This window comes from Amblyomma maculatum, chromosome 7, assembly GCF_055883805.1.
Source record: "Amblyomma maculatum isolate TAMU_Amacu chromosome 7, ASM5588380v1, whole genome shotgun sequence".
NCBI classification, from domain to species: domain Eukaryota; kingdom Metazoa; phylum Arthropoda; class Arachnida; order Ixodida; family Ixodidae; genus Amblyomma; species Amblyomma maculatum.
Window position 1 is genome coordinate 40,324,263 of NC_139350.1, and position 72,089 is coordinate 40,396,351.

Sequence of the window (72,089 nt, forward strand, 5' to 3'; positions counted from 1 at the left end):
CCCCAATCGGCCCCTTGTAGGTTACTTGAGGGCAGGTGAAATATGAATAAGAGCTCAATTTGGGCAAGCCCTCGTGAAGCCCAAATGAGGCAGCCTTAGCTAAAGCGCTTTAGGTCCCACATAGGCTGTAATTGGTCTGGAAGGCGTTCGTGCCCGCATGGCACCAAAATTGGTTCCTTGCGGGACATTGGAAGGCACGTGCAAGAGCAAGTGGGCTTTAGGTAAAAAACAACACCCAGCCCAATTGGGGCTGCCCACACAAAACCGCTGTAGGTCCCACATCGGCCGCAATGTGGCTAGAAGGCGTGCGTGCAATTGTGTAATGATTCTTTCCAACCTTTATTTGTATTAGATGCTGCCCTAATATTATTATAGATGATTTGTATACCAGTCGTTGCCATGTTTAGTCGGTTAGAAATATTACGTGGCTTTAGTTCTCGCGCTCATGCAAATTGCGCTAAAAATACTAAAACATACTGATTGCTAGCTGTTGCTCCTAATGTGGTTGCTGTGGATAGCCTGCAACACTCAGGACAAAATTACTGTTCAGAACACACATCTCCATAGCCTGAACAAGATGTACACGAAGTCATTTAGGCTAGAATAATGTTAATAATTATTGTAAAATTTAATATTGTGGCTGTTTATAGAGGGCAGACATGCATAAAATAATTAATTATGTGTATAAATAATGATTGGAAAAACTTGGACAAGGGCTTCCCATCAATTTCCTGCGTCGGACCCATATGAGAATAATGTGGGCAAGCCCAAGTGCGGCTTGTGCTATAGAGCCCTCATTGGTCCTATGTCATTATCTGAGGGGCTAACCGAAATAAATAAAAAAATAAATATTATTTCAGAGCGACCGCCCGAATCTGTCCAAAGTAGGACCATGGGGGGGAGTTGGCGGGATGTGTTCTTTTGGCAATGCGGGAAAAATGTGGGCAGCCCCGCAAGGGCTGCCTGCATCGGTCCCTAGTGGGGCCCATCGGGACTTTGTCGACAGCCCCCTTCAGCCCTACGTCAGCCCCTCTTGCAACACATATCTCACTTTGTGCTACCTGGGTAAAGGCGAAGCTTAACCGTCCTCCAAATTTTATTTCTCAAATTTTAGGAGATATGTTTGCGGTTCGTCACAACCTAATATTGAAATAAATGTTTGGATAAAAAGGTAATAAATTGTGTCTTGTGTCTTGCTTTCACTTATCTCATAAAAAACAGTATGCATTCATTGAAAACACAAACTGTTCAAGTGCACCTTTATTATTCGGAGTATCGAAAAGTTCTGGCTGTAGTTCCCATTTTTTCGAATTTTTCTCAAGGAATTGTCTGTGGAATAGTGTGTACTATGCAGGTTCTTCACTAGTGACTGCATCGTGTATCAAAACATCAGTTTCAGTTTAGTCGTTCAGTCGTGTACGACTCTTCGTGACCCTATGGACCATGTCACGCCACGCTTTCCGGTCTCTCACTATCTTCCTAACATCACATAACTTCATCTGCAGTGCCTCGAGGATGCCATCTAACCAACGCGTTCGCTGCCTACCCCTTCTCCGGCGACCCTCAACCTTTCCCAACATCAAATCTTTCTCTAGCTACTCCTCTCTTCTCATCAGATGACCAAAGTAGCTGAGCTTTAACTTTAAAATTTGACCCTCCAATGAGCAGTCAGGGTTTATGGTCGACAATATCGACTGATTTGATCTTCTGGCAGTCCAAGGAACTCTCAAGAGTCTTCGCAAGCACCACAATTCAAACGCGTCAATTCTTCGGCGGTCAGCCTTTTTCACAGTCCAACTCTCGCATCCATACATCACAACTGGAAAGACCATAGCACGAGTTATATGGATCTTGGTTGCCAGACTAATGTCTCTGCTTTTTACTAGGCGGTCAAGGCTAACCATTGCTCTCTTTCCCAGAAGCAGGCGTCTCCTAATTTCATGGCTGCAGTCTCCTTCCGAGGTAATCTTGGAGCCCAAGAACAGAAAACCTGTCACAGCTTCCACTTCTTGTCCATTGATGCTCCAGGACTTGATAGGGCAAGACGCCATGATCTTTGTCTTTTTAATGTTCAGTTTAAGCCCAAACTTCTCACTCTCTTCTTGTACGCGGATCAGAAGTCTCTTGAGTTCCACTTCACTTTCTGCCATTAAAGTGGTATCATCCGCATATCTAAGGTTGTTGATACGTTTTCCAGCAATCTTCACTCCAGCTGAAGACTCGTCCAGACCGGCCTTCCTCATGATGCACTCTGCATATAGGTTAAATAGGCAGGGCGACAGTATGCAGCCTTGCCTCACTCCTTTCTCGATCGGAAACCAATCAGTAAGACCACGCCCAGTTCTGAATGTGGCCTCTTGCCCTTGATACAGGTTCCTGAGGAGACAGATGAGGTGAATTGGAACTCCCATCTCTTGGAGAGCTTGCCACAATCTGCTGTAACCTACGCAGTCAAACGCTTTCGCATAATCAATAAAGCAGAAGTAGATGGGTTTCTGGAACTTTCTTGGTTTTTCCATGATCCAGCGAAGGTTAGCAATTTGGTCTCTAGATCATCTGCCCTTGCGAAACCCAGCTTGCACGTCCGGAAGCTCCCGATCCACATACTGCTGCAGCCTACCTTGCAGGATTTTCAACATCACCTTGCTAGCATGCGAAATAAGCGCGATCGTGTGGTAGTTGGAACAATCTTTGGCACTGCCTTTCTTTGGAATGGGGATACAAACTGACCTCCTCCAATCCTGTGGCCACTGCAGGGTTGTCCGAATCTTCTGACATAATGTATGCAGAATGTTAACAGCGTCATGGTTGAGGTTTTGAAGCAACTCAGCTGGAATGCCATCAATTCCGCTAGCTTTGTTCTTAGCAAGGCTGGCTAAGGCCCATTCAACTTCACTCTTCAGGATGCCCGACTCGAGATCAGTAATCACAACCGTCTTATGTTGGGTTTGCACATTCGGGTCCTTCTTGTACAGTTCTTCTGTGTATTCCTGCCACCTCTTCTTTATCTCTGAGACTTCAGTGAGGTCCTTGCCTTGTTTGTCCTTTATCACGCCCAGCTTAGCACAGACGCTTCCTTTGATATGTTTGATTGTCTTATACAGAGCTCCAGTGTTCCTTAATTGGCTGTTGTCCTCAACTGCTTGGCACTGTATGTTCAGGAAGGCATTCTTATCTTTCCTTGCTATTTTCTGAAAATCCGCATTGAGAACCTTGTATCTTTCTCTTTCCCCCATAACTTTTGCCATCCTCATTTCCTCAGCTATTTGCAAAGCCTCTTCAGATAACCAGTTTGCTTTCTTGCATTTCTTTTGCTTTGGAACTACTTTAGTAGCAACTTCTCGTATTATATCAAGAACATCTGTCCACATCTATTCGGGCTCTCTGTCTTCCAGACATAATTCTTGAAATCGATTCCTCACTTCCACAGCATATTCTAATGGAATTTGATCCAGATCATACCTGAATGTCCTTCTAGTTTTCTGCGTTTTCCTCAATCGAAGCTTAATTTTGGCAACAAGAAGCTGATGATCGGTGCCACAATCGGCCACAGGCCTTGTTTTTACTCCTTGTATAGCGCTTCTCCATCTCTGCCGGCAAAGAATATAATCGATCTGATTCCTGTACAGACCGTCCGGTGAAGTCGATGTGTACAGGCGCCTCTTGGGCTGTTGAAAATGAGTATTCGCTACGGTCAGGTTGTTTTCTTGACAAAACTCTACTAGCCTCTGCCCAGCTTCATTTGGCTCGCCAAGACCGAACTTGCCTATAATTCCGGATATTTCTTCACTCCCGACCTTAGCATTCCAGTCTCCTATGAGAAAAACGACGTCTGATGATGGGGTGCGGTCTAAAAGGCATTGTAGGTCCACATAAAATCTCTCAACGTCAGCTTCTTCAGCAGCAGTGGTCGGTGCATAGACTTGGATAACTGTTATGTTGAAAGGCTGACCTTGGATCCGAAGTGAATCATTCGGTCGTTTTTGGGGTTGTACCCTAGCACTGCTTTGCCCATTCTTCTGTTTACTATGAGAGCGACCCCATTCCTTCTCTTGGATTCGTGCCCACAATAAAAGGCATAATGGTCGCCGAAGTTAAATTCTCCCATTCCGGTCCACTTGAGCTCGCTGATACCCAAGATATCAATGTTCAATCTGTCCATTTCTCGCTTTACGACATCCAGTTTACCTTGCGTCATAGATCTTACATTCCATGTTGCTATGTGATATATCTCCTTGCAACATCGGACTTTCCGGTCGCTTCCCGACACATCCACAACTGAGCGTCCTTTTGGCTTTAGCCCAGCCGCTTCATTCGTCCTGGAGCTACTAGGAATCGCCCTTTGTTCATCCCGAGTAACATGTGGGACGCCTTCCAACCTGGGGGGCTCATCGTCCGGCGCCATATCATTAATGGTATTGTGACTGGCCATTGGGTTTTCTTGGCAGGAAATACTGGAGTGGGTTGCCATTACCTTCTCCAGTGAATCACATTTTGTCAGAACTCTCTGCCGTGACCTGTCTATCTTGGGTGGCCCTACACAGGAGAGCTCACGTCTTCATCGAGTTTCGCAAGCCCCTCCGCCACGACAAGGCAGTGATCCATGAAGGGGGTATCAAAACATAGTGTCTGCTTATGATCAGGGTGCCATATTTGGTCATCTCTCCGCATTTAGAATTTGGTGCGTGGGGTGGCGTATAAGCCTGAATGCCTCAAAATGTGCTTATATGATGGTCCAAGGAAAGAAAAAAACGCCAGGAAAGTTTAAATATAATATTATATATGTAAAGCAGGTTGAAAAGTGGTTCTTGAAAGACCGCCTGCAAAACTGCACCAGAGCAACGAATCTTGCAACCAGCCTTCCCTGTGCTCGGCAGGTCATGGCCTGACTACTCAAAAACTGTGTGGTGCCCTTCCAAAAAAAAAAAAGAAATCACCTAAAAGGGGCGAAACCGGAAGCATTAGGATTCATCATGGCGCTTAGGGTCGAATTATCTCGGTTTGAAAACTTGGAATACAAGCTTGGCTCCCAATACTCCAAATGCGCTGTGGACTATACGCATCCATATGATCTAAATATTACCACCAACGATGCCAACATCAAATTTCTTTCATGCAGGTAAGCAAATACTGGAGAAAAATGAGCAGGTACAGTAATACAATTTAAATGTCTACGGGTAATCTTTCCTAGCGCTAGTGCTGAGTGAAATGTCTTACCATGCGAAGGTTCTGTTAAGTCATCAGTTGAATAATACATTCATTATATCTTATCTATGATACACCAATACTTTCTCTGTAAATACTTTGTTTTGCTTCAACGTCTCGATGCATATGGAACTGCATATTATTGTTTCTTCTTTATTGGCTATGTGCACTCTCCCACGGTTGATTGTCGTTTCCTACAGTTTTCAGCATGCGACTCGGTAATGATTGAAAATCAGTGTGTCTACTCTTGCTCTGACTTATAAAAGGCAGTTCGAAGTATTTAAAATATAGAAAAATATAAACCAGTTTATTGCACATTTTATTCACGTCTCTCTGCAGAGGGGAGAACTACTGCAGATATTGGTTTGGGTCTTGAGTAAAATTAAGCCTCCGAGGCGCTCTGTCGATTGCAACGCCTCGTTCACACAGATGTCTTGCTATTGTCGTGGTCAGCAGAGGCGAAACCTGAAATCATCGCCTCATTGGTGCAACCTCAATTTTTCACCACTGTAGCTTCAACATTGCACAACTTATTTTGGTCTCAACATGCTGCATTTATCATTGCATCAATGGGAGCGTCGTGAAAATTTGTGTAACTGGCATTTAGAACGAGACCCGTTATCAAAAATTGGCTCTTGTCCCCAACTTTGATGAACTAGCAGAGCAAAAAAAAAAAACAATGGTAAAAATAAAAAATCAAAGCTGTGCTCAGACAAGCACGTGAACGTCAATGTCTTTTGCAGGCAGGTACGTAGAGGAGCCGTGGCCTACACAGCGATGAATTTACGCCTGCACAATGTTGCAATTTCTATGAAAAGCACACATAGACAAAACATTAAAAATTGACTGCTTTAAAAAATTAGGTTTGCTTTACCCTGGGTGAAGCCTAATGTTCTAGCGAAAGCTACGGCTCCCTGGTTACGCGAACGTTCAGCTTATAGTTTAGCACACAGGTTATGCAAAGGCATGAAGTTTATTTATCAGAATGAAGACGCTCCGATGATCAGTAAAGTAGTGAGCCTTGGTTTCCACACGTTAAATTAAGTGGTTTGATTCTGCATTGCTTCACTGTAGTACCATGTCCAAGCTAATTCTTCACTGCACACTTCCAAATGGATTGTCGGTGAAGCGACGGTTAAACTCACGAATAGCAGAGCTCACTCACCTGAATGTCAAGGTTCTCTTTTGGTAAACGGTTAACCTCAACGTCACGGCCAGTGTTGTTCTCACCAGTCAAACAAGCTCGTCTTGCCGCGTCACTCGTACGTCTATTTTCCAACCGCTCGGCACGCTGTTCTTCCTTTCCTCGGCCCGCCACCTCCTCTTGGTTTCATTCCGCCGTGCAGCAGTGGCTTCGGCCCGGGCAGTAGCACCCGACGCCCCGTCTCCTGTCATTCTTCTTCTCCTTCCCTGCACAAGGCACACGGTGTCACGCCGACGACTTGAAAACCTAGCGCAGTGTGTCATTCTTTGTCTTGCGGAGCGCGCACCGGCTGTAGCGAGGGGGCGACTCTCGTGACGTCAATCGGCTCTCACGCATGCGCATACGGGCGGTGCACTCAGGCGAATCTCGGCTATGACCTGCGCCTAGTAGCTTTACGCTGCAAAGAGAAACATGGCATCCGGGGTGTGGTGCTTGTGGTGAAGATGCCCGACTACCGATGCCGACTGTCGGGGGCTGTGTTTCGAAGGAGGAGAAACGGAGAGGCGTCCGTCTGCTATGCGTAGTCAGTGTACGATAAAGACCCCCAGGTGTGAATTTACTCTGTAGCCCTGTACTACGGCTCCTCTTTCTCTCTTTCCACTTTCTCTCCCACCTTTCTTCCTTCCAATATATAGGCACGACGTGGCATTGCTCGCGAGATGTAGAACGAACGTAACATGGTGTCGATGGCCATAAAAGTGATAAAATACATGTAATAACGGTCACAAAATCGATAAAGAACAAATGGAAGGTGAAAAAACTTAACAGGATAGCAGATAAGTGAACTATAAAGAGGTAAAGGTAAAAAGTGAAAAAAAATTCCCCCTTCCTTCATTAGCAGTGACTTCCTACAAAAGACAGTTCACTCTCATACAACACTTTCAAGGGTTCCCTAACGCAATCAAAACCATTTCTTTTGATGAAGTAAGCTTCTCTCAGTTCTGTGGCCGTGCTATCTTGACTTCTGTCTAAACTAACAGTTCCATCTAAGCAAGGCATGCGTTTACAAGTTTTACAATGAACTGAGAGGTTAGATCCCGTTCGGCAGATGTATACCTTTCTGCACGTGAGCGGAATCTGATTCACCATCCCCTCCTTGTACTTAACAGACTTCTGGGCATGATTAGTCCCGCAGGTCATCTTTCCTGATTTCTTATTGTTAATCTGAGCGCACAAAGAAGCCACCCTGCATGGGACGCAAAAAACAACCGGAACTTTAAACTCATTTACGCCTTTCTTCAGGTTAGGCGGAACACAGTGGGAGGATCGAACGGCTACAGGTTTTACCCTCCTGGGTTACTACCGAGCTTTGCTAGTCTTCTTATCTTTTATTTTTTGAAGCAAGGTCTCGGTAACCGCTGATAGCAGAGACTGAGGAAAGCTTGCCTTTTTCATTCGTGCAATATGGTTTTGAAAGCTGCATTGGATGACTTCTTAAGACATGCTTCTAATACTAGCCTGGCTATGACTCGTTTTACTATTTTTGAGTGTGCCGATTCGTATGACAGCAGCTCTTTTTGAGCTCGGGGGTGGTACATCCAGCATATGCCTTCCCGTCCCAACGACAGCTCAAGGTCCTGACATTGCAACCTATTGTTCTCCGGTAGCTCACTGGTACAGTCTTATCTATAGCTATGTTCCCTAAATATTTTTAGAATTTCCTTCACAGTGTATCGGACGGACGATGGGTCCTGTTTGGGTAAGATCACCAAGTAATCACCTGCGTACCGGAGAACCTTCACAACTGTTTCTTTTTCCCAATTCCTGTCCAGAGATTCATCAATTGCCGAGAGGAAGATGTTGCTCAACACTGGAGCCACGCATGAACCGATCCAAATTACCTTCTTCTGGGTGTATACACTTTCTTCAAACTGAACTAATGTGGCATTAAGATAGAATTCAACTACATTCAGAAAATTTTCAACTGACATGTCAACTGCATTCCGAAATAAATCCACACCTTGCTTTTTAATACAAGACTGAACAAATAGGAAAAGATCTTTGTGCAGAACGGAATAAAGTATATATTTGACATTCACCGAGAACGCTCTGCCAATAGTTCCGTGTGCGTGTCACGTCAATAGTGCGTGTCACTTCCTTCTGTTCAGTTATTGTTGGCGCCTCTTTATTTTATAACATCTACTAACTAGCCCAACAAAAAGTTCTACTGGAGTTCCTCCCTTCCCTCATGGCCTGGTGCAGGCGTCCGCAGAAACAAGTGTCACACTGCGCCTTTCCCTTCCTGTTAACGAATTAATATTAGTAGTAGTTTTTCTTATCCCTAGTGCCACCGTGGCGTGTAAAGAATTCACAGGCCAAATATTTGTGTGCACGGGGCCGAGTGGTTTTACTTTCACTGCAACTAGCCGATCCGTCGGACGACTGTCTCTGTAGTTCGTTCACATGTTGTCGCATATTCAGCCTGTTTTTGACGAAGTGGTTGCGGTGGCTTCGAAAGTTTTTATATTTTGAGGTAGGATGTCCATGTTCATATCACATTTAAGCCAATATTGTGCTAAATACATTGTTATATGCTGGTTATTTTATGACCGAAATCGTGTTAACGCTGACAGCGCTACTGCATTCACTCATTATATTCGACATTTTGCTCGAACCTGCATTATTATAAATGCATTTCAGTGCATTCAACATTCCTGACTGGAAGAGATTTTATATTTTCTATCAACGGATGTAGGAAGCTAAATGTGCGAGGCAAAAGGAACAATAAATATGCATGGCAGGTAGCAATCCATGAGACAGCATGAAATATCCTCCGGATCTGCTATAATGATCACTGAGTATATGTAAGAACGCAAAAAATGGATTCTTTGTGAAAGTGAGGATGCGCTTGCAGCTATTAAGTGTTCCAATGAGTGGTTACACGTACTCCCGGAAATGCAATATTTATAAAAATGATAGTCTACACTAAAGTGTGTCACCAAGAGCTTTAACACTTAGTACATAAATTAGACATGTGGTAGGCTGAGAATAAGTTAGCAGTATCACGACCATGGTCTGGAACGTCGCTATTTTCTTGCTTGAAGGCACCAGGAATAAAACATTGCAGGAGTGCACTTAAGTCAGCTTATAGTGCGATGGGAAAGTAGTTATCTTGTGGCTGCATATCGTGTTGTTTCTTGATGAATATTTGTTTTTCTATGCATTTTGTAATACATAAACTATTGGTCACATCAATCTCAATGCTCGTTTGCTGCTGCCTGCGGTACACAAAGGTTGCGCAGTGTTGCTTTGTCTCACTTTAATGCCCAAGTCATCTTTCATGCACCAGGTTTATTTGCCTTTGTCTTTTGAGAAATTTTCAATATGCAGACTTCGAAAGCCTCATCTTTACAGCCAAAAACTACATCGTGGGACATCTTGTTTGAATTCATGTTATTTGTATCTTTTGCCCTGCATTTGTCTTTTCCTTCTGTGCACTTCGATGTCCTAGCATTAGACAAACAAAATTACACACGCGCCCTATGGCCGTCTGCATAACGTAGAGTTAACGACACTGACACGTACTGCTTCTTTTGCGCTCGCCAAATGCTGCCTTGTTATTAACAATATCTCGTCGAAATGAAGATATAGTGGCTTTTGCGGTGCAAACTCTAGACGAACTTTTTGCATCTGAGCTGTCTTTAGAAAGGCAGCTGCCTCCTGTCGCCGGGCTCAATCAAGGTTTATAATTGAGCGGAAGCGCCTCTAACGCGCATAAGTTTTGAGAAGGCTGTTGACTTGCCTACCAATGAAGTTACCTTCCTATGAAATTCCTGTTTCCGTTCACTTCAGTAGAATGCTGCGAATGTGGGGCTCGAAAGCGGTGTAAATCGTCAACATCTCGATTATATCAGGAGACGAATGATGTTCTTCCTGCCAGACATATTCACTAACGCAAAATGTCCACCAATGAGCCAACACGCGTTAGAGATCAGGCCAAAGATGCTACCAGAGTGGGGCTGACATAATCATCATCATCATCATCATCATCATGATTATACCCGTTGCAGGAGGATGGCCTCTCCCATATTCCTCCAAATAACCCGCTCCTGTGCTAGCTGCATCCGCTTGACTCCTGCGATTTTCTTTCATCTGCCCTCCTAACTTTCTGCCGCCCCCTTGCTACGCGTTCCTTCCCTTGGAATACAATTTGTTACCCTAAGCGACCATCGATTTTCCTCTCTTCGCACTATGTCCTACCCATGCCCATTTCTTCTTTTTGCCTTACCTCATGCAAGCGCACCTCCACCGCAAGCAATTCATGGCAGCTGGCCAGCAACTGCACTTCGCGGCGCTAAACACCTGTAAACTTCGTACCCGGCAAAGAGACGCACAACCGCGTCTCCTCTTTCAAGCAGTCGGCTCGACACTCTCGCAATAGAGAAGACTAGCATAGAGAGTGATGACGCGAGAGAAAGAGGCAGCCGGCGTTTTCTTTCAGATTGTAATATTTTCTTGTCGCACTTGTAGCTCTTTCGGCGAGCTGTCTCCTGTTTCAAAAAGGAGGATTCCCATTTTGTGACCTTTTGTAAGGAACAGACACTGAGTGACATTTCGGTTGATATGCTACGACATTCAGATGTACGGTGAGTTGTCGTGCTTAATCTACGTTTACGGCCAATGTGACAAAGCAAACATAGTAGATTTTTCGAAAAGCTAAGAGCTCTTCTTGAATCTAACTGTCACATTAATTTACGTTGACTTTAACCGCGTGTGTGTTACTAAAACTGCTGCTTCCCCCAACCCCCCCATTGCGTATGCGTTTTTATAAATTGACCTGTGTAGTACAATTGTTTTCCGCGATTCTTCGATCTTTTCTTCAGTAATGTGCAATTGTGTAATAAATGCTAAGTTTGACATGTGTAGTTTTATTGGAAAATAATACTATGAGGTGAGACATATGTAGTTACTTAACAGTAATATTTAGTGAGGTCACGCATAAAATGGGGGGGAAGAAAATTTCGACGACAAATAGGCGGAATGATAACTTTGCCGCAGGATGCTTATTCAAAAAGCTCTGTCAAATCAAGGAGCTAACAAATGCGGGCTGAAGAGGTCTTTATGAAATGAATCTAGTATGGCTTAGATAAGCTACAGTTCTTTGTCTGAACGGCAGGAATCGCGGAATGATGTCCGCTTAATTTCAAGCAATAAAAGTGCGCTGATTTCATAAAAGATGGAATGACATCCTTCTCAAGGAGTTTTTTGTGATTTTCTGACACTTCAAAATCAGCCAAAATGCGCTCTAATAAAAAACTTTCACTTTCACACTCCGAGCTATCGTTAATGTGTTAGAGGAGCTGGACCACACTTATTGGTTTTAAAATTACATTGACTGTATGCCCGTTGTGCGCAATTTAGCAAATACCACAATAGAAGCGATCATCCCTTGTTTTAAAATAAGACATTGAGTATGCTCTGAATATATGACTGGCTTCACGGATGAAGATGAACGAACGCTGAGAGAATTTCAGGCTTGCGGAAATCATGCCATGTACAATAGCACATGTTACTTTGTTCCATTATTTGTTTTTTTCTTATCCATGTCTAATGTCTTAAATAATCGTTTTTAGAATTTGCTCTCATTGCATTCCCATTGCTACTTTTTGCTTGTATATGTTGATTTTATGAGAGTTTTAATTTCTGCGCATTACTTAGTGAATAGAAGCATCAGAAGTAGTTGTGCGTATATCATAAATGCTCTGTGTATATAAGTGTTGTGTTCAAATCAGGGTCCAAGGTCTTACAGTCGTCTAAAAATGCAAGAATGCGCGCGTACGTGGAAGACCCTCAGACCAGTGGCTTCCGCTTCTCGATATTACATTAAGCCTTTGCAGATATCAAAGACCGGTAATAGTAGGCCACCTCTTGCACACTAATAGACTGCTGCGTCATGAGAGTCAGTAGAGTTGGTTTAGAATGCTAGCGCCATGAATGTGACAGTATTTTGTACAATCTCTGATAACATATGTTTAATGACATGCGCGCCTTCCTTTTCCTGTTTGCCAATTAATGAACTTCTATGTTTATGTTTACGTGCAGTTTGGGAAGCTATGAAATCTGTTTCTTGGGTTTCACTAAAGAATTACATTGCACAAATGGTATATGTCATGAATTAGATTCTGAGGTGCGGTACCGCCGGCTTATGCAAAGATGGTTCCCAAGTGTCTGGAATCCAGCGTGCAGCATCAGAAGGCGACATGGTCAACGTTCAAGCCTACGCCGCCAACTCTTCTCGGTACCACCAGCTATTCATTGGGCTGTGTAAGCCCATTGCGCAGGGCCTGCCCCCGTTCACCCAGCCCCTCCCACCTGCTGTCTCTACTACGTGTGTTGAGCCTGCAGAGAACCGTCCACACGAAACCCTGCAATGTTCCGCATACCCCCCCCCCCCCCCCCGTCCTTCCAGCCCGTTCATAGCTTTCATGACATGTCCTATCCACATGAAATGTGGAATAAAATAGTTTGTTTCTTCGATCCTTTGGTTCTCATTTTTAATTGTCCGCTGGTTGCTTATATGTAAAAGTTTACATATGAAAAGCCGTGCTGTAGGAAGTCGGAAATGTTTTTCATGCTGTATTGTGTAACTGTTGCTTACAGTCTTACATGAAGGTTTTAACCTTGATTGACAAACCTAAGTGTATAAAAAAGAAGAACCGAACAAGGGTAAATAGGGTACGCCTAAGGTCGCAGATGAGCCAACGTTTCGACAATTGGACTTGTCTTCGTCTGGACGCCTCAGGTCGCAGATGAGCCAACGTTTCGACAAGTGGACTTGTCGAAACGTTGGCTCATCTGCGACCTGAGGCGTACCCTATTTACCCTTGTTCGGTTCTTCTTTTTTATACCGTGCAAACCATCTTCTTCCTTTCGTTCTACCTGAAACCTAAGTGTAGTTATATAGCTAGAGTAGACATGGTGTAAACCTTGGCGGGTCTCCTGTTGCAATGAAGAATAATTGTCCTGTGGTCTTGTAACCGAAGAACTCTTAATTACATTGGGCGATGCATAAAGGACGAAGGTTATGTTAGGATGTAAAACCTGGTTGTTGATAATTGGCTCAGTCTTTGCGGAAACGTTGCCCAATGGTCACACATTTGCTACACATTTAACTAATAAACAGTTATAGATTGAGCCATTAATGATAAGACGGTTGGTCATAGACGTAGTCTTGGTGTCAACTTGGGCCTTTGTGGGTAGAAATTTAAGCAATGGGCGAAGCTTGCGCGATGGAAATTTTTTAAAATTACTTTGGAAGATCATAGGCTCACAGTTACAATATATGATGGGGCCATTGTTGAAGAAAGTCTCTGATTGTCAAAATTCCAATGAAGTCTCCATATACACATGCCAAATTGTCCCAGCAAAATATCATCATAGGACAATTGAATTCTTTTTGTGCTGCTCGAGCAATGTCTTGATTTTTTTAACATTTCAGTGCAGATGAACGAACCCAAGCCCCAACTCGGTGGTGGTACTGTAGTAAAGAGCCTGACTACAGTGCTGGAGTACCCGGGTTTTATCCCGACCTTTCCTGTTTAGGTGAAATGAAACGTCGAACGTGTGTTGTGCAATGTCAGTGCACGTTTAAAATTCGCAATTGGTAGAAAAAAATACACAACCCTACAATACATCACTCCTTCCTCTCTTCCCACTTTCACTCCATCTTCCTCCCTACCCTTAAGGAGCAGTTCAGGTGTGCACAAAACAATTGTGACAGAAACATGCGCCTTTCCTTTCTTGTGATTCAAATATTATATTTTTACTAAGCCACGAAAAATGGTCCATCCTTCGTGTACCAAACACAGCCATCAAATTATTGCAAACACTTCACCGCTACGACTACATTCCCACCTAGAGACCAGCATCAAAATTCATGCTTAATAACATCAGAGCTCATCTGGGTAGAGTAATATATTGCTGAATTTATCTTACAGTGGAAATACGTCTGTCTTACTCCTCCACTACGTCGTCTCTCATAGCCTAATCGCATTAGGAATTGTAAGTCCTATAGAGCCAAAAACCGTTTCTTGTGAACTGGGCCATATCGCCCAAAGATGTTAGTCTCCTCCGGAGTGTCATACCAGTATCTGGCCGCTCTGCCTCGTCCGTAGCTAAAACGTGTGAAGCGCGGCTAAACTTATAGGTTGGCTTATCGGAAAGGAAAGGAGCAATATGGGTCGTATATTGTGAATAACGCAACCGCGCTGTAAGGGAAAGGAGCGAGATTGGAGGGTAAGTGGAAAGAGAGAAATAGGTGCCTTAGTGGAAGGATACAGTCTACGGAACCTTCAGCGAGAGCGGACCTCCGTCTCTCGCTCCCTTCGATTTCGTGCGCTCCTGTGGTCGCCGCATTTCGCCTCCAGCTCTCGGCGCGTTCGGACGCGTGCGCGGCTCGCTCCGACGAGTACGCGCGCGCTCATCGCGCCGCTCGCTCCCCGACCGTGCTCCTCAGCGCCGCGCTGCCTCGGAAGCCTCCCCTGTGCTTGTGGCGCGTTGCGCGTGTGCTGTGTGAGTGCCGCGGGGCCCCTGTGTGCTCCCTCTGTGGATTTTCACCTGGATTAATTACCGAGAATTCCACCACTCGGATTTTCACCGTGGTCCACTGAGGAAGCGCCTCGCCGCCGCCGGCCCCTTCGGGGTTGCGCCGGTCTTCCGGCTGCATGGTCCCGCCTTGCAGCTGGGACCAACTCTTCGTCCTACCGTCGCTTTCAAGGTGAGCTTAAGCGCACTAATTTGCGGTTTCGGCCGCTTTTCTCGCTTGTAGTTTTTCAGGTTTTTGTTGCTATGGAGCAACATACCGCTCGCCGCGGCGGTCCCCAACCGGTCCGCCGCCGTACTCGCAGCCTCGGCCGAGATCCGGCATCCTTTCGTGCCGACATCGAGTGCCATGTCCGGGGACAACTTGAAGACTTCTACGACAGTCTTCGGTTGCTGACAACCCCCTCCATTGAGGAGTCCCGTCGCAACCTTGTCCCCCCTCCTGCCTCAGGGCCTCCACCGCCCCAGGTCTCTTCATCTCCGACCGGTAGCCGCAGCCCATCTCCCCCTGTGACCCGGTTGAGAGAGGCGCAATTCCTGAAGGATCCTGCCGACAACCCACCTCCCAAGCCTCAGCGGAAAGGAAAGGCCAAGCGCCAACAGCGCAAGGTCACCGACGATGCCGCTGCGACAGCCGAGTCGTCCGACTCGTGCCGATCACCTGTTTTGCTTTCTACCGGACAGCCAGAGGCGTCTCTCCAGGCACTCGAGGCTGTCATATCTGGTGAGAGCAACACTTCATCTACTACTTTTCCAGCTGGAAAAGAAGACCTTGCCTCCCAGCTCAAGGCACTGGACGAGGTACTCGCAACTGCGAGCCGCCTCCGCAAGCCTCGTTCCTCCGGACCCTCGCAAGAGCTCACTTCCCAAGGTGAAGTAACTCTGCATAACTCCTTTGCAGCCTTAGCCGAGGATCTTGACCATCAAGATTCTGACAAGACCGCTGCCCTACCATTCTCCGGTTCTCCTCCTGAGGTTCCCTGGTTTACCTCCTCTGATTTAACTCAGGACCAGGCTAACAACTCCACCACGGCACAACAGCCTTCCCGCTCCAACCATCCGGCTCCTGATCACGATCGGGATACCGGTGGTTGGACTACGGTCACACGCCGAATCAACCGCCCAAAGGTGACTCGTGTGGCCACGGTGCTGTTCACCCCTCGAGAGAAGAACACTTCTTTCAGGGCAACCATCAAGGAACACATGAGTGCCTATCTTTATGGCCAGCCAGGGGTCATCGAGGTCCGGCTCAACCGGAAACGAAACATCGTGGCTGCTGATGTGTCATAGCAAGAAGCCCGTGATCACCTCCTGACCCTCAAGTCCCTCCTCGATATTCCCGTTCGCTCGTTCGAGGCTTCCCGCATGGACTTCCATGTGGGCACTATCTTTGGCGTCGATCGCGAGGTCCGGGAACAGGACATTGCCGAGGGCATTGAGGCTGATGTTGAGATACTCGGCGTCCGTCGTCGAGGCCACCCTGTCTCCGTCCGCTTTGCTGCTCCTCCACCTAACCATGTCTACATCAACGGGATGAAGTTTGCTGTTTGACCACTGAAAGCTCGTCCCCTCCAGTGCACCCGCTGCGGAGCATTTAATCATGTCTCCGCCGCTTGCACCAGGCCTGATCGCTGCTCCATCTGCGGCGGATCACACCACACTCGGAAGTGCACTTCTAGCACTCCCAAGTGTTTTCATTGCGGAGGTCGGCACAGGGCTGCTGATCCCTCGTGTCCCAAGTGGCGACACCAACAGCAGCTAACCACGGCTCTCCGCAAGACAACAACACCTGAAGATCGGCGGCAAGTGCTCAACGAGCTCCGCCCTCTTCAGCCCACTGGGTCTGGGTCTACCCAGTTCGAATCCTACTCAAAGGCTCTCCAGTCACGGTGTCCCAAGCACCCCAGCGTACCAGCTAGGGAGCCCCCTCAGCAACCTGTGGCGGTGGATATCCAAGCCACACTCACTTCGGTAACCGAAGCGCTATGACTTGCTGTCCAAGCGCTCATGACCCAGCTCCCACCCAACTCTGGCGCTCGCCGATTGGGAGAAGCTGCTGCTCTCATTACTGGGAGCCCTACCACTCGCCATCATGGCCAGACGTAGGAACAGACGCAACCCTGTTCCCAGGAGACCGCGTTTCTTGCAGTGGAATACCAACTCCCTGCGAGTACGACACGCGGACCTCAAAGATCTAATCCTCCAGAAATCTCTGGAATTTGATGTCTTTGCTTTACAGGAGACCCGAGTCCCAGCGGAGAACCTCCGACTACCAGGATTCACCGGGTACTCTGGCCGCTCATGCTGCTCCAACCAGGACTGCAGTGATGCCCCCTGCCTGGATCCTTCGCATCCACAACACAGGCCCCGCACAGCCATCTATGTGAGGAGTGACATACCCCACACACTGATGGATGTTGCCCAACCTGACCTAGGACAACTGGAGATCTGTGCCGTGCGCGTCCGTATGGGTGACACGGACACTACAGTTGCTTCAGTATATGTCCCTCCAGGAGTTCCTTGGGACCCCTCCTGCCTCATTGCCCTTCATTCCCGTCTAGGTAAGGATGTCCTTATCTGCGGGGATTTCAACTCCCACCAGAGGGCATGGGGCAACCAGTCCAGCACCACCCGAGGCAAAAAGCTCTTGAACGCCATCAACGCGGCTGGCCTTCGTTTCCTACAGCCTACCTCCCCAACCTTCATTCGGCCAGGACGATCTTCTTTCATCGACCTGGCTCTCATCTCTGATGCCTGCCACTATTCGTGGGCCAGAGCTCCTGACTCTTTGGGCTCGGATCATTTTCCCATCTTCCTTAACCCCTCTATGAGGTGTAGGAGGAGGGAAAAGCTCTACCCCATTACCAAATGGGCCGAGATCAGAGAACGAGTGAAAGACATCCCACTTGCAGGTGACTTCCTGGATTTTCTTGGATGCTGCGCCAAGAACTCCACAATCACCTGCGCAGTACCACTACATGCACCAGTCCCGGACCTACGTCTACTCGGACTTAGGGCCTCCAGACGAAGGGCTGAGCGAGTGGCCGAGCGCACCCACCATCCCGAACATTGGAACGCCTTCCGCAGGATCGATGCTTGCTGCCGTCGTCAGGCCAATCGTCGTTCCCGGGAAAGCTGGGCCAGCATTTGCCGGTCCATACAGTCAGCCAGACAGTCCTCTGCTGCCTGGCGCATCCTCAAATCGACAACCTGTCCTGGGAGCAGCCATCGCAAGAGGCATTTCCTTTCAAGACTTGGCAGAGCAACTTGCCGACTTCCTTTCCAAGTCAGCCACGCCCCCCCCCATCCGCTGGACTTCCAGTGGCGAATCCCCCTTCGCCCCTTCGGGCTACCCCTTCACCACCAGCAGCTTTGGCACAGACCATCTCTGCCCTCTGCAATGAACCCATTGCCCCTCATGAGCTTCAACGTGCCCTCAACCGCTCGAAGAAGAAATCAGCTCCTGGCGCTGACGGACTTACACTCCAGATGCTCCGTAATCTGGATGCCCCGGAGAAGAAGCGCCTCCTCGCAGTCTTCAACGACACATGGGACAGCAGCATACTACCGGACAACTGGAGAAATGCCATCGTTGTTCCCATCCTTAAGCCCCGTAAGCCGGCTAAACAACTATCCTCCTACCGTCCTGTATCTCTCACATCTGCAGCCTGCAAGACCATGGAGTTCATTGCCCTGGAACGACTCACATGGATCGCCAGAGCAACCAACTTCCTTCCAGAGATGCAGACAGGATTTCGGAAGCACCGCTGTACTGCAGACTCTATAGCAGATGTGGTCTCCACCCTTGAGGAAGCCAAATATGCGGGCGATGTTGTCTTCCTGGTCCTTCTGGATGTCCAGTCCGCTTTTGACAACCTGCCCCATACCATCATTGAGCAGGCTCTGGATGCCCTTGGAGTGACTGGGAAACTGCGTAGCTTTGTCTCGGCGTTCCTCTCCAATCGCACCTTCCAAGTTCGAGTTGGGCAAACACTTAGCTCTCCTCGTCCTGTTACATCTGGGGTTCCCCAAGGATCAGTCCTCAGTCCTTGGCTGTTCAACCTCGTCCTAGCTGGCCTGCCGAAGTTCGTTCAGCAGATCAGAATCCACAAAGTTTCCTGCTCCATCTATGCAGATGACATAGCCCTCTGGATCCGAGCTCCAAAGAGACGTATTGTCTCCGCTAGGAAGGCTATGCAACAGGCACTGGACGGCGTCCAGTACTTCCTATCATCTAAGGGATTGACCCTCTCGGCTACTAAGTCTGAGGCCCTCGTCTACCATCCCAGAGGAGCACGGAGTTCCCGCCGTCTCGCAACTTTGCATATCGAAGGAACCCCTCTTCCATGGAAACGCCAGGTGAAATACCTAGGTCTCACAATTGACGAACGTCTCACCTGGATCCCAGCTGACAAAGCCCTCATTCCCCATCTTGATCGTGTGGGAAGAGTAGTCCAGCGTCTCCTTGCAAATGGCAATGGTTGCTCCTCCACTTGGGCAATCAAGCTCTTCGAGGCAGCGGCGACTTCGGTCATCCTATATGCCCTTCCCTTCGTCTCCCTTCGGTCGACTCGAGTCATTCGTCTCGACACGATTCGAAAGCGTTGGATTAGAAGATTCCTCGGAGTCCCTCAATCCTCACAGATTCCCGCTACCCTTGCGGAAGCTGGTATCTACCCTCTGGATCTTCTCCTCGCCCAGAGGGGACTAACTCACATTGATCGTCTCAGCCATGCTCCAGATGGTGCCTCACTCCTAGCACGGCTGCACAGCAAATCCCATTCTCGTATGGGTAAGCTGTATACAGTGTACAGAGAAATCATCGGTCCTGTCCCAGGTTTCTCAGTCCTACCCCCTCCACCCAATCGACCCCCAATTCCTGTCTTTTTGGATATGGATGGTCACACCAAACGTCACACCCCTGTAGCTGCCTTCCAGCAGACAACTGCAGCCCTCCTTGAGGAGTGTAGAGAATCTACACTGCTCTTTACGGATGGCTCGGTTCGACCCGCTACCTTCCAAGCAGCTGCTGCCATGACAGCACCGCAGCTAGACCAGTCTAGGTCCTGCCGCCTGTCATTCCCTGCCAGTTCAACAGCTGCTGAGCTGGCCGGTCTACACCTAGCCGCACAGTTCATCGCTTCCAGTGTCCCTCCTGGACCTGTGAATGTTCTGTGCGACTCCAGATCTGCTCTGCAGCTCCTGACTATCTACCACGGCACCACCCTCTCGGTGAACATTCTCCGAGCCCGTTTCCTAGCCCTTCAGGACTCGGGGTATCAACTGGCCCTACATTGGGTTCCAGGACATACTGGAGTCCAGGGCAATGAAGAGGCGGATGCCTTGGCCAAAGCGGCGCACGACAACGGCGCCCCAGTCACTGAGGCTGTCACACATTTTGACTTTTCAAGACCCCTCTTGAGAAGGTCGATAAGGTCTTTCCATCCTGACCGTCGTATTGCCGCTGGTGAACGTCTCCAACGGCTCTCTGACAAACTTTCACGGAAGGACAAATCCCTCCTCCTACGACTTCGAATAGGCTGCACGTGGACTCCGTCCCGCATGTATGCCTGTGGCCGAGCTCCCAGCCCAGCCTGTCCCTCTTGTGGCAATACTGGCACACTGGGACACTTGCTCCTCGTGTGTCCAGCCTCCACTGGCCATCGCCAGAAACTTCTGAATGGCTATCGGAATCTTGGTCTCCCTGCTGATACGGAAGGGCAATTGCTCTTCCCAGCTCGGAACCAACTTTCTGCTCACCGGCTCCTCCTGATTTATCTGGAGGAGTCTGGCCTCAGCTCTGTTCTGTAGGCCTGCATGGGCCTATAGTGCTTCGTGCGGAAATGGCGGCGACATATGCGGCGTCAGCAACCTTCCCCTCCCCAACCTTCCCCTAATCCCAACTTCCCCTTCCCCCTGGTCACCAAGAGTGATGCCACAAAGATGGCTAACATAAGACCTGACCAGTACCCCCTCCCCAAAAATAAACCATAGTCACCACCACCCACCACCGCCACCGGCCATATGTGAGTCTGATATCGCACAGCATGATATTAATCTCCGTAAAACACGTAAAACTTGCGCAAACTTGTAAATCTATTTATAAGATAGGAAACCCTTTGGAAAAGAGAGAAAGCTCGAAGAGAAAGCGGAAAAAGAAAGAGTTGCCATAGTGCAGTGATACGAAATAATTTCAGCCATCTGGAGATCTTAATATGCTCTTATATTGCACAGCAGGTGGACCCCTCTCCGTTTCTCTTCCAGCGAAACACAGCCGCTGGCATCAGGGTTCGCTAAACCGCGCGACGCGCTTCACCACATTCGCTTTTTCAGCTTAAATCATAGGCAGAGATACATATATATATCGAGAGAGTGATTTTCGAAAAAAATCGGCAAAATCTGATTGCTAGTAGTAGTGTCACGCACTGAAAACCTCGAATTGATAGGAGATATATGGGAAATATTGCGGCTACTCTCACAGCCTTCGCTTGTACCACTAGGTACATATTTAAAACACGGGATTAATTCGTTTGGTTCTGAAGACGTTCTTTTGTAGCCAATTCAGTGTTTAAACTTGTTAAGGCGGTGATACCATGTGGAAGTTGCTTATATTTTTCGCAGCAGGGCAGAAGAACTGCGACGGGGTTATCTGGCGGGCCAAGCCAGAGATACAGGACAAGCGAGATCTTTGCCAGTGTCTCAAGATTGTAGAGCTCTTCTGACAGTCATATGTGAGGCGTAATACTGTTAAATGCTTTTAATGCATTACTGAAGGTTTTCTGGTGACCCATGACATGAGTGACAAAATTGGGGGGCAGTGGAGGGCTGGCTGACAATATGGGCTTATACAGGGCAGTCAATATTCTTGCTGTAGTGTTCGTAGATTAAGTGAAAGACGTTATTCTCAAACAAATTATTTGGGCTTTGTTCAAGGTTGCGGGAGCCATCGAACGGAGTAGATATGTTTTGAGCGCTCTAAGGGCGACACTACCTCTTACTGCTTTTTTCCTGAAGATTGGCTTCACATTAGCAGTAAATCAATGTTGAAACATCACGAACACCCATAGCTAGCACAGACTATCAATATATATTGTATTACCCATTAAGGGTCTCTGTCGGGCCATTACATAAAAGGGGAGCGAAAACCAAACGCGGTATTGAACAAAATATCACTATAAATGTAACAAAATACCACAAAGCAAAAAAAAAGAAACAAGTAACGCGCTAGTAATGATCAAGGCTTAGCAATATGCGAAAAACATCACATTCCCGGGCGAGAGGTTCGGGAAGCAGGGTATCAGCGAATAAAGATTAGTATAAGAGAAAATTACATAAATATGAACTGAAGTAATATAAGCAGTCACCCAGAATACATCTCAACATCTCCTTAAACCTAGCAGTGGCAGGCTCATTAGCAATAAAAATAAACTGCGTAAATTGTACGATGTGGCCAAGTGATTTGGTTCTTTTGCTTTTCCTAGGTTAGCGAAGTGTTCATTAATTATTATTCAGTTTCTTTTAATGCTAAGGAAAAGTAACGCAAAAGCTAGCAGAGTTCCAGGAATCATATCTCATGCATTCCATAACAACGAGTATATATATGAGGTGAGCTGTAATCCTGCTCTATTATCCCTGCCAAATGTCGTAGATAGCAATCCGTAATGATGAAGCTTGGATGTCTCATGGTAATCGTCGTGTTGGCTTCGATTTTGCCATCAGAGTGAGCAAATCGTTTACCATCGCACATCATCTCACTTACTCTTTTTCGTGTGATCAGACAGGCATCATTCGAAAGATCAGTTCTCTTAATTTAGTTTGCTGCTAAATAAATTTATCATTGTGTAGAGATGACTTTTGCCTCAAAGCAGGCAACGCAGATTCCAAGGAACCTGAGCATTTCGTGTTTATATTTTCCTTGATTTTCTATTTAGGATCTCATTTAACGTACACCTAAAAGCTTTTATAGAAAGTCCGCTTTTAGAACTGAAGATACCATTCAGTGATTGTTGACTTAGCAATTAGTACATTCCTGCTTATTTTAGACTTCTAGTTGCCAGTTTAGGAAGTTGAAGACAACTGAATTGTGAAATATTACGTACATTTACAATCTGCAGCATAGAGAGTTTTAGTTTCACGTACGTGGGAGCTTCACGTACGTGAAGCGCCTACGTGTGACCAGTGCGCATGCGCAGAACGTGAAGAGTCCGCGGGAGTTTCACGGACGTACGTGAGATTCGGATTTTCACGTTGGCCTCTTCACGTTGCTGGCGTACGTAGAGTTGACAACATGGCGACGCCCTGCCCGCCCGCTTCACAGCAATAACAGCTTCGCCGCTAATTCCGCGGCGCGATATCGTGTGCTAAACTGTTGTATTCGCTTTAAGCTTACACAATCTTACCCTCGCGTAAAGTTTCAAGTGACAAATAGCCTTTGTTTTTTAGATAGAAGGACGATTTTTCAGCTGTTAAGCCTGACGCAGAAGCGTTTGTCGTCGTCATAGCAACAATCTCGCGAGGTCACGCCAGACCAGAGTTGAGCGAGAAGTGGCTTGAGTGCCAGATGCAAGCCGGCAGCCAACCAGAGCCAATACGTTGTAGAGGGAAGGTTGTGAAGTTGTAAGCATGAGTTGCGTTGGTTCTGTTGCCCAGCGAATTCGCTTTTCCAAAAGCGACGATCTGGATATGCTTCGCGACGTGAGAGAATGCAATCCATTCGAAGTCTGCATGCGACACGCTGTGCGGTGGACGCATATAGGTATGCGTCTTGCTAATTGTTCACTGTAGAGCAACGACGTTGAGAACAGCAATTTCCAATTCGACCGACTCTTGGCTACTGCCGCAGCGTGGCTCGGCTCAAGGCAGCTCGACTAAACAAAATTAGTTTGGTTCATCTGTACTAGATGGCGCGGCATAACACGTACGCAGTTTTTCGAGGCTTGTATGAAAGGTCCATACATTTTGCTTCACGTACACCACGTACGTGAAACTAAAAGTAGTCCTGGCGAAATGCGCGTAGCGCACGTGGACTTCTCACGTTTGCGTACGTAACTCTGTACGCACGTGAAACTAAAACTGTCTAATATATTTAAGTCTGCGAACGCTATTACACAAGGTGTGAGCCGCATCGGGAAATGTCCACATTCGCTTCCAGGTTAAGCGGAAAACAGTCTAAGCACCATGAAAAAAGAAAGAAAACACGAGCACTGGAGAAATACTTCTTTACACCGCGACAACATTTTGGCACACGTTCATCCTAAATTGCCAGTCCGCTACTTATGGTCCAAGAGGTCAATACAATGGGGACGGACAAGTCGTGATGTATTTCAGCTACCGTTGGGAAGTGCCTTCTAACAAAGGCAACAAATCTGTAGGGAAAGAAAGATAAATGTAGAGGCAATCCAACAGCTAGCCTTTCGGTTTTAAACAGTCCTCTACAGCTGGATTAGGATGACATTCTTTATGTACGGGCGTTCAGTCGTTCTGCGACTAAATCACGCATTAGAATGGAAACTCAGCGATAGGAACGCATATGTAGCAAATTTACTTAACTGTTTGAAACTTCCTCTATTGTTTCGAAACCTGAAAACTGGTAAAAATGAAACGCCAAATATTACGTTTTAATGGTATGCACGTTTAAAGAAACTTATCTGTTTTGCAAGCGATCTATTAATATTGACTTGTCGCGAATCTCTACCATGCATTAGACCTTGAAGATTCAATCAATCAATCAATCAATCAAAGTGATCTTTATTTGTAGGAAACGAAATACATAAAGAATATTTGGACCGATAGCCGGGGGGCTAGTAGACGGTCCAGTACAGAATAAACTTGGTCAGGCAGCCGTAATGAGCGCATACAAACACACACACTCACAAACATACAAAAAAAAAAAACGACTCACACAGACAAGCAAAAAGAATCAACAGGCACGGAGAAAAATACTTTTCAGCAAGCAATTCATAGGCAATTAATACAAAACGCAAGCGCACACACACAAAAAAAAAAATGGGGGGGGGGGAGGGGATCATAACTCTCCTTGGCTGTTAATAAAGAACATTTTACAACTCATTTTAAAGTTACCTGCAAGTTTTACATTAATAGGCAACGTGTTCCAATGTTTTGCTCCAGAAAATTGTACTAAACGTTCTCCGTACACATTGTGGCAGGCAGGGAGGTTGAAGTTGCCATTTAATGCGTGTCTTGTATTGCGAGATGGCAACAAGAAAATATCAAGTGGCAGAGGAATACTAGTATTAATGATGTTATTTACCAATACACAGATTTTGTATTTAAGCATTGATTCTAAAGAAAGTACTCGATTTTCTAGAAATAAATTATTGTTGCTGCAGTCGAAAGATACGCGGTATATTATACGCAATGCTCTCTTCTGCAGTCTCTGTAAGGGAAGTAGATAAGTTTTGTACGTTTGTCCCCAAGACTCACAGCAGTAGCTGATGTGGCAGTGAAATAACGAAAAATACAGGGAACGTAGTATGGTGTACGGGAAATACCTTTTCGCCTTGGTAAGCGCGTAGCAACTGAAAGCTAGCTTTTTAGATAGCTTATCTATCTGCTCTTGCCAGTGCAAGTGTTGGTCAAAGATGATACCAAGGTATTTGAAAGAACAAACTTGCTGAATACAATCGTTGTTTAGAGATATGTGAATCGTACTAGGGTCAATGTTTCTTCTCTTGGAGTGGAATACTACATATTTAGTTTTATCTACATTTATTGTTAGTTTATTAGCACGAAACCATTCTGAAACATTAAACAGTTCGGACGTTATCGTATTTTCTAGGCCCAAGAGTGACTTAGATGTGAACAAAAGAGCAGTGTCATCTGCATACATAAAGACTTTTGAAAATTGAACGGCCTGCGGTAGGTCGTTCACGAAAATGGAAAACAAAACAGGACCCAATACAGATCCTTGCGGGACCCCGCAAGTCACAGGTAGTAGTGTGGAGTGTCTGTCACTCAGCACTACTTTTTGTTTTCTAGCGGAAAGGTAGCTATCAAAAAACTGGAGAGAGGCATTAGTAATACCACACGATTTTAATTTTTCCAATAACTCTGAGTGACAGACGCACTCAAATGCCTTTTTTATGTCGAGGAATATTACTATTGCAATTTGATTTTTGTGAAGAGCAGTGTTAATATGGTGAGAAAGTGATGTGACAGCAGTGGTTGTTGATTTGGCTGAGATAAAGCCATGCTGCTCAGCACAGATTACATTATTATCAAGCAGAAACTTGTTCAATTGTAAGGATATTAATTTTTCAAAAACAGTATTGATTATACTAAGCACAGATATGGGTCTGTAACTACTGGGGTCATTGGGATCTCCTGTCTTGTAGACTGGCACAACTTTCGCAATCTTCAAGCTTATTGGATACTGAGAGCTAACCATCGCATGGTTAATTATGTTGCATAAGGGGGTGCAAAGAATGTCGATATTGTCTTTTAGCACCTTCGATGGTATTCCGTCATAACCACAAGCTTTGTTTTCTCGCAGATTTTTAACTACTGACCTCATTTCTTCTTCAGTTATCTCCCGGAAAGCAAAGGTATTATTTGTTGCAATAGGTCTTCCTAGGTGAGGCGTTGTTGAAGGAAAGCCATTAACCAGTTTTTTTCCTCGATCGACGAAATTATTATTGAAGGTATCAGCCATCTCCTCTGAGATTAAGTCTGGAAGGATATGTTCTTTTTTCTTTAATCCAACAACATCGCTCACAATTCCCCATATCTTTTTGGAATTTCCTTCCTGTCTCATAATTAGATTAGTGTAGTATTGTTTCTTTGAGTTCCTCATCATGGCGACCGATTTGTTTCTGTAGCATCGAAACTGTTCCCGGTAATACCTATTAGTTCGATTGTTTTTCCACTTATGATAGTATGAATCTTTCTTTTTCAAGACTTCAAGTATAGCTTTTGTCATCCAAGGGCATATACCATGGTCGTAGTTACGCCTAGTGTATGTGTAAGTGGATCGGTCAATGACGTCTGTGATTTTCCTTATCAGGTATTGATATTCAATATCTATGTCATCATCATGCACGCCTTCGAAATCTGTGCACTGAAGCAGCGATCGCACTTGAGCGTAATCGATTCGGGTGGTACGTTTTTTAAACTGCTTGGGAGGATAAAGCAAAGGGTCACAGGGATAAAGAATAAAGATGGGATTGTGGTCTGAGATGGCAATGTCGCACACACCAGCAAACACATTTATGTCCTTGTTGCAAAGCACATGGTCAATCAGAGAGGCGGATTGGTTAGTGACTCGAGTTGGCTCATCTATAACATTTGTCAAGTTAAAGGACTGTATCAGCAAGAGGTAATCACGGCAATCATCTTTCAACAAATCAATGTTGAAATCACCACATACAATCAAAGACGATTTACCCGTCGCAAGTGATAATAGCGTAGTTTCCATTACGGAATAGAATTTGTTTAGACAAGCGCTAGGTGGGCGGTAAACAACACCTATAATGATGCCACACTTCATTTCAATGAACAGTGTTTCAACTACACCTGCTTCATAACTAGCATTGCATTTACAGCAGTAGTCGATCCCTTTTCGAACAAAAAGTGCGAGGCCACCACCACGTGATACACTATCCCGCGGTCGCGAGAGGAAATTGTACCCAGGAATTTCAACAGTTTCACCTTGCTTGAGCCATGTTTCTGTCAGCGCAATAACATCAAAACGATACGAGTAATGTGACAGATAAGCAACCAAATGATCGAGGTTTTTCCTAGCACTCCGGATGTTGCAGTGTAACACAGATACCTGACCACGCCCAAGCCATTTGTTTTCGATTTGAGCAGAAGTGTAAGTCATTCGGAGATACAGCGATTACAGGGTAGCCTATTTATTACTGTACCTGGGCGAGGTCAGCCATTCGCGTCACCTGCAGTACGTGCGAGTTTTCTGTCTTGCGCATCAAGATTTTACCTTCTATGACCCAGGCATACTTCCAACCCTTCTCTTTTTTTGCCTTCAAAGCGTGGCCCAGCAGCACTTTTTTTGCCGGGCACAAATGCTCGTTTACATAGACTGGTGAACTCTTTTCTTCTGAGCTGTTGAAACCCAGGTGAAATGTGTTTAGTCTTTGTTTTTTGGCAGCTTTCAGCATTTTGTCTCTAGCGGCACGGGAATGAAATTTGACCACCACATTTGACTCTTTTTTGTTCATCGATGGCACTCGGTGAACGACATCAATGTTACTCTCACTGATTTCAATTTGCAAATGGCGTGATATATCTGTCAAAGTAGCGACAAGGTTTTCACCCTGGACTACAGGAAGCCCCTTGATTTCCAGATTACTTCTCCTGCTGTACTGCTGCAAGTCAATCACCTCTTTCTTCACGTCTTCTAGTTCTTTTGAGAGGCGATCGTTGTCTTTTTTTATTTCTACGCTTTCAGCTTTCACATATTTCAGTTCCTTTTTCATTTCAGCTATTTCTGCCTTAAGCTCCTCAAAAATTGTGTTAATGAACTCCATGGATTTCCGCACTGGCTCAAGCTCATCTTCAATTACCTTTTTGAGCGCCTCTTTCAGCTCTAGCTGATTTGTCTCAAAGTGTGCTGACATGTCAGCAAGTGCTTTCACGACTTCCTTTATAGTCGAAGGTGCCTTGTCTCCCATAATATCATGTACAGACGGACGGAGCAGTCCAAGAGCCGCTATATAGCAACAAGCACCTTAAGTAAAAGAAGGCTCACACACGTACCTGCACAGAATGAAGCAGGCAGTTAGTTGCAGCTCAACGTTACGGCGTCCTGGACTGCTCCGGAATGGTGCTGAGGATGGGCTAGACAGCGGATTTTATAGCCTTCCTGTGACGTCGATGGCCCTTCGAGCTGCGCAAGCGCAGCTGACTGCCAATGATAAAGTGTCGCCGACGGCCCTCCAACAGTCCAACAGCAAAGCGCAGGCACAAACAGGTATCTGGCGGACGCAGCACGTGGACGCTCGGTGTAGGCAATAAGCAGGATTTCAGGCGATGGCTTGAGGATTTTTTTTCCCGATGACAGGCTGCACAGAATGAAGCAGGCAGTTAGTTGCAGCTCAACGTTACGGCGTCCTGGACTGCTCCGGAATGGTGCTGAGGATGGGCTAGACAGCGGATTTTATAGCCTTCCTGTGACGTCGATGGCCCTTCGAGCTGCGCAAGCGCAGCTGACTGCCGGATGATAAAGTGTCGCCGACGGCCCTCCAACAGTCCAACAGCAAAGCGCAGGCACAAACAGGTATCTGGCGGACGCAGCACGTGGACGCTCGGTGTAGGCAATAAGCAGGATTTCAGGCGATGGCTTGAGGATTTTTTTTCCCGATGACAGGCTGCACAGAATGAAGCAGGCAGTTAGTTGCAGCTCAACGTTACGGCGTCCTGGACTGCTCCGGAATGGACTGCTCCGGAACAGCATATCGGATTAAATGGCTTGGGATTGCGCACCATAGGCGATTCTCAGGGTTTTTCTCATCCACCTTTCAGCATCTTAGCGCAAATGTTAAATAATAAGAAGATTTCACTGAGATATATCTATGATTTTCAAACAACAAGCTTATAACCTTAAAAATGGGCGATAGGAGGTCACTCCTAAAGCGATGAAGCAACGCTAGCAGCATGCGACGTTGTACATTGTCTGCAATCCTACGCAAATTACCCCTTGTTCAGATTTTTTTTATTTAACCAGCCTCCATCTAGTTTGAGGGGAGGTCAGGAAAATACGAAATACACCTCGCCTGATGTCGCCACTTGTCAAATGCCGTCATTGCCTCCGAGCGCGCACGAGCGCTCTAATTCGAGGAGATTGAGAACAGCCTTTTTATAGTCCATGCAAGCTGCGGAGAAGCTAGGAAATCAAGATGGCTGGCGTGCCCGCGCGCTTAGCGGTCAATAAAATCACAACAAAATAGGCAATGTGCAGGTAAGCCACATAGAGGCAATATCCTATGTATATGAATACGCCGATTTTTGAGCTGAATATTACGCCGTATTATGCTCAATGTAAAGCAATGCCAGTAGACAATGTAGCTGCAGACATAAAATACACGCTTATGGCATTCCATCTAGATACTAGATGTATAATATATATATATATATATATATATATATATATATATATATATATATATATATATATATATATATATATATATATATATATATATATATATATTGTAGGGGTGTGCTTATTCGGTAAACCCAGATGGATCCAGCCGCTCAGGAAGGACTCGCAGCGGAGCGTCAGGCGTGGCGAAAGAGCAAGGCAGCGAACAACTTCTTCGTCCTTGAGAGCGGCAGCACGCGACGCATGTCAGTGGTTATATGGATGAAGATTACCACACTACAGTTTCCCCCCGGGCAGAGAAGGAGCCATCCTGGCGACTCATGGTGCCGAAAGGACAGACGGATCGTAGTAGGGCTTGATTCGGTCCACATGAACTATTTCGCGTCCACGGCGACGCAAGTCCGCAGATGGCGTAACGGGCTCAACTACGTAGTTCACAGGAGATGTTTTTTGAAGGACTCGGTATGGACCGGGATACCGAGCAAGAAGCTTCTTTGACAGCCCGGCGGTTGTGGCAGGAACCCAGAGCCACACCAGGGAGTTGGGCGCATATGAAGGCGCCTCACCAGTGTCACGATGGTGTTTTTGTTGCCACTGATTTTCCTTTGTAAACGAACGAGCGAGCTGACGGCATTCTTCTGCGTACTGGGCGGCGTCCGAGAGTGGCGTCGATTCAGAAACATCATGGCGGTAGGGAAAAAGCGCGTCCATTGTGCAGGTTGGCTCGCGCCCGTAAAGAAGAAAGAAGGGAGAGAATCCAGTGGTGGTCTGTATCGCAGTGTTGTACGCGTAGGTTACGAAGGGAAGAACGTGGTCCCAGTTGGAATGAGCGTCGTTGACGTACATGGCCAGCATGTCACTCATAGTACGGCTGAAGCGTTCTGTCAGGCCATTCGTCTGAGGGTGGTAAGAAGTAGCGGTGCGATGAATGATGCGACATTCTTTCAGTAGGGCCTCGAGAGCGTCGCACAAGAAAACGCGTCCGCGGTCACTGAGCAGTTCCTTCGGAGTCCCGTGGCGAAGAATCAAGTTGTTGAGAATGAACAAAGCAACGTCTCTTGCAGAGGCAGAGGGTAACGGTGATGTTTCAGTGTAGCGAGTCAGATGGTCTACTGCCACAATAATCCACCGGTTTCCAGCAGGAGTAGTACGAAGAGGGCCATAGAGATCTATGCCAACGCGGTCAAACGGACGAGCAGGGCAGGGTAACGGCTGCAACGAAATAGAGGACTTCTGAGGAGTTTTTCGGCGTTGACAAGATTTGCAAGCGCGCACGAAATGTCGTACGAAGCGGTACATTCCACGCCAGTAAAATCGCAGACGTAGGCGCGTGTAGATTTTCAATACGCCACCGTGAGCACATTGTGGGTCACCATGGTACGCAGCACAAATGTCGGCACGGATATGACGCGGGATGACTAGAAGCCACTTCCGTCCATCAAGCAAATAATTGCGGCGATAGAGAAGACCGTCACGAATGGAGAAGTGGTGGGCTTGGCGGACGAGCGCTTTGGATGAATGACCGGGAGTAGGACTTGAGAGAAAATACAAAAGTGCATTGATCCACGGGTCATTCCGCTGCTCGGTAGCCATGTCGATAGTGGTGAGAGTCGACAAATCGTAGGCACAGACGTGGTCAGAGGAAGTATCTCTAGGCAATGGCGAGCGGGAAAGAGCATCCGCGTCCGTATGCTTCAGGCCTGATCGATAAATGACATGAACGTCAAACTCCTGGAGACGAAGAGCCCAGCGAGCAAGGCGACCGGATGGGTCTTTCAGAGAGGCAAGCCAGCACAAAACGTGGTGATCGGTCACAACGTAAAACGGTCGCCCATACACATAAGGACGAAATTTTCCAATAGCCCAAATAATGGCCAAACATTCCCTTTCTGTGACTGAATAATTAGATTCTGCCTTTGTCAATGTTCGGCTGGCGTATGCCACAACATACTCGCTGTAACCAGGCTTACGTTGGGTGAGGACGGCACCAAGCCCAATACCGCTGGCATCAGTGTGGATCTCCGTGGGCGCAGCCGGATCAAAGTGGCATAGAATGGGCGGCGAAACCAAAAGGCGGCGTAAAGTGTCGAAGGCTCTATCGCAGGCTGGAGTCCAGGCGGAAAGGTCGGAGCTGCCGGCAAGGAGCTGGGTCAGAGGAGCGATGATAGAGGCGAAGTTCAAGACGAAACGTCGAAAGTAGGAGCAGAGGCCGATAAAGCTCCGAAGCTGCTTCAGGGAGGTTGGCTTCGGGAAGTCTGCAACTGCGCGAAGTTTGGTGGGGTCGGGAAGCATGCCTTCCTTAGAGACTACGTGGCCTAAAATTGTGAGTTTTCGAGTGGCAAAGTGGCACTTCTTCAAATTCAACTGAAGCCCAGCGTCGGCGAGACACGTGAGGACATGCTTTAGGCGGAGAAGGTGAGAAGAAAAGTCGGTAGAAAAAACTACGATGTCATCCAGGTAACAAAGACAGGTCTGCCACTTCAGTCCACGAGGAACAGTGTCCATCAGGCGCTCGAAAGTAGCTGGGGCATTGCAGAGGCCAAAGGGCATAACGTTGAACTCGTATAATCCATCCGGTGTTATAAGGGCAGTTTTCGAGCGGTCATTATCAGCCATCGGTACCTGCCAGTAGCCGGAGCGCAAATCCAAAGAGGAGAAATACTCGGCTCCCTGTAAACAGTCCAAGGCGTCGTCGATTCGCGGTAAAGGATAGACATCTTTGCACGTGATTTTGTTAAGTCTACGGTAATCGACGCAAAACCGGATGGAGCCATCTTTCTTGGTGACCAAAACAACCGGAGAAGCCCATGGACTGTTAGATGGCTTTATGACGCCCCGGCGAAGCATGTCGTCCACGTTGTCAGCAATGACTTGGCGCTCAGAGGCCGACACGCGATAAGGACGCTGTCGTAAAGGTGCGTTTGTACCAGTGTCGATTGCGTGCGCAATGACAGACGTGCGACCCAGAGCAGTGTGAGGAAGGTCGAAGGCACAAGTGAAGTTCTGTAGAAGAGCAGCTAGTTGATCGCGTTGTGCGGGTGGAAGATCTGCGTCAATAGCTTGTTGAAGAACATCGGGTGGTGTCGAAGCGGTCGCTGTATCGCAAGAGCTGAGCACATTAACGTCTAATGAAGTAGGCTTTGCAGGAAGAGTATTTACAAGCGCGGGATCAAGTTCTTCAATACGACCGAGACACTCGCCGCGTAGCAGGACGGACGGGCACGAAAATGGATTTGAGACGTACTTGCACTAAGGCCATCTTTGAACATGAGTACAGCAAATGGAAGCAGGAGGTAGGGATGCAGTGAAGCGGCGTCGGAAGGTGTGAAGAAGACAGTCGAACTAATAACGCTTTCACAGGAGAGTGGAACGAGGGCAGCAGAAAATGGAGGAATGTCTGTGTCATTCGCGACAAGGAATTTTGCAGGCCGGGTAGGGACGTCACACAAGACGGTATCACAAAGAGGTAAAAAGGAAACTTCCGCGCTGGCGCAGTCAATAACGGCATGATGAGTGGAAAGGAAATCGTAGCCCAGGATGATGTCGTGTGAGCAGCGAGACAGTACAATAAACTCGATGGTGTATAAGACGTCTTCGATGAGAACACGGGCCGTGCACGCCGCTGAGGGATGAATGCGCTGTGATGAGGCGGTGCGAAGCGAAAAGTCGGAAAGTGCGGTGGTCACCTTACGAAGACGACGGCAAAGAGCTTCACTGATGACGGATATGGCAGCGCCCGTGTCGATAAGAGCGAGTACTGCGACGCCGTCGACAAACATTTGAATTACGTTAGTGGGAGAACACCGAGGACTTGAAGAGTTCGAACCAAGCGCAGTTCTTGCCCCGGGAACTGCGACTGTTAGTTTCCCTCAACAGTGCCGGTAGAACGTCGGAGTGGGGACGGGGAACGGCGACGAGGGGAAGGTGATCGGCGAGTTGTGTACGTTTGATTGTCACGAGATACAAAGTCGGAACTGGGCGGATTTCTCGCCGAGGGCTGGTCTGTATTGTAGGAGTAGTTCCATAGTTCAGGTCGAGAAAGTGGAAGGCGTTGGCGGCAAAGGCGTGCGACATGGCCCGGCAGCCCGCAAGAGTAGCAGATTGGCCGGTTGTCCGCGGTACGCCAAGGGATCGTAGGGCGTTGGCGTACCCTTGGAATAGGGACATGGAATGCAGACCCAGGCAAAGGCGAAGGAAGGTTGGAAGGAGCGGCCTGGTAGGAAAGAGATGCTGATGGCATGAGCGGCCTGGCCGCAACTTGGGCGTAAGTCAGTGGTGTCGTTACTTGCGCCGGCACGGGGCTGGGCGGCAGCACAGGGCTGGGTGGGAGCATGGAGCTGGGCGGAAGGACATCAGCGATGTGATCTTAAACGGCACGCCGTATGGTAGGGGCCAAAGACAGAGCCATGTCAGGAGCAAGGCGGCCAGTATCCTGTAACTGAGGGACCAGCGATAGCTGGCGGGCGACCTCTTCTCGAACGAAGGCTTTGATTTGCTGAAGTAAAGGGCTGTCCTCTGATGGGGTAGAACCGCCCAGCGCAAGTGTAGAGATGGCGTCGTCTCTAACCGGACCGCCGGGTAGAAGCGCGCTTCTTACGAAGCACGTCGTAGCTCTGGCAAAGCTTGATCACGTCACTCACCGTGGCAGGATTTTTTACCCAGAGCATTTGGCACGCGTAGTCAGAGATGCCTTTCATGATGTTTTCGATCTTATCCGCTTCGGTCATTAGCGGATCGACACGCTTGCATTGGTCCACGATGTCCTTTATATAACTAGTGGACGACTCTTCGACTTGCTGAGTGCGCTCACGCAAGCGTTGTTGTGCCCGGAGCTTGCGAACTGCAGGGCGGCCGAACACTTCTGCAAAATTCTTTTTAAATGCAGACCAAGATGGCAGGTCTGCCTCATGGTTGCGAAACCAGAGGTTTGCCACGTCAGTCAGATAAAAGATTACATTGCTTAGCTTGATAGCGTCGTCCCATCTGTTGTAGCTACTGACGCGCTCATATGCCGACAACCAATCGTCGACGTCCTGGTCGGCTGTGCCACTGAAGAGGCACGGATCACGCTGCCGTAGAGCTCCAGAACACAGCACGGTGGTTGGGAGGGGCGACGATGTCAAGGCAGTGCCGTCCGGCATGCTTGAAGCAGAGGGTAATGTGCGGCTTCTTAGTTCCAGGGTGGACGGGAACGTACCCAGCAGCACCTGCACCAATTGTAGGGGTGTGCTTATTCGGTAAACCCAGATGGATCCAGCCGCTCAGGAAGGACTCGCAGCGGAGCGTCAGGCGTGGCGAAAGAGCAAGGCAGCGAACAACTTCTTCGTCCTTGAGAGCGGCAGCACGCGACGCATGTCAGTCGTTATATCGATGAAGATTACCACACTACAATATATATATATATATATATATATATATATATATATATATATATATATATATATATATATATATATATATATATATATATTTAGGGATATACTGGGTGTCTCAGCTAACTTACAGTAAGGTTTTTAAAAATGCGGTAGGCCCCAGTCTATTGAAAACAGTTGAAAGCTGTTCAGATTCGCCTATGCTAACCTACAGTAATTTTCTCATTCACTCGTTGTCGTTGTTTATAAGTAATAACTGATTAGCGTTTTAATTATTGCCTTAAAATAGAATGTGCCAGTCCAACAGTTGAGATCTCGAAAAACGGCTAGCTGTGTTGCTTTCGTCATGCTAGGACTTACCTCGCCCTATTTATTGGCCTTCAAATGATGCAGATACATAACCATCTGCTATCATAAATTATTCGCCAAGTGCGCACAACTTGCTTCATTGTAGAGGGCATGGCCCAGAAAATCAGAGTTCGCTTTTTCGGGGATCTTTTACGTGCGCTGAGACCGCACAACACACGGACGCCTCTTCGTTTCGCCTCCATCGAAATGCATCCGCCGGCGGCCGGGTTCGATCCCGACTGCCGGCGGCTGCGTGTCGAAGGAGGCGAACCGAAGAGGTGTCCGTGATCTGTACGACGTGAGCGCACGGTAAACATCCCCAGGTGGTCGAAATTACTCCCTTGCCCTCCACAATGGCACCTCTTTCTCTCTACACACTTTCACACCCACCTTCCTCCCTTCCCCTTACGGCGTGGTTCAAGTGTCCGCAGAAACAAGTGTGACATATACTGCACCTTTCCCTTCCTTTAAAACAATTATTATTATTTTATAATATTATTAATGGCATTATTATTATTATTATTATTATTATTATTATTATTATTATTATTATTATTATTATTATTATTATTATTATTATTATTATTATTATTATTATTATTATTATACTATCTCCGACGCCTCTGGAGACTTCAAAGTGACGCTGCAGTCACGAAAAAGTTCTTTTATTGAGCCAACCCAAAGCACCACATTATACGGAGCCCGTCTGGGGCCAGTATGGGCAAGCTGGGCTGGATGCAACCACAATGATACCCAGGAGGGCCCCTTTTAGGAGTTATATAGGCGTGGTAAAGCTAACAGAGTACATATTTCCACTTCTCGCCTTGGGCAATTTTAGGGCCGATGTATATCAAATTTAGGCTTTATGTAGAAAAAGCCTGGGCTAACCTAAATGGGGCTGTAACTCAAAAACTCAATAGGCCCCGCATGGGTCGAGGCGGGGATAAAAATGGCCATGCCCGCACGTTGCCTCAGTGGGACTCTTGAGGGGTACTCGAGGAGAGTACAGGCGGGACTGTGGGCTTCAAGCCGAAAACTCCTGGGCTGCCCTAACACGGCTGCCCACCAAAAACCTTGGTAGTTTCCACGTGACCGGTAGCCGGCCGGAAAGAGCTGACACCAGATTCTGCCCACATCGGTTTCTTTCGAGGCACTTAGGAAAGATGCGATGGAAATGTGGGCATAAAGCTAATAGAAGATGGGCCAGCCCAAATGTTGCTGCCCATTTAAAAGCCATGCATGTCTCACATGGGTCGCCGCAGCGCGGAAAAGTGAGCATATCCCCAAGCTGCTCACACGGGCTTTGTTTGGGGGTACTTGCGGGCAAATGCAACAGATATTCATGTTCTATGTGATAAAAAGATGAGCCCAATTGTGGCTGCCCATTGAAGGTCGCAGTGAGGCTCACATTGACCGAAGGCGGGCTTACATCTCCTAACCTCTTCATGTTTTTAAGCGTGTCATTGTATTTATGTAATTCATGTTACACGCGCCACAAATTGCCTCTTTTGAAGGTTTCGCGTAACTGTTCTAAGCACATTCATGCCACTACTAGATACGTTTTTTTACTCTGGTACTTTTAGCGGTATTGGCAGAAAACATACATCAGTAGCTTCTCCGCATTGCGAATATGTACAAAACTTCCACCGCCCCCGTGCACCATTATTATTGTTCGAGAGGGGAGGTACTGAAAGGTGGCTGTTCCTAGCCCTACGGGGCTGGGACTGGTAGGTCAACGCCGCTTGGGGCCGGGGTTAGCCTGGCACCGAATTTTCATCTGTTGGCCGTCCTTGGACCCGCCACCGCTTAGGTGATGGACGACGGCTGTTGCGGCGCGCGTCTTTCTCTCTCTCTTCTTTTTCTTTCTTTCTCTACTTTCTCACTTCTGCCCGCACGAGGCAACAGATGTGGCTCAACTATAGAGCCAATAGCAGGCCCCTGAATTTTATTTGCCTTCTTCCTACAACCACAACAACAACCAATATAATTTGGTACACAGCATCGAAATAAATTTTCAGACTAACAATTAAGGGACAATGTGGGCCAGCCTTCATTATTGTCAACAACGAATTTCTCTTATGTTCCTGAGTACAGCCTACAAGGTAAAGAAATAGTGCTCAATCTTTCACATTTGAGGGTAATGGTACTAAGGCAACCGCGTAAATCCAAGATTCAAGCCATCAAGGTAACACGATCTCCGCAGCCTGGGCAGTCAGACGGGCCTCCCATGCGTCCATCCGCTGAGTAACTATATCCAGGAGGCGCTCAATACTGCCATCCTGCTGCTGCGAAGGACCGAGCCCCTCCGAGCGTCTAGGTCTAGCTGCGCCAGCCGCTGCGTCGTCGGCGCCATCGCCTGGTGGCAGAGTCCTGTCGTCTGGCACATCGGGTCATTGACTTTTGGGAGCGGGTGAGCGGCATGATCCCACCGCTGCAACCAAAATTTTGTGGGACGCTGTGCCCACCTAGAGATAGACACAGAAGAACGGAGGACACCAGGCAAACACCCCTTGCCCCGGCTCTCTTCTTTTTCTGGCGCAGTGCTCCTCGGCGCGCACCGTAACAATATATATATATATATCCTCCTGTAGCCTGTAGCCAAAGAAATCTACCTTTCGGTTTTAGAAAAAATTGTGCCTTTTTAGAGAGTTTCAAACGACAGTGCTATCCACACATACAGTAAGATGTCTGTATACCATGATATAATTGACAAATTATTGGAAGGACTCAAGCTCCTGACAAAGAGACTAACGTGATGAGTATTGGCTATTTGCACAGCAACGCACTGAAAACTATTGCAGCAATTGCGTTAGGACAGTGCACCGAGGTTATGGACGACGACGCGGTTTCTAGATATTTGTGTGTTGCAGTAAACTTTCGTCTTGACTGAAACGCACCTCCATGAACCAAGTAAAATCAGCTCTGCTGTTAATCAGCTCTGTGCGCCAAATCATCTAGTGAACCTCGCCTAGCACGACGTAGAGGCGAAAGCCCTCTGTGTTCCTTCTAATAATCATTATCAACCATCGGACTACACTCGCTGTAGTGTGAAGGCCTCTCCCATACTCTTTCAATTAACTCGGTCCAGTGTTTTCTGCATTCACTTGGCCCGTAAAACTTCTAACCTCATCCTCCAGGTTAATTTTTGCTTACCACTGCTTCGCTTTCCTTCAGTTGGAATCGGTTTGTTTCCGATAGATCATCGGTTATCCTCTCTCCGCACTAGATTTTCTGCCCACTCTCATTTCCTCCTCTTTATTTTGACTATGTTGCCACTAACTTGTTGCTTCGATGACCCACACTTTACATAGCCTCTAAATGTCAACAAACGTAGAGTACCATAAGCTACAATAAGCTAGTAGAAGTGCATGTGATGATACCCAGCCGGAGCCACTAATGCGAATGCGCTATGGTGGCTCCGGCTTCCCGCCGTCATTGCGGGAAGTTTTGCCCACAAAACTAATAATATTTTCTGGATTTGAAGAGCCATTTGTTTATAATAAATTGACATTACAACCATTTCTGTATTGACTACATCATTGATCACAGTTTCAGTGTCGACATACCATGCACCAAACTGCTAAAGCAACATCTGCTTTGGACGTGTTGCTGTGAATTCTGCCATCAAACTCCCTGTCTATCACAAGCAGCACGGTCTACGACGTACAGAACATGGTGGAAGAGTAACGTGGCTTAGTTTTGTACGAAGTAAAATATATTTCAAAGGCTATATTATTCTCCAACCTGAGGTGCGCAAACATTCAGAATTATAGCAGTATATTCAATGTGATCATGCTCTCTAATGCAACCTTCCCTGATATTACCTGAGAAAGGTTAAGTGCCAAAGCGACTCCACATTGTCTGCTTACTAAAAATGGAGAAAGCAAATTGTTGTAAGAAATTAGAGCCATCGCAATGAGAGCTCTCTTTGTAAACTGACAAATGCACTCTACATTACATGTCCCTTAAGGTGCCTACTTTCAACATAAGACAGGTGGCATGCTGATCAGCATTCAATAGAAAGACCTGCTGTAAATGTATTAAAGAGCGGCCGGTAAGAAGCAGTACAAACGTGAACATATAATTAAAATTTGCAGCATTTTTGTTATCAAAACATAACTTTGGTGATACGCTCTTTCCAACAATGCGGTGAAACAGAGGAATGGACAGAGGGAACAATGTCCCGTTAAGTGAGCATCTCTACTGCACAACGCGCAAATGAATAATGATACATCATTAGGTTCACTTATGGAATGTGTAGAAATTTCTATTTTCTACGCGAAAAAGAGCTTCGAGTTTTCAAATTACTCACAGAACATTGCACATGAGCCAACTTCCCGCATGCTCCAGTCAGTCTTATTTCTGAAGATGTGCCTATTTTGTACTAGGCTCATGACAGTTATCTCAAGGCATGATGTTATATATGCTGGTGAGACGCAGTAAAGCATGACTACAGGAAATACATTGGGATTTTTGAGAAAAATGAATGATCTTTTCGGCGACAACATTCACGACGGCAATATTTCTAGATTTAGGTGCATCTTTAAAGAAGACGGAATTATATTTTAACAAGTATCTCTTAAAACTTACAAGGTTACTGAATGATTGCTGTTTTTTTTTATGTTTAAGCAAAAAAGGCATTGCAGTATGCTTTATTATCAGTGTACGTAATTGGCAACAGTCTGATTTCATACAAATGTTATAACATTCATTTTGGTATGGTGTGGTAAAATGAAATATATATGGATCTTTATTATGCTTCAGGTTATCGGCGCTAATTCAAATCGACGTACATTGTGCTGATATATGCCAAACTTCTAACAAATTATTCACTACTGGAACAGTAACATTTTGTAATGGTGGCATTTTCAATTTCTCTTAATACTAGCTAGCTATATGTTAAGGTTTTACTATCAAGAAGTGTGTCCTAAATGTGAAATAATAAGCCTGAAATTACAAATATCTGCGAGTGACGTTCTATTTCTGGCTATGTAATGCTTGCATACCCTCTTCCTTTTTACTTTAAACACAAAAGTAGATAGAACGTACGTGTTCACAGTGAGATTTCAAAGAATGCAAATTTTTATTTTCAGATGTAGACATACGTCTTTGCGCATCTATCGTTTGAGAAATACGTTCTGTCCAAATTGGGTAAGTTGGAAGCAATTAAAAGCGTGAAGCAAATATTTTCTAGCCTAATGAGCTACCGCCACAATTCTTCTTCATGGCAAAAATATGCATAAATTAAGGAAATTCAAGCACAGCATTACTGATTCGCGCATTAAGATTTAGGCTGCTGGCTCATTCAGTAAGCAGCACAGTAAGTGGTGTCAAGTATGTTGTATTATAACTGGCGTTTTTGAGAATAGGCTGAAGTAAAAGACATTGGCGAGTAATAAAATTTCGCAAAGTTTTTTGAAGGTGACGGAAAGCTTCAGCAATTAACTCGTAATGTGTTGCGCCCTTATGCTTCCGGTACAAATTGGTCATGCTTGCCACTATGAAAGCTAAGTTCAGAGGCCACCTATGATAGTCTTTTTCACTTACGGGGACCAAACATTGTATACTAAGTGTAATTTGTTTTCACAATGTAAAGCTTCCTCTTTCCAATGGTCTGTTCCGAAGCACTTTGAAAGTAACGATGTAGTAAAATTTCAACGAGAATTTTTCGATCAGTGCACGCGCTCGTTTTTCTTTAGTCCGATGTTGGAAGCCACGAGTGTTGAACGCGATCCTGGTTGTGCGGCGGAAAAGTGATGTGCAGAAAATAATAAACCATTTTAAAAAGCGCAGAGTCGAAGTATGTGAATATTCATGTTTGCGCAAATCCTTTGCTTTCTATGATCGATACCATCAGCTTATTTTAAGGGTTACAGCTTTGGCGGTAGGAGTAACAATGAAAAGTAGTAGCTTTTTGCTTTCCCGACTCACGCGAGCTAGGAAAGAGTTGTGAATGATGCCATTCTCCAGGAAGAAGTCCGTGGCTTCGCATTAGACTCCTGTAACGTGCATTTCTTGTGACTGATCTTGATATATTCGACTCCGCCCTTACCACATCGTTAAATATATGCCCTTGCAGTAGGGCATATATGTAACGACGATCGTCAGTAGAGACTGACGACGAAGTGGTAGCTGCGGTTGAGGCTGAGAGGTACGGGTACATTCAAGCAAAACATCAGCTGTTGTTTCTCTTAGACTAACCTTGACACGTGTCAATATGATCCTGGAGAAGGTGAATGTGCGCATCTGAAGCGTGAATAGCTTCAGTTGATTGGAGGTTTAATTACTCGTGATCCACCTTTCATGCTTTACGATGCTACCTGATATAGGAGTGAACTCCACGTATGCGAAAACCCACGCGACGGTAGCAACAGTGGCGCCCTCTCGAAAAGAGTTTTGCATGTAACTATACAGGATGATATACACCCTTCGATTCGCTCAGGTCTGCTGAAACTGAAAGTTTCGCTTGTCACATATAAGTGCAAGCAAGATTACCCAATTAGACTCTCGCTGGCCGTTTCCAGTTTGTGGCATAGCTCCTTCCCTGAACAAGCACGTCCTCTTCACTATCGCCGCTGCTGATGTAACTCTGCTGTATAGAATTTGGAATAGCTTTAAGGCAGTTGCAGTTTTGAAAGAAAAGGAACATTTTGATTGATGGGGATGGCGGGCTGAAGATGTGGCGAGTGCTACAAGCGTATTACGGTGGTATGCCAGTCGAGGCGGTACGAATGATCAATTCGCACTGTAGCTGAGCTCGAGCAGCAGGGGCAAGATCACTCCAGGTGTATTGATTGCTATATCATAAGCACAACAAGGAACAGTTTAAGCGGCCTGTTAACTAACTCGCATGGTTGTGGTGATCTGCCTTTGCCTGCACAATAGCTCCGGCTTGTTCATCTCAGTTGTGCACAGCTACACCTCTGCAGTGGGGAAAAGGTTCGTTTGCCCTTGTTCAAAAGCAGGCCTGTAAAAGTTAAAACGAATAAGCAGAGAGCATGTTATTGCCACATTGATGAATGGGCGGAGTGATGCAAACATCTAAAGTTCTATGCACATTGTTGTCGGTTCGTTTACACGAGTATTGCGCATAAGCGATAAAGTGAGTGACGGCCACCTTCGTCGCTCCACCTTGCCTGTAGCAAAGCTTTATGCGCATTTGGCGCACATTCCTTTTAGGGAATGATCGAAGGTCCGAGAAAATGCTTGCATGACGTTCCAGGTTGCAGAAGCTGTTGGGGCGTCTTCTCTCTATTGTGCTTTTCCAACATTTGACCTGAGTGCGACCAAGAGCGACAGACTTCCCATCATTCGTTGATTGCCAAGAAGTTATAGCCGCGGCCGAGCGTATACTTCCTCGCATGCACTGCTCAGCCCAATAAAAAGTTTTGGAAGCTTTTTGCTCTCTTGACACTTTGACTGCCGTCATCGCTATATTACAATGTCTGGATAATCGCATAAGGCGTTCACATTTTTATTTGCGCATGTACACTGCCGATTAGAGCGGCGCGACGGGATGGGCTATTTGCCGAATATAATTACATTGCTGTGGTAATGACAGCGGTGCGTTGCTGTTCACTGTACCTAAGCACTTGTCGCATTTCATAATGTGTTCATCAACTGGGCTGTGGCAGTATGCGGTGCCATACTTTTTAACATTTTCACTCTCCAAATACTGGACACATGGTGCCAAAATAGTAGAGGTATGCCAGCAAAAATGCACAATATTTATCGGAAAGTATAAACAAGTGACACTGATCTGCTTTTTGAAAGTGGTGAGCGATGTTGAATGTACTGGAGTGCTTCCGAACTATGAGCGTTAAAAGGCGATAGTCACAGGAACCTATCATTGCGTACAACCTTTCAATAAAATTGTAGACAACCTAGTGCTCACCCTACAGCAGGATAACGTGAGGTAGCGTCAAATATGCGGTCAGGTCTGGCCAGCTACCCAGTTAAGGTACGGATGCCGTGAGTGCCTTCTGCTCACATGTTTTCGTCCTGCGTCTCGCTCAGCGTCATTTGCAGGTTAATAAGCACAGCACCCCTTTCGGTAATGTGTCAATGTCCCATTCCCGACGGGACAAAGCTACACGCACCTATACGAGTGCGTGTAGCGAATTATAAAGCTATATGGGTGATGAGCCTGCTTTGTGTCTTTGAGCATAATGACCGGACCACTTGTAATTTGAATCTCAGCCCCTAGTTCTTACAGAAATTAACACATTTGCAACGCCTTGCCCTTGTGGTATTGTGCCGCTAATAGTTTTTTTGTCGCATACAAGTACATGGTTTATTTTTTTCGGGAACGCTTGGAATGCCGGCTCTTTCTGATAGCCAAATATGTCGCGATCGCAGTCGCCATAACTAACCACAATTATCGGGCCGTTGTCAGTGACTAGCGCACTACTAAAAGAAATACTCAAAATGGAGAATATTTGTGGCAGCCTGCCGAAGAGTCAACAACTTTAAACACTTACGGGACAACAAGGTTGAACGTGTTTGGTTCCCCGCACGCATTTGGGACGTCTCTCAGCAAATCACCGACCTTAACGAGGCCGATCACTCGTTCGCACGAGATTTCACAAACCATGCCGGAAAGAGCCACGTGAAAAAGAGCGCAAACGAGACAGGCCGACGAGGTTCAGTGACTTATCTAAAGACGTCTACTTAGCTGTGCCTTCCCTCCGCCTAGAAAAAAACAATGCAATGACCTAGCAGGGGCTTGGAGACAGTTACAAACTCATACGAAAGACAGCGCGCAGTATAACACTGCAGGATCTCTCCTGCAATATCTAGCATCAATACGCACAAGGTCTCCAAGATACAGTAACCACACTTAAATATTACTTTGAGGTGTAAGGCATCGCTGAACTCTGTCACTACCGAAATCCTCTCATCGAGGTTATTCCCGGATCCGCACCGCTCCAGATTCACTACCAACACTGCGCCGTTCATCAGGCCTTCTATGCGGCGATGAGACAAGATCTCAACGTTCCCATGCTACAGACATGGGTCTGTTTTCGACAGACCCTTCTGGAAACCTAATAAAGTTATTACTCACTCACTGTATTGCTATTGATGAACTATAACCGAGAACAGGCTTCGTAGCACTATAATGTAAGGTTTGTTGTTTAACTACCGGTGTATTTCGTTTCATGCAGTGCCCTCCTGGAGGACAACAAAAGGAATCTTGCGGTCCAGGCTGTTGGTGCGTCTTGTACTTTCCGTCAGGACCACAGGGCAATCTTCGATGTATTGAACATACGCCAACCAGACAGCTATATAAACACTAGCAATTCGTTTATATCAACGTGTTCAATAAACATTCAAAAATGCCAGTGGCGTTTGAGAGGATTTTTATTATCTAGAACAAAGTTATTACGCGCAGTCTTGAAAACAACTAAAAAAAAATAGCCGTTGTCCAGCTTATTAAGGCTGCTCGCACCCTCTGGTTTAGATAGTTAATTTGTTCGATGCAGATAGCCAAAGCAATGCTGAAAATATTGTTGACGAATGGAGAGTAGCAAATCAAATCTTTCTTACCAGCAGTACCATATTTGTCCTCGGAAACATACTTAATCAGAGTTGACACATATGTGTATTAGTGGTTTGCTTTGAGGAAGACGGAATACATCTGGATGAAGAGCACAATAGTAGAAACGAATTGTATAAAAAGTGGTTTTCTATTTATTGAAAAATGGCAGATCATTTTCTTTTCGAGAGGCAATGTTTTCTACCAAAAGCGCAATAATTTAGAGACATAAATATCTATTTGTGAAATGTTGAAAGGAATGTCCTGAATTACATTCAGCTATCTAGGCATGGAGCTGTCTGCTTTTGACCACAAATTCATTCCTTATGAAAACATTTTTCTTCGCTGGTTAAATACACGTATTCCTTAACAGTTTAAATTTTCATTTTTATTACGCGGGTATAAATACTGTCACGTAGTGGTAAGACCACTGGCGGCCAATGAGGATGCTTGACATTTACCGGAATAAATTCTTTATGGCGCTGACTTGAACCCTAAACCAAACCAAGCAATTGGTAGCGGCGATAGCATCAAGAGTGCTCGGCGGTCGTAGATTAACGAATTCCCATCAAACACGAAAACGCCCAATAAAAAGGTGGCGAAGAAACATCTGAATAAAGCCGCATAACCGCGACTAGTATAACCTGGAACCTTGCAAAAACACACGCGCGCGACCGCGTGAGTTTCTGTGTTTTAGATATATCTCTATGGATCTTGTGCGACGAAAAAAATATTAAAGCTGCATCTTGCGACAACAAGCTTGAACAAACCCGAATACAGAATCGTTCCATGCGCTAAAATCACATTTTTAACGTCGCACGCCGGCGGCTATAGAAAAACCAGAAATAAATATTTGAATCCTTCGCGACATTACTCCACCCTTAAAAAAGCATCGCCTTGATGCTTGAAAAATAGACACAGAAAGGTAAGCAAAACATTTGAAATTAAAAGAACAGAGCGCCTTTAGCGCGCGTAACACGTTTTCAGGCGCACAAAATGGACGAATTCTGGGCGCATTTGGTCTCCTGGCTTATACTGTGCTTGGCGGCAATGGTGGTGGTGGTGGTGAAAAACATTTATTGATTCTAGAGCCTTATTGTGTATATTGATGGGTCGGCTCGATATCGCGTAGGGTGGCCGGGAGCTTGTCAAAAAGCTCTCAGCGCCTCTTAAAGCCCAGCCCACCAGCTCCTTTTGTGCAGCTGGGTCCGAGATCGGCACCGCGATCTCCCATCGCTCTATGTCTGTCAATTGCCAATTGCGGGATGGGTGGAGCTCAGAGCAAATGTAGAGGATATGGTCAAAGTCTGCTCTTGTTGCCTCGCAGAGGGTGCATACAGGGCATAAAAGGCCGGGGTGGATATGGGCAAGGTGTGCTGGAGATATAAGGGTACGGGCCTGAAGCTGGCGCCAGGTAGCCTTCTCGAGTTTAGATAGTGATAGGTGTGGCGGCGGACACTGGAGTTGTTGCTCCCTGTATAGGAGAGTAATCTCGTTATAGGTAACAGGCGTTCGCGTTAACTGCCTTGGTCTGTAGCTGGCCCTGCTCGGTTGACTTGCGCTCGAGCTGTGTTGGGGGTAGCTTCATTCCCAGGGTTGCCCGCATGAGCAAGTATCCATAGGCGTTCAACTGATGTGTTCTCAGGGGCGTCGCTTTTAGTTGTATCACCAAGTGTCGGTGCGCTGCCGGTCTTATTTAAGTAGCGTGCGAGTCGTCGGGCTTCCTCTGCCCGCTGCATGTAGGCGGCGACGCCGACGTCTTTTTTCACGTGCGGCAGCATCGCGTCAACAGTTGTAGGCACCCTGTTGCTAACAAGATGGAATGGGGTCGCTCTGGCTGTCTCTTTGTATGTCCGTGTTATACGCGAACATTACCAACGGCAAAATGTCCTCCCAGGTCTTGTGTTCAGCGCCGTACATAGCGAGGATGCCATCCCTTACGGAAATCCCATATCTGCTCCAGATAGGGAACATATGCTGCGAGATACAAATATATAAGGCAGCAAATAAGCATATATGTGCAAAATGTTGCCCTTATATGGCTCAGATCTGGCCATATCATGCAACATGTAATCCATATCTGAACGGGTGATGGGACCTTATATGGCTTGATCAGGGGCATATATGGTATCCTCGCGACCTTATGTGGCCTGATAAAGGGCATATATCGTCATGACCTTATATAGACAGACCAGGGCCATATGCCTGGCATCAACAGGACTTGATATAACCTCATCGGGGCCTTAATTATGTAGCGCCATAGTGATTGTATATTAGCAATATATGACTTTTGTCTACCTTCTGCAAATATTCAATATTGGCATCCTGTGGTCGAGCTTCAATTTTTCTACACTCACCATGGCCTGCATGCTTAGTGTTAATTGTATCCAATTTAGAAAATAGCTACGACTCCTAATATTTCAAATATTCTGCAGATTTTGTTGCACTATAATTATTACACCATGTGTTCCTTAATCCAGGAGGGCGCTGGGTTATGGCTACATGCTCCTCTTTCCGTCTACTAACTCGCATTTTCATTTAAAATACGGCGGCAGTCCGGTGCACAAACGCATGGTCGGTTAAGTTGAGCGATTCAAAATATCAAGAAAATGATGGCAGTTCAGTGTACGACCCCCTCCGAGCTGTCTAGACGGTGACTCACCCTCAGAGACAGCTGGCGGTTGCTACGTGGAGGGCCGCACTGGCTAAACAGTGACTCCTCCTCTCCCGCGTTCCCCTCTTCTCACTCAAACAGCGGCGGAGCCTGCGTCGCGGGCTCGCATTTCATCTCTCCTCCTCGCTACCACGCTCTATACCGCGCAGGCCGCGAGCTCTCCGTTTTGTGTGTGCTCAGACATCGGAGTTCGGTGCGGCTGGCGGGCGTGCTGCATGTTGTGTACGCTGGTGTGTGTGTGCCAGCGCCTGTTCGCTATTAGCTGTATGCATGTAACAAAAATGCGACAGCAAACCTACAAGAGCTTTAGTATGACTGTCGGCACAGAGGAAATTACTGTGTCCCACTGCGGGTAGAAGCTGCCTCCCCAGCCTTGGCAGCGAACCTGATGGTTGATTGAGCTTTTCGAGGCTTCTGCCCTTGGTGGCCCGGCCAAATCTTCACCATTGCATCGGATCGCACTCTCATCGTGCCGCCTCATCTTCACGCCCGATCACCAAAACCGTGAGCGTGAGACTTCTTGTCGGGAACTAGCACTTGCCAGCTAGCCTCAGGATTTTGTTCAATTTATTATTTTGATAGAAAAATTTTCCAATCAGTAAATTGGATGGTAATTGCCAGTATGTGATATTTTTCCGTACATTTCGTTGCTAATTTGTCTTTCGCTCCAGCAAGTTTAACAAATTTCAGTGGGTGGATATTGTCCTTCGTTGTTTATTATTATTATTATTATTATTATTTGCACTACCTAAGTAGCTTCATGCTTGATTTGGTTTAGGGGCAGAGCTGTCGTTGTCATGACAAATGCCATCGGACATGCTTTTTTCTTTGTTTTCTCTCTTAATTTCAAAAGCAACCACGAGTTAGCCGCGTTCGCTCATTTTGCACTACAGTCTCTGCTTCAGGTAACACCAGTACTTCCTGACAGCCTATATGTACTTTGCTAAGGTTTAGGTATTATCAGCAGTCCCAGCAGTGTGTTTTATCGCACTGCGGTTTAGCGGGACCTTTTCCGGGTATCGACAAATCTTTAAATTCCCTTTCAATAGTCTGGTTCGATTATTAGCCGTTTATTTTATTTAGCTTCGCAAGTAAACCAGCTCAAACTAACAGCATTTACTGGTTAAAGCTCTGTGTGTAAAAAAGTAGAACAAAAATGTAATATCTAATTTAATAGGTTAATGTCTTTTTTTTAGCTTCTCGTGTAGTCATTATTCTGTTCAGATATCCCATTAGTTTGTTATAGTATCGCGCCTAAATGAGTAGAATCTCAATATTTACTAACGGATGAGCATGTCTTTGACCCTCGGTATACACACGTAATTCAGGCCCGTCTTTGAGCGATTCCATATGGGCAGGGAAAAAAGAAAACCTGTGGTTTCAAAGCTATTTTCCTGTAAGGTTTGAAATAAACGGGGAAGTTCAGGTTTCCCTTGGCAAACTTCATTGAGCGTGCGTTTAGCTGGAATACTGAAATTGTCTTGTGTGTGTTGTAATAAAGTGTTATGTCGATATGCAGATATATAGATCTATAGTTCAAAACCTACATGCCATGCGGGCTAGGTCTTTAAATCAGGAATTGGGTTGATAAGGCATATCTGACCAGATATGCCTTATGTGGTACTCGAAATCAGGAATTTGGGCAGATCAGGCATATACAACCAGATATGCCTTATCTGGTACTCGAAATCAGGAACTGGGCAGATATGCCTTATCTGGCCTAGATCTGTCCTAATATACCATATCTGCCCAATTCCTGATATACCTAATCTGGATTTTTTTTATAAGTCCAGATATGGCATTTCCGTAAGGGATCTCTTGTTTTATTCAGACATTCCGTGGGTCCGTTCGTGGCGGGGGATAGACGATCGTGCTGCGGTGGCTGGTCTGGCTGTGCTTCAGGATGGCTCTATTGAGCTCTGCTGTAAATGCTCTTCCCCTTTCCGCGATTACCATTTCTGGCACGCGGTGGCCCAAGAAATGTTTTTCGACGAAATACTTGGCGACTTCTGCCGCAGTACCATTTGGCAGTGCTTTTGCTTCGGCGTAGCGGTTGGATCATGTTGAATCATTGTGGCCACCATGATCTACTTATTACCCGTAGATGAAGATGAAAAGAGGCGCAGGACGTCCACCCAGTTTGTCGAAAAGCATGGTCGGGGGCGGCATCGGATTCCGTAACCCAGCAGGTCTGTTTGGAGGCGTCTGGCGTCACTGACCCTCACTTTACGTTATCACGTAATGTGCAACGTCGGCAGATAATCACGGCCAATAATACTCGTAGACTCGATGCAGCATGCATGCCATTCCACGATACCCTGCAGTCGGCCCATCGTCGAAATCCTGCAAAATTGTCTTTCGAAGTTCTTTCTGCACTACAGTAAGGTATGCGGTGTGCGATGTTCTTCACTAGTACGTCGTTATGCAACACAAAGTACAGCGGACGCCAAGACACAATAAGAGAAGAAGCGGTATTGCCTGCTAGGTAATCCTCTAAGTCTCTTAACTCAGGGTCCGAGCGGTGGTGCTTTGCACATCTGCTGGTGCTTACCGGTCCTACCGGTCGTCATCGGTCGTCAAAAAGGGCACGTGATAAGCTGACAAGCATTATGCAGCGAAATGCTTGCCACCAGACTTGTACCACATGATGTCAAATTCTTGGGAGGCTTAAGCTCCATCTTGCATGACCGGAAGGGTGTTTCAAGTTTGCGAACCAGCAGAGCTCGCGGTCATCGCTTACCACCTTGAATAGTCGACCGTATATGTGTGCGTGAAACTTTGAAGTGGCTCAGATGATCGCGAGACACTCCTTCTCGGCCATCGAGTAATTGGTTTCGGTTTTTGAGAGGGACCTGCTGGCGAAGGCGATAACTTTCAGCTGTCCGGCACTCTCCTGAACGAGAATGGTGCCTAGGCCCACAGTGCTTGCATCGGTGTGAATTTCGGCAAAGGCGCTTTCATCAAAGTGAGCCAGGACAGGAGGGGACTACAGGCGGCGCTCAAGTTGGTCAAAGGCTTCTGCTTGTGGTACTTCCCATTTAAAAGGTACGGCAGTCTTTGTAAGTTGCGTCAAAGATTTGGCGATGCGCAAGAAGTACCTGAAAAATCGTCGATAATAAGCGCGCAGCCCAAGGAATCTGTACGCAGCTTTTTTGTCGGCGGGGGGTGGAAACTGGGCGGTAGCAACTGTTTCTGAGGTCTGGTTAAACACCATTCTTGCTATTGATGTGAACTGGAAACCGCAGTTCCTAGTAGGCGAAACGGCATTTCCCTGGTTTCAATGTTATCCCTGACAACTTGACACTGTCTAAAGCATTTTCAGGTGTTCTTCAAAGTTGGAACGGAAGACAACGATGTCGTCTAAGTATATGATACGAATCTGCCAATTTAACTGAGCCAGTAAAGTATCCATTGCTCACTGGAACATGGCTAGTGCGGAGAAGAAGCCAAAGGGCATTACCTTGAACTTGAAGAGACGGCCTGGTGCTAAAAACGCTGCCTTCTCGCGATCTCATTCGGCGATATCTATTTGCCATTGCCCGCTCTTTATGTCCATCGATTAAAAGTACTTAGTGTTCCAAAGCCGAACCAATGTGTCGTCGATACGGGGGAGCGGGTAGACATTGTTCTTCATTACACACTATTCAAGTGACAATGCAATCAACGCAGAAATGAAGCGTTCCGTCTTTCTTCTTTACTAGAACAACTGGCGCTTCCCAGGGACTCATCGGTGGCTGTATGATGCCATTGCGAAGTTTTTCCTCAACTTCATCGTGGATGGCGTAGCCTTCCTGCGGCGATATAGGGTAGGGGTTTCGGTATAGATGTCGGGTGAGTTCGTCAGTGACAATGCGGTGCTTGGTCAGCGGAGTTTGATGCAGCTTCGTTGCTGACGAAAACCATTCGCGGTATCTTTGAAGAAGGATGCTTATTTGTTCTTGCTTGGCTCGGGATAGCGCTGGATTAACGTCGACCGTGGGCTGGTAGCCTTGGTTATGTGCGTCATGCGTCATCACTTCCGCTGACATCGCCCAGACGAAAAACCTACAGAACTATGTCAAAAAATACGACAAAATATCCTGTAGTTCTGTCGTAACGATCAGATTTTTCTGTTGTTCCGTGGAAAGTTTCTGTAGTTCTGTAATTTATCTGTAGTACATTTTTGTTGTCTGTAGTTCTGTAGCACTTTTCTGTTGTAACTACAAAAATTTATGATGTTTCTGCAGCATGTTCTGTTGTCACAACAGGTTTCCCGTCAAAAACCGCAGAGAAACTTTGTCGTAACGTCGCAAAATTTTCTGTAGTTTTTTCCGACTGGGCGCAGAGCCCATGGGAGCCTATCTGTTCCCCTCTAACAAATCCCGGTCGCTGCGGCTGGGATTCCAGCCGGCATCTTTTGAAAACGCTCTAATTTATTGTAGCAATCTCTATACTCAGTACGTAACAGTCACAGCTTGAAAGAAATCCATGAACTACTTTTTGAAACAAGGCTTGAGTCACATATCAACCTGGCTGTCTATGGAGATTTCGTTAATAGTTGCTGATGAGGCCAAATTGTGGACGTAAATGTCGACGAAAAAGTGAAGCCACGACTTTCTATGCCAATCTTTAGTCGTTTAGCAGTATGCCAAAAGGTAATCCCATTCATGTAGTTTATTAGTATGTCCTAACAATTTTCTCTTAAATGGAAGCAGTTATAGTGAGTTCTTGATTATAGATTTGTGAAGAATTCATGGTAATTAGTGATAATAAAATAAATATGCATTGGGCGGAAAGTAAATACCGCTAATGAAATAAATAAAAAATAGTTGATAATAAAAGCGCTGTTAAGAAATTACTGTAACAAGATGACTGATAAGAAACTTAACTCGACGATTCAAAACTGCAGCAGAAGTCACGAATGATGCAGGCGAGGCACCTCACGAACTATTTGTGTCTCATAGGTTGCAAAAACTACAGGCCCATTTCGATCATCGAGTGAATGCAGCTCGCCATAAGGCTGTCGCACAAAGACGAAGAGTGGTGAACCGAGCGAAACGTGTCCCCGCTTTCGCTTTGGTTACTTAGGTGTAGAAGGGATGGAATTTTTTCTATGGACATCTAAACTGCCTGATTAGGTAAGGCAGGACAGTGGGTGTGAATTGTGATGGTCATAGTTGGTTTACAGGAAAAGAAAGGTACAGTCTCTGTCACAATCATTCTGTGGACACCTTACCCCCGCCATCAGAGAATGGAGGAAGCAGAGACTGAAAGTGTAGAGAGAGAAAGATGTGCTGTAGTGACGGACTATGGAGTAACCTCCAAATTTTGGGTTGGTGGGTTGGATGGTAAACATTTATTAAAACAGCAAGGGGCCGAAGGCCCAGATCTAGGGGCGGCCAAGGCGTCTTGTTATCTGGCAGCCTCTAGAGCGAGATCGATGAGCGCTCGTTGGTCGTCCGGGGTAGAGATGCGTAGACGAGCCTTCCAGGTATACGTTGTGCGGGTGTTGGCATGCGTTGTCGTGCACAAGTCCACAACATATGAAGGAGGTCAGCTGGAATATTGCAATGTTTACACATCGGCATATATAAGTTAAGGATATATACTATGAAATCTTTCGGAGTTTGGGAAAGTGCCCGTCGTGAGTTCGCGCCACATGATGACCTCGGTCTTTGTAAGTTCTTGTTGCGGTCCTGAATAGAGTTGGCGAGAAAGGCGATAGTGTTGAAGCAGGTCGCTTGAAGTGAGTATGGAGTATTGGCTATCTCTAACGCGCACTTACATCGCACAGCACACCGACGCCTCTGTTTACTTGCATCGAAACACAATCGCCGGTGGACAGGATCAAACCCGGAAACTATGGCACAGTAATTGGACATCTTAACCACTGCAAATCAGCGGCAGGGCGGAGTCAACGCCTACAGTGAGAAAGATGCCGCTGTGGCAAGTGTCGGACTAACACAACAAAATGTCAAAGCGCACCTTGCTCTAAAGTGTGAAAACACGTTTACGAAGGCAATGATTCTCTTCATGATTTATTTCGCTGCTGGCTGAAGTAAAAAAGCTGCATGCAGCAGCCAGAACTAAACATAAATAATGACCATAGAAGCGAAGTATTTTTAATGAGATCTCTTATACAAGCACGATATGTTTGAGTAACAGTGAAATCTTCCAAGTTGCGTGATTAGACATGCAGTATCCAAGATGCGTCAACCCAGAACAAACCCAGTCGGCTCTACGCAGAGGCCAGTTTTGTTTAATAGGCCGGCGGCCGAAATTCGATTCTCTTTTTCCTTAGCTGCTATGTCCGCTCGTGTATTGCAACCGAGTGGTATAAAACGCTATCATCTTGTTGATCACTTATGCTAGCATGCTAATTTGATGACGTGAGTTGTGTAAGTGCACTCGGTTGTTGTTGGGTGCTCTATCAATCCTCAGGCTAGGCTGTGCCGGCTTGGTGTTCAACACACATGGATGTACGGGCTAATGAGACGTGCACTTTATGATGTGCATTGAGTCTATCTTGGCAGGTCATCTCGAATGGTCTATGTTGTAGCACAGGGTCGCTTTTCCACAGAAGTGACCTGAAGTTTAGGGAGGAAACCAGGGACGGACGCAAGCCCGGGTGGGATGTCACAATGTGTGCTTTCTTGAAATCAACCTACTATGTGAGCGATCAACTTTAGCTTGGAGCTGTTACCATGCAGTTTTGGGATGCAGTTCAAGAAAACGCCCTATAATGTTGTCGGGTGCATAAAGAGTGACGCTTACTGTGTAAGCCTTGCATTCCCAGAATAAGCTGGAGGCTTGCTATATTGAAGCGATAGCTTCACTACGCAAAGTAAACTCAAGGTCACTATGTGTTCCCGATGACCTTCAAATAACTTCGAGGTATAGTTTAAACTTAAGACACACATGAATATTTAGTATGTATAGAAGCGCGCATCAGCCGGATCTGCGCGATAAATTTGGATGAAGAGGAATTGAGCAGCCATGCTCGTCACTACTGTCAGTTGGCTGATCTCACAATCCGGAAGACACAAGTCGCGAGCTGAAAATTTTGCGAGTACGAAAAATATAACTATTTTTTAATCAATTTGTTCATGTTATAGGTAAGGCGCAGTATCTGTCACATTGAACCGCGCTGAAGAGGGAAGGGCGGAAAGTGGGTGGGACAGTGGAAGGAGAGAAAGAAGGGTCGTAGCGTAGGGGCGTGCAGAAATTTCGGTCAGCTGAGGATATTTAACGTTCACTGACATCGCGTTTCACATGGCCGCCTCTTCGTTTCGCCTCCATCGAAACGCAGCCGCTTGCGGTCGGATCAAACATGGGTACTACGGCATAATAGTCGGGCACCTTAGCCACTGCATCAGCACTTCGGGGCAAGGCAGGAAAAGGCGCTAAAGCCAAAAGAGCGGCAGAAGCGCTGGAACAACGTGAGAAGCGTATTGGAACACGCCGCCGCGGCGATGGTGCAGGGCGTGAGCGACGAGCAGCATAGGTGGCAACCGCCGCTGTTTTTGCGTCAATACCGAGAGCGACAATGATCGAAGAATAACAAGGGGGGCAAATAGCATCGATTCCATGCGTGACTATGCTTCAGCTATCGCTTGACACTAAGTTTAACCGAGCTACACCACAGTCAATTTTGTGTCCGCAGTCTACTGACAATGATGAAACTGTTCCCTGTCCGATATACCACAATAATTTTGAACCCGCACGATGGTAGGTCGTTGCCCGTGACCATGTTACCCCTTGAGATATGGGTGGGTAAGAATGTCTTAACTTCCGTACTGTTTTTGGCCTTTAATTTCATTGTACGCCTTGGGCAGGGGCGGCAGTTTTATTTTCTGAGATTTGAATAATTCACGGCTGCCTGTGCTTGCGATCCAGTCTGTTTGACTGGTTTTACAGCTATCTTAAGTAAGTACTTCCGAGCAGAATAAACCGTTTCTACAATCGAGAATTGCTCACCCCTTTGCAAACATTGAAACTGCTTATGCAGAAGTTCACTTGCCTCTCAAAGTGAAGTTCATCATGTGTCCAGACATTAACTTTTTTCATATCTTAATGACGACACTGGGACGTACCGTACGCCTGAGGCATTCATTTTAGCACCGCCGTCAATAATTGCCTTCACAGCATCTTGCGCCCTATACGTATTCTCGATCTGTCTACGAAGCTCATTGGAACGAACACCTGCTATTTGATAAAATTTTCTCAAGACCTGAAATTACGCTTCACAAGGACACTTTAGATTTCAAGAAATATATGGCATAATATAATCAAATCACTGAAACGGCACCCAGCCGATAATGTTCGTACAGCGGCGCTATACACTGTTTTACTAGGTATCCATTTCTGTCAAAAGGGGAAGGAGTCCAATAAAGATAAAAAAGCACTAATATATGTTGAGCAGTTTCTAGTTTCTCGCGAAGGTAGTTTTAGATGTGAAGTCTGTAACACGATATAGTTCCAATTTTTTATCATCCTCAATTTTCTCTCGCTATAGACATATCACGCTGAGCGAGAAAAGGGTTAAAATAAATGGTACACTTAGGTAAAAGAGTACTTCCACCACAGCTTTTTATGTAAAACGAAATGACCGTTAGTCTTTTTCTGACCCATTCCCAAGCCATATGAGGCATTCTCGTCCAGATTGTGTTTCCGTCACTTTCTCTCCTTTCATAGCTCGGTATCTGAATCCCGACAAAAGTTACCCAGAAGCACCCGCATGTAGTGGCCGATGTGCACTTTGCATTCATCGTAAAGGGCTTTGGCTTGCCAATATTAGCCCTTGCCTGCTGACGTCAAGTGGAACCTTTTAAGGCAAGATGTGGAACTCGCATAAACGATTTGGGGCGTTGAGTAGAAAAAATGTAGGGAAGGACATTTATTTCAATACTTTAGAAAACTTTCAGAAGATTTTGAAGACTTTGTGTGAGGTACGCTTGCTCAGCAGCATTTCGTCTCTACGATTCACGCGTTTTCGAGGATTTTGTTTTCTTTTTACTGGTGTCTTAATATCGCATATATTATACTGCTATAATTGTCGTGAATACTCGATTTGTGCATATATATTTGTATACTTTGCCCAGTTCCGATATCATAATGACTTGTAGGCTATCATAAACTTGTAAGACTTGTTTGTAAGGGATGTTAACGGAAATGGTGCTACTTAAGTTGAGGAAAACGCAGAGGGCTTTGGAACGAAAAATTGCAGGTCAACGTTAGGAGATAGTAAGCGTGCAGAGTGGGTCAGAGAAATAACTCGCGTTACTGACGTTCTAGTGGAAATTAAGAAGAAATGGACATGGGCAGGACATGTAGGGTAAAGAGAGAATTACAGATGGTAGGTTAGGGTAACAAACCGGATTCTAAGGGAAGGAAAGCGCAGTAGGGGCGGCAGAAAACCAGGTGGGTGGATGAGAATAATAAATTCACAGGGGTCAAGTGGATGAAGCTAGCACTGGACCGGGGTAATTTGAGGAAACAGGGAGAGGCCTCCGCCATCCTGGGGGGTATACTCCAGCTGATGATAATGTAAATACCTCTGCAGAAACATTTACAAGGCAGCCGTACCATACCTTAGAATAATATCGATCGAATTTTTGTTTTATCCACAAACAAGACTATAATTGGCACATTAACCGCGAGAATGGTTTACTCGTTGTTAGCCTTGGCGATACAGGTTAGTGTACTTACGTGTAGAATAGATCATGCTTTCAGAGAGAACATGTCTCAATACTCAACAAATGCGCGTCTCTATGGCTACCCCTATCCAGGTATTTATGAGCATATGTGAATTCACTAGTTATGTGATGTTAGAAAGATAGTGAGAGACCGGAAAGCGTGGCGTGACATGGTCCATAGGGTCACGAAGAGTCGGACACGACTGAACGACTGAACTGAACTGAACTGTGCATTCACTGACGGCGCTCCGCTGTTAGCATATGATGCTGAAATATTGAATACAAAGGCAAGGAGGTTAAACAGCCGATGCCCAGTATGCCTGTAGGAAAAACCGGTGAACCAAATCCTGGACTGAAGTCGAACAGGATTAATATATTTTGTAGACTCAAGTGGGCAATGGAGTGTATAACTGAGAAGGAATCAGTAATTCGCCTTGACGAGCACATCTCCTTCATCGAATGCACATGCATAATACTCTTTAGACAACCCCTATTGGGAAATGTGAGAATAATATTTCATTTATCTAATATGACTTGCGTATACTGTCGGCTAACCGGAATGATGGGAGTCCACTGGGCCTTCCTTCTTGCAGTCCGTTTGAGCTTCCGTATCAGAAAGAGTAATCGTCCTTGAGGGGTCCCACCCGCCAAATACAGCGTGTCCACTTTGGCTCAAACTGTATTGTTGTATTGCATGGGTGCTTAATACCCATGCAATACATGCCTTGCGGAGGCAAACGAAGTGAGTTCAGTTTGAACTGGGTCGTTGCAGCCAATCTCGAAATAAAAAAGGAGCAAATAGCAGGTCAGATAACATATGTTAGGTAATGGTTATTTTAGAGGAAGTCAATGAGATTGATAGGAAAAAGACAGTGCTTTAAATCCAAGTCAACATAGCCAGTCAAGGTAATGGAGTAGATTCCAAGAGGAAGTAATTCCATCAGATCGTCGCTGAAAAGCATAGATTGGTGGATGTGTAAGCCGCTGTGAGTCCATAATGGTGCACCGTTGCATGGTAAATGATTAGTTTCAGGAGTGTGGTAGTTAAAGGCATTGGTGCTAAAGTAGGCAACTTTGGTTGATGATGAAATATGTAAGCCGGTACTAGTACAAATACACACATCCTGTAGTAAAGTGCCCAGAAAAACTTTCTAAAATTTTATGTGTCCTTCGGAAACGTATCTACCGCTGTGCGGTATATCTACTGCTTTTTCTTTTTACGAAATAGAAATTAAACTATTTTAGATTAGCTCAGTTTGAAGCTTTAAGCGTCCGGAAGCTGACACGGCTCTGAAATGCGGTGTAGTAAAGGGCTGCGAAAAGTTTAACCGCAGGGATTTTTTTAGCGTGCACTGACGTGCCATATAAAAAGGGCTCTTTCCGACCTCTCAGTAAATTGCAAACTGGTGCATAGAAAAAGGAAGGCTCTGTATTTTTCAGACTTATCATTCGACACAACCCCGCCATATGGGAAGGGAACAGGATACTGACTGAAAGGTACCTACGAAGACAGCTACAGAATAATTTTCGCTACCTAGATACATTTCTGTGCTGTAGAGTTGCTGTGCTAGTTCTTCAATGCTGAAGAAGCTCCTAACCCGTGGAAACAGTACTACGTAATGTTACTACTAGGCGCAGTTCATAACCGAGTAATGTTTTGGACCAAAATTCTTGAATTTTATGCCAGATGCGCCATTATTTGCCCCCATGCATAGATAATATTCCGCTAAGGTTAGCTGTTTGGCCTTTAGCTCCTAGGCAAGCCGGCTTTCCGGAAGTGCTTTGTTCTTCTGGAGATGAATCTATCAATTTGTCGTTGCCGTTACTGTCCTTCTTACGTCTTTTATTATTCTGTGACGAGAATGGAGTGCATAAACTTTCGCTGCCCGAGGACAAATTGGGTGTAGCTTTATAATGATGTCCCGAGTCCGCAAAAGGAATATTGTTATTGCGAAGCTCACTTTCATTCCATTGATCAATTCATGAGGTGAGAGTTAGCACACAGCACTAAAATAGCAGTGACAAAGAAGAAACGTTATAAACTTTTAATATCAGAACAGTCTGGTTCCTGAGACTAGCTTTCTGAAAGGGCATTAGAAATAATCAGTACTAATAAAAAAGGCAATAATGTCAATGTTCTCTAATGTAATGGAGTAAAACGCATGAGGTGGCAGCGGTAGCAGGGCGCGGCCTCAAAAAAATGGAGAATGCGAATGTCAAATATGAGGCAATCAAGACGCCATACTTGAACAGGAAAAACGTGAATTAGATATGCAGTGATGAGTTTATTATTCGCTTATAGTTATAATTTATGCCTCACCATGGTGCTGCTGTGGTTAGGGCTCTCGACTGCCGCGCCCAAGGATGTGGGACGGAATCCCGGTCGTGGCGGCCGCTTTTCGATGAAGGCGAAAAGCAACGTACCAGTGTGGTGCGCGATGTATGTGCATGTTAAAGAACCTTAGGATGTCGAAATTTCCGCAGACTACGTCAGCGGCAATTATGAGAGCCTGAGTCACTTTGAGACAATCAACTCCATAAACTAAACAAAACCAAGTTATGAGTTTATAACGTTCACGTTCGAACGCGCCTGCGACTATGGGGGATGGCGTAGCGCATTGGGCTGCGGAAGCGTTCGAGCACCCGATTTTTTAAAAGCGAAAGACTTTATGTCTCATACTGTCCGCCACAATTTTGTCACACACTTCCGTCACAGTGTGGCTGTCAATCACCCTGACAATCAAACCAGGCACTTGACAATTGTATATTTGTTCATCTTGTCTAGCGTCATGCCTAAACGGTTGTCATAGAGACCTCCGGCGCTGTTTTTCTTTAAATCTATCTTTTAAGAATTAATGTTAGTGATCGAGAGTAACCGATAATGATAGTGGTAGTTATTAATACTGATATTATATAAAATGAAAAAAAAAATGACTGCTACTATGATGTCACCAGACGATTTATGCGCATACGAAGCTGACCCCGCTGCGCGTCCGATCCAGGCACCCGTGCGGCGCCTTTCATTGGGTGCTTCCTCGAACGTCGCACCATATCGCATACAGAATCAGCCTCAGTGCAGCAGGAATCAGCGGCGTTTCAGTGGTTTACAGGAATGAAAAGGCACATTATCTGTAACAATTCTCCACGCATACCTCAACTGATTCCAAGAAAAATGAGGAAGGTTGCAGTGAAGGACGAGAGAAAGAGGACCGTAGGTGGCGTGCTACGGACCACCGCACGATAAATGCTCTCGCTACCGCGGCTGCTGCGTTTAGATGGTGGTGGCGGTGACAAACATTTATTTACTCTTTGTACAAGGAGATGTTTGGACCGAGTCCCTATTGGCCCAGGCCCTGACATATCTAGGTGGAGCTCCTATTCCGGAGCTCCAATGGCATCTAACGCCGCTCGCACCCTGGCGACCAAGGTCCGCTGGGACTGTAGATCATGGCATCTGAGCAGCGCCGCCTCCCAGGCCTCCCTAGAAGGGTGGGTAATGAAGGATTGGGAATGGTGGGGATTCGATGGACAGGCCCAGATCATGTAGAAAACGGCCGAGAAGGTCGCTCTACACAGGGTGCAGCCCCTATAAAGGTCTGTATTTAAGTGCTTCAAGGCTCCCGGGCGCAGCATTGTGTTTGTAAAAATTTTGAGAAGGAGGCGAAAGGTAGATTCATTCGTGTTCTGGGCGATGTCAGTGCCCGTTAAAGATCCCCAGGAGGTCGAAATTACTCCACAGCCCTCCACTACGGCTCCTCTTTCTCTCATTACACTTTCAATCCTATCTTCCTCCCTTCCCTTACAGCGTGGTTCAAGTGTCCACAGAAACAAGTGTGACAGATACTGCACCTTTCATTTCCTATGAACCAATTATTATAATTATCATCGCTTTTTATTGGTCCAAAGCGCCCCTTAGCATTTTTAACGTGCACTGACATCGCACATCATACTGGCGCTTTGCAAACTGTAAATGCAAATTCGCGCATTAGCATTGAAGGTTGTATAATATTTATTTTTTAGTTTTAAAAGCCTTGTAGCCACTACTCAGGCAACTTGAGAACAGTATATACTATAATAATAATAATAATAATAATAATAATAATAATAATAATAATAATAATAATAATAATAATAATAATAATAATAATAATAATATTAATAATAATAATAATAATAATAATAATAATAATAATAATAATAATAATAATAATAATAATAATAATAATAAAATTAATAATAATAATTATTATTATTATAATAATAATGAGAATTGCTTCACAGGAAAGGAAAAACGCCGCATCTTTCGCACATGATTCGTGGACACCTGAACCGTGCCATAGGCAAGGGAGGAAGGTTGAAGGGAAAGCTGGAAGCTAAAAGGGATTCATAGTCGAGGCCTGCTTAGGAATTTGGACCACCAAGCGATTTTTATGTGCACTAATATCGCGCAGCGTATGGATTCCTCTCAGTTTTGCCTCCATTGAAACGCTGGTGCCTGCGGTTGGGATAGAACTCGGGTTCTCCGTACAGCAGCCGATAATCTTGACCACTTCATCATAGCAGCGGGGCTGAGAGCACATGCAGAAGACGATTTCAAACTTCAAGATGCGTGTCCTAAAGCAGCTGAAATATGTCATAAAACCTTTCAAAAATATGCAGCAATGTCGGAATGTACACGATATTCGAAGCGAATTACGAAATATCCAATGTAATATTTTTTTGCAAAAAAATATTGTGTTTTATAAACTTTGCAATCAATACCAGAGCTCTGCCCTTCAAAATGACGTGCGGATGGATTTGCTATGTTATTGCCTTCTATTGAAGCACTACAATAGAGTGAAGCAGGCACACTCTCCATGGAAGGTATGGTGTTAGGTGCTTTACGTTTCTGTGCCAACTGCGTACAGAAAGGCATTATGAACGCATCGCTTGCGATATACGAGATGTACAGTAAATACAATATATGTATGTGTTTCTGTTGTGTGTTCAAATTAGAACGGTAATTGATGTCCCATTGCCAACTCTTTGTCTTCAATGAAATTCTTATAAGTGGTGGGCAAATGTCACGATGCAAAAGATTTCATCTTAGAGTTGTAAGATGGGGTCTAGTTTCCTCGGGAAGAAATCGTATATACGTAGAGGCGGAAAACGCCGCTTTTGGCATTTCGAGAAGTTGGATTTCTGCTGCTTGCGCACAAAGCATTTGTCATTTATTATTTTTACTCACTAAATCTATGAAACGTTTACTTTTAAAGAACTATTAGAAACATGTTTTGTTTTTGCAATCGGTTTAGTAAAAGGGTGCAAATTTTCCTTCAGGAGCGACGCTTTATAAAATATCCACTTTAAACCTTACATACTGGTATGACACCCTAATTTGTTTGCTCAGTATTTTTTTTTGTTTATTATGGAGGTTTTGTACCTAATTTCCGACAAAACTTGGAGTTCTGATTAGTAAAGTGTGTCCTCCACAACTCAACAAAATCGTTCAAAACTCGAAAACATAAAAAACTTGAAATTTGATTTCAGTTAAAAAAACACCATCGATTTTCATTTTTATCCACCTCAAGTAACATCAGTACCACATAAATAGTATAGACTAAATAGGTGTGGCTTTATAGTGTTGAAAATTTTAAAAATATCATCATCATCATCATCATCATCATCATCAGCCTGATTAGACCCACTGCAGGGCGAAGGCCTCTCCCATATTTCTCCACTTAACCCGGTTCTGTGCTAGCTGCATCCACTTGACCCCTGCGAACTTCTTAATCTCATCCGCCCACCTAACTTTCTGCCGCCCCCTGCTACGCTTTCCTTCCCTTGGAATCCAGTTTGTTACCCTCAGCGACCATTGGTTATCCTCTCTTCGCACTACATGTCCTGCCCATGTCCATTTCTTCTTCTTACTTTCTACTAGAATGTCGGTAACTTGAGTTATTTCTCTAACCTACTCTGCACGCTTTCTATCTCTTAATATTACCCCTACCATTTTTCTTTCCATAGCCCTCTGGGTTGTCCTCAACTTAAGTAGAACTCTCTTGGTTAGCCTCCATGTTTCAGCCCCATAGGTGAGTACAGGCAAGATGCAACTGTTGTATACTTTCCTCTTGAGCGATACCGGTAAGCTGGTAGTCATAATCTGCGAGTGCTTGCCAAATGCGCTCCATCCCAATCGTATTCTTCTTGTTATTTCCTTTTCATGGTCCGGATCTGCGGTTACTACCTGTCCTAAGTAGACATATTCGCCTACTACTTCCAGTATTTCGCTACCTAATGTAAACTGCGGTTCCTTCCCGAGGCTGTTGAACATTACCTTAGTCTTCTGCACATTGATTTTCAAGCCTACCTTTCTACTCTTCCTGTCTAGGTCATCAATCATTATTTGAATATATATAATACATATCACTGAATATATATCATACTTTATTTTATAAGTATGATATATATTCAGCGCTACAATCTGGCAGGTCTCAATATAGTTTTGCACCTGTAACTTTTTCTCTATATTAGCCAGGCCTCGTTCTCTATGGGTGAAACACTTTGAATAGCGAGCAAAATAACGAATATAAAAAACAGAGGGTCACTAAGATGTCTCTTAAGAGGGGAATGGCGAAAACTTAACCTTCCTTCCCTACGACTTGCCTCTCATCGTTAACCTATTATCGGCGTTCATTGCTGCGCTACATATACATATAATTGGTTTACAGTAGAGGAAAGGCTCAGCATCTGTCACGCTTTCCCCGGCAAGTGCGTTTTTATGGTGAACCATTGCGCCTGTCGTGTGGCGTTCTTGGTGCACGTTCAAGTGTGTGATTCCGGATTGCAGGATCTCACGGAATATGACACAACTCACGCACAGATCATTCCACTTTCACTGCTACTATCCTCTCTCTCAACAACTCGGTTCAGGTGACAGATACTGCACCTTTCCTTTCCTCTGAACCAATTATTTGCAGCGAGAGCAACATTTGATGCAAACTCGCATTTATGCAGTCCAAGAAAAAATACGCAACTGGCCCTCGTCACGCGAGCTCAAGAGGCCGCCCCCAACTGGAGGCCACTCTGGATTCGCCCCAGCCCGAAATGGTTCCTTGCATTTCCTGGCAATAAAAGTTGTTACCACGACCAGTGTGGCGATTGCCGTGCCATGGTCACACTGCTTCTTGCACTTTTACCTGTTTTCTGTGGACAACTGAATTGTAAGCAACAGTCCCACGCTGCTTTGTGTTTGGTTTATAGGAAAGAAAAGGCACAGTATCTGTCACATTTCTTCATGCGGCTCTTCTTTCTCTCTTTCCACTTTCACTTGCCCCATTCTCGCTCTCTCGACGGCGCGGTTCAGGTGTCAACAAAACAAGTGCAAGAGATACTTCGCCTTTCATTTCCTGTTGGCTATCATACAGGCTGCATATGCCCATATTTCGAATGCGTGTGAAAGTGTGACACGTTCTGCAAATGGACAATAATATGGGCTATTAAAGGCTTTCGCCTTAAAAGTTGCGATGAAGGCGAAACGGAGAGGCTTCACTCTGCTATGTTATGTCAGTGAACGCTAAAGTTCTCTTGTTGGTCGAAATTACTCTGTAGCCCTCCACTATGGCTCCTCTTTTTCTCTTTCCAGTTTAAGTCCCCACTGCCCCCTTTCCCTACAACACGGGTCAGGTGTCCACAGAAAAAGCGTGGCAGATACAGCGCCTTTCCTATCTTGTGAAATAATTTTAAAAAATGAGAATTTTTATTCGAATATAAATAACTACCCCAACTTTGACTTTTCTCTAAATGTCCTAAAATAATTCTAAGTAATTTATAAATAGTAGGAACTAAACTTCTGCAAACTAAAATATAAAATTAAATACAGAAATGTACGCATTTTGTATTCTATAGAAGGTCTTTTGTTTAGTTTGTGTGGTTTCCAGTGCCAAAGAGACTGAGGCTTTGAGAGACGCCGTATTTTTGGGAGCAGGGAATTTCTACGACCTCAGGTTCTTTAACATGCACTGACATCGCACACCACACGGTCAGCTAGCCCTTCGCTTCTACCGAAAAGCGACCGCCGAGGTCAAATCCGGGCTTCCTTTTAAATATTAGGTGTCAAAATTTGGACTTATAATTTTCTCAGTTTAGTTACAAGTTACATGAAACAATATCAAAAGCCTTCTCATTTATTGTCTCTATACTTATTGCCAGGGTTGAAGGCAGCCTAAAATGAAATAAATTCTCTACTTTGTCATTTTCGTGGGAGAACGCTTGACGGTTGAACGTTTCATCTATCTTTTTTTATTGAGAAGCGCAATGGAAGTCTGTCCAGTTTATGAGTATATTATTTCATTTCTCATTTATTACAAAAATTAAAAACTCAACATTTTTGAAGGCTATGTTTTTAATTTGCATTTACGTACTTAGGTGATAGTTTCGGTGGAATCTTACTTTTTTCTGGCAGCAGCACAAGTGATCCGAGATGACCAGTATTCTTGTCGGCAGAGCAACCTAAATTAGAAAAAACGAGCAAGCACGAGGCCAACCCAGCATTCCCCTAAGCCGCAGTATTTGCTGTTAGGTGGATGGTGGTTTCGCTCCGTGCTCGCTCGCTTTTCTTTCTAGTAAATGGCTCTGGGGGGACAAGAATGCTCGTTATCGCGGTTAATTCGCGTTGCTAAGAGAAAGAAATATAAAAGTCAGACAATACTATCAGGCTGCAAAGCGCATTACGACTCTACCTAAGTGCACATTAGAAAAATTGGTCTTTACAAATATTCTTAATTTCAGTCATAACTGAGGCAGGAAATTAGGTTAATAAAAATTGGATTGTGTACTGCATCTCGAAATAAAAAAATTACAGGATAGAGAAGAAGTTGAACCGTCACTTGCTTTCTCCCGTGAAATTGCCAGAAATAGCAAATTTAGTCCATTTTAAACTACTTTCAACCTTGCCAACAAGAAAAAAGATCTTTAAAAGGATTTAAAACGCTTTGCATGTTGCATCAGATAAAATGTAGCTTACTTCAACCAATACAAATTCCAAATTGTGATGGAAACTTCTTAAAGGGACTTGCTTGAAGACATAGTGCAAAAAAGAGACGGGGACAACACAGATGTAGACAGGACAGGCGCTATCTGTGTTGTCACATCTGTGTTGTCCCCGTCTCTTTTTTGCGCTATGTCTTCAAGAAACTGCTACCAACTAGCCCAAATTCAAACATCTGTTGTTCTTAAAGGGAACCTAATGCATTTATATGGAACACACACGTATATATTTATATTTATTTATATATTATATTTTTAAAATGCAATACCTTTAGGCCTAATATTTAAATGGTACTTAGGACTATGTTTAAATCTAAAGAATTATCGAAGTGGGGTACTTTATTTAAATTCAAATGAAATCGGTTTATTTTTTTTTTATTTTGAATTTTGGCCAAGTTCAACGTAATGCGGAGGAAGATCAGACTACTCTAGACCTTATATTATTCCTGGAATAAAGTACGCAGGTAGCACATGCGACCGGGCCGATATTGAAAATTGATTGGAAACATCTGGTCCACCAGTGGCCCGGCGTTGCCAATGCGCTACCAATAATGATACAGTCATGCAATAACATTGAAAACTCTTGGACCAGTGATATACATGTTCCCCCATGATTGGCATTCATGGGCTACAAATGGGCAATAATGACCTTGCATATAGAATTGCTTGCCAACATTGTGTACAGAATGATATATGGTGGCCAATATTACCCAGCCATTTTCAATGTCTTGCTCATAATTCGCGAATCATGGCATACAATGGTAAATATTTTCCTGCCAGTAAATATGGCTTGTCGACATTGAATACAGCTTGGCATTCATTGGTCAATATTATAACTCCAGACTTAGTGGCTTGCCAACATTTAATGCGTCATTTCATGCACGAGTGGTGGCCACTGGCCTACATTGAACATATCATGGTATGCATTGGTAAATATTGCCCAGCGATATTGGCGGCTTGCTAACATTTAATATATCTTGGCATACATTGGTCAATATCCCCCTGCCAATTGTGACAGCTTCCCAACATTGTGTATATCTACAGATAAAATGGTCGATGATGGCATACAATGGTAAATATTCTCCTGCCAGTATAGCTGGCTTGTCGACATTTATTATATCTTGGCATATATGGGTAATGATATCCCATCGGTCTTAGTGGCTTCCCAACAATGTATACTGGTTGGTTGCAGTGGGCAAAATTGCCCAATAAGTTGTGGCGACTGGCCAGCATTGCATCTATAATGGCATAGATTGCTGAAAATTGCAAAGCCAGTATTGATTGCTTGTCAGCATCGAATGAATCTTGGCATACATTGGTCAATATCCTCTGCCAGTCATCTTGGCTTCCCAGCATTGTATATCTGCAATTACAGTTGTCGATGTTGCCTGACGAAGTGTAATGGGTTGCCAAAATACCATACATCTTTACATAGGTTAATCAATATTCTCTTGCCATCATTGATGGCCTGTCAACTTGTAATATTTACTGCCATATGATGATCAATATTTTACTACTAGTAGAGATGTTTCCCGATATTGTATTCATCATGGGTTATAGTGGTCGATATTTTATGGGCAGCTGTGATGGCTTGCCAACATTGTACACATCATTGTGTGCATTGATTGATATGATGCTATTAGTATATCTGGCTTATCTACATTGAATACCTTTTGGCACACAGTCGTCCATGTGGCCTCGCCAGTTTTGAGGACTTTACATCAATGAACATGACTGGTTTTATAGTGGTCGATATCCTGCACTGAGTTTCGATGGCTGGAAATATATTGCACATAACATGACATGTTGGCCGGAATTGGCTTCAAGATATTAATGGTCAATTCTCAACCTGCCCTGATATATTCAAACGTCCCGAACAATGCTGTCGTGTCCTTCACAATGGCTTTCAAGTAAGTTTTATACATCATCAACAATATAGTAACAGTAGTAGAGAACATTTATTCAAGAAAAATGGCTTAGGTGGTAAGGGCATGGTTGGTATAGGGCCCTTCTCCATATCTCCGGTGGCCGAACCCCTGCCGGCGTAAGGCTTCATTTTCTTGACAATGTGGGGCCCTACGCCACATAGCTTTAGCGCCCGTGGCGCGCCGCGCTTTCGACGGCCGCGCCACTATCCCAAGGCTCCTTGCACGCTGCCGGTTTGCCTCTCCCCGCTCGTTCGTGGATAACCGGTCCCGCGCGAGGGGGCTATAAAAGGAAGGCTCGTGCCACCGTCTCGTGCTCTTGGTCCCTGCCTCTTCTTTCCTCCTGCTTCGCTTCTGGCGCTTCTCCACGGAAACGACCCGCAGCCCCCCGGACGACGACCCCGCACAGCCTTGGACGACGCCCGCGAGAACGTGAGGTTAAAGATGTTTGTTATACGGCCCACTGTGTGTTTGTCGTGCGCATCCCTCGGACAGAGAAATCGCCCACAACTGGCGCCCAACTGGGGCTGAATTAGCACCCATGTGGACGATTTCTCTGCCAACGTGGCAGCCGACGGCAAAAGACGGGCCGGTCCTTTGTAAGTTAGGCGCGATGCCATTTTGAGTTTAGGGCTATCGTGTGTGCAAATGACGCGGAGTGTAGTATAGTAGTGTTTATGCAGTGTTTTAATTTTGTTTTGGGTTATGTGTGTGTTTTTTAGTGTCGGGCGGTTTGTGTTTTAATTTTTTGTGCATATGTTAGTTTTATGAAGAGTTTAGCCTTTGTGACTAGCCTCTTGATGCGGGCTAGGTGGTAGTCATGCGCATGTAGGCTCCCGGCCGGCCTTAGTTGTTGAGTGCAATGCCTCCGAGAAAAGACGTGCCAGATAGGGCCGCCGCTTCGGATGCCAGTGCGTCCGGAAGTGAGGTAAAGGACGCGGTAGAGTCTGCGCAGGTTAACGATGCGGCCGCCCTGGTGAGGCAGATGAACGAAATGTTGTCGGTGTTCACCCGTCAGCTCGGTTCGATGGCTTGCGCCAACCAAGCCCCAGCTGCGGCGACAGTCTCGCGTCCGCGGATAAATGTAGAGGTTCCCTCATTTTCCGGCTACTTGGACGTGAAGTCAGTCCACGAGTTCTTGCAAGAACTATAGGATTATCAGACGGCACTGGGTTCCTCAGACGACGTGGTGGTAGCGCAGGTAATTCCCGCAGCACTTGTTGAGAGCGCGGCGCGATGGAGACGCTGCCAGCCGGCCTTCCAGTCAACGGCAGACTTCACAGATCGCTTCCGCGCCGAGTTCTTGCCGCCCGATTACGAACGCCGGATGCTTGAGGAGCTAGCGTTGCGCACAGAGCACCCAGAGGAGAGCCTCCTCGAGTATGTATGCGTAATGTAGGAGCTCTACAAGAGGGCAGATCCCACGGCAACCGATCTAGAACAGGTCACGCGCGTGATGAGGCAATGCCATCCGCGCTTCCAACCGTATTTGCGGGGACGTGGTTTTCCAAACTTCGAGGCCCTAGCACAGGAAGCGAAGGTAGTACAGGCGGATTTACTCGCTGAATTGCGCTCCCAGCCACCCCCCAGGCCAGCCGAATCGCTAGAGCCGCGATGCACCTGGGCCGGAGGTCAAGACTCCGCGCAGCGCACCAGTGGCGCAGACGTAATGACGGTAGGGCAGGAAAGGCCAGCGGAAGGCTCTGCGATTCCTCGCGCTCTTGACTCGTACGCGTTCGAGCAGCGGCGTCGAGCTGGGCTGCCAGCGACATCCGCATAGGCGCGGAAAAAGGGGAAAGACGTCCCCAACCGCTTCGCGGAACGCGGCATCCCCCGACCGCGTGGCAGGTGAACGATCGGCTTTGCTGGAATTGGAACCAGCCGGGCCATGTGGCACGAGAGTGTCAAGTAAGGCGTATGCAGGGAAACGCGGACCGCCGGCGGCGATAATTGGTAATACCAGCCTGTCGCCGTCGGCGGGAGAATTTTGTGGAAGCCACGGCGGAAAATAGGAAATATACTCCCACGCCACATCACCAGGTGACCGCACCGGCGGCGCAGAGGCTTGTCCCCCTCGCCTGTAGAGCGCAAGGAATGTTGTCGAGCTCGAGCCCTTTTATGCTAGTGCGGTTAGTTGGTCAAAGCTACTCGGCACTCGTTGACACGGGCTCAACTCTGTCACTGGTAGGTGATGATGTGTTCGAGGCCTGCCGTAGATGTAACATCCGTGTTAGGCCAGCCGAAACCCCTTTGAGCTTAGCAGCAGGGACAACAAAAGCGGAGGGAGCGGTACGTCTTGTCCTGCGTTTTGACGGCAGGAAGCGGAGGCATCGCTTCGTCTGTCTGCCCGGCTTAGCCATACCAGTTATTCTGGGAAGAGATTTTCTTTCGAGCGAAGGCATTGTCCTTGACATGGGGGAGAACGGCTATAGCTACAGCCCCTTCACCCCCTCGTTCCCTTTGTTAGCGCACCCAAACAGGAATGCGTCGCCCATCGGGCGAGAGTCCACGCTTGTGTGGCAGTCAGCTCCCCCGCGACACTGAATTTAGCCCATTAGAAGCAATTATTGCGTCCTCAGGAACCGGTAGTCAGCGCCGAAGGCTCGTGGAAACTTTACTCCCGTTTTCGGATTGCTTCACAGAGAAACCAGGCAGAACCGACTTGCTTCAGCACGAGATCGAAACGGGTGATGCGCGCCCTTTCAGATGTAACCCGCGGCCATTAAGCGCGCATAAGAGACAGCTTCTCGACGGCGCCCTTCACGAGATGATAGATACCGGCGCAGTAAGACCCTCACAAAGTCCCTGGGCGTCCCCAGTGGTTCTAGCGCCAAAGAAAGATGGTTCGGTCATGCTGTGTGTTGATTATCGAAAGCTCAACTCACTGACGCCTACGGCTGCGTACCCTTTCCAGTCGATGGAGGCTGTGATGTACGCGTTAGGGAACGCAAGGTTCTTCACAGTCCTGGATGTAAGCATAGGGTACCTGCAGATTGAGGTGGCGGAAGATGACATTCAAAAAACCGCATTCACCTGTCACCGCGGGCTCTTCGAATTTACTCGACTCCCGTTTGGTTTGCCTAATGCATCGAGCACGTTATGCCGTTGATAAACATCGTGCTGGGTGATGCAAGGTTCAACTACGCGATGGCGTACCTCGACGACGTCGTGATATTCTCACAGTCGTTCGAAGAGCATCTCATTCACCTGAATTCCGTTCTTGAAAGAATGCGACGTGCGGGCATAACGATCAACCCAAAGAAAGTGCAGTTGGCATCAAAGAGAGTGAACCTTTTGAGATTTGTGGTTGATGATGACACTTTGAGACCAAACGATGACAAACTGTAGGCAATTCTGAACTACCCCCGCCCGACGGATGTGAAAAGCTTGCACAGGTTTTTGGGAATGGTTGCCTTCTACAGACAATTCATCCCTAGTTGTTCAGAGCTCACTAAGCCGTTGAACCAGCTGTTGCGGAAAGGGTCGAAGTGGGTCTGGGGCAAGG

At 45.9% G+C, this 72,089-nt stretch overlaps 2 long non-coding RNA genes across 2 annotated transcripts; one reads left to right on the forward strand and one right to left on the reverse strand.

Annotated features, from left to right (window-relative positions):
• Positions 1–5,523: 5,523 nt before the first annotated feature.
• LOC146183071 (uncharacterized) lies at positions 5,524–10,910 on the reverse strand. The gene is made up of 3 exons (XR_014708709.1): positions 10,638–10,910; positions 6,371–6,615; positions 5,524–5,670 (listed from the first exon to the last, which is right to left on the reverse strand). It is a non-coding gene; the product is annotated as an uncharacterized LOC146183071 (long non-coding RNA).
• An 11,629-nt stretch (positions 10,911–22,539) lies between these two features.
• LOC146183072 (uncharacterized) lies at positions 22,540–45,090 on the forward strand. Its single transcript, XR_014708708.1, has 3 exons — positions 22,540–22,670; positions 40,843–40,900; positions 44,914–45,090. It is a non-coding gene; the product is annotated as an uncharacterized LOC146183072 (long non-coding RNA).
• The last annotated feature ends 26,999 nt before the right edge of the window (positions 45,091–72,089 follow it).